Source organism: Callionymus lyra, chromosome 11 (genome assembly GCF_982586985.1).
Source record: "Callionymus lyra chromosome 11, fCalLyr1.hap1.1, whole genome shotgun sequence".
Classification (NCBI taxonomy): domain Eukaryota; kingdom Metazoa; phylum Chordata; class Actinopteri; order Syngnathiformes; family Callionymidae; genus Callionymus; species Callionymus lyra.
In genome coordinates this window covers 22,509,298-22,581,386 of record NC_141828.1, presented here as the reverse complement: position 1 = coordinate 22,581,386, position 72,089 = coordinate 22,509,298, and the positions used below count along the sequence as shown (strand labels likewise).

General features: G+C 39.0%; 2 protein-coding genes across 2 annotated transcripts; one reads left to right on the top strand and one right to left on the bottom strand.

Moving 5' to 3' along the window:
- Nucleotides 1-14,465: 14,465 nt before the first annotated feature.
- On the top strand, nucleotides 14,466-25,223 carry golga7bb (golgin A7 family, member Bb). Its single transcript, XM_087802674.1, has 5 exons — nucleotides 14,466-14,556; nucleotides 18,515-18,640; nucleotides 19,704-19,856; nucleotides 22,493-22,594; nucleotides 23,810-25,223. Exons 1-5 carry the CDS (start codon nucleotides 14,545-14,547, stop codon nucleotides 23,894-23,896), a joined length of 480 nt encoding a protein of 159 aa, XP_087658800.1. The 5' UTR covers nucleotides 14,466-14,544; the 3' UTR covers nucleotides 23,897-25,223.
- A 4,838-nt stretch (nucleotides 25,224-30,061) lies between these two features.
- LOC148069638 (cartilage acidic protein 1-like) lies at nucleotides 30,062-51,112 on the bottom strand. Its single transcript, XM_087802441.1, has 15 exons — nucleotides 51,035-51,112; nucleotides 47,755-47,942; nucleotides 45,593-45,789; nucleotides 45,292-45,428; nucleotides 41,957-42,113; nucleotides 39,838-39,972; nucleotides 39,420-39,562; nucleotides 34,770-34,906; nucleotides 32,812-32,894; nucleotides 32,535-32,635; nucleotides 32,312-32,480; nucleotides 30,700-30,845; nucleotides 30,591-30,633; nucleotides 30,383-30,526; nucleotides 30,062-30,183 (listed from the first exon to the last, which is right to left on the bottom strand). Exons 2-15 carry the CDS (start codon nucleotides 47,934-47,936, stop codon nucleotides 30,062-30,064), a joined length of 1,896 nt encoding a protein of 631 aa, XP_087658567.1. The 5' UTR covers nucleotides 47,937-47,942; nucleotides 51,035-51,112.
- Nucleotides 51,113-72,089: the final 20,977 nt, after the last annotated feature.

The window sequence follows — 72,089 nt, the reverse complement described above, 5'->3', positions numbered from 1 at the left end:
TATTCTGTATTCTTGTCTCAGTTCCCTCAGTTCTTGACCAGCACAGGAAGCAATTCTGTTCTCATTACAACACCTAGTCTTTTGTGTATCCCCTACACGTCCTATAGTTACCATGACATTGATAATGTTGTTGGCATTACAGGCTCGCCACATAGCACTCTCAACTAAATTGAATCTTTAGGTCGAAATACTGTAAATAGAAGTTCTGCTCTGTGATATACTCAGGAAAGTTCCAGAATCCGGACAACCAGAGAAGAAATGGTGTCTAACAAAAGAGGATCAATTCTATCAGGCCTGGCAAGAAAGTTTAACCCTCCCTTCGCCCTTCACTCAGGACCTCAGTCCTATCAGCATCTTACCTATCAGACAGAAAGCATTATCTACATGTCAATCATCTCTCATTAACACACAATCAAGTCAGGTATGGTGTCCCTCAAGGTTCTGATCTTGGTCCAAACCTTTTCACAATCTTAATCAACAGCACGTTCAATCGATATGCTTGATACTAGGCAACTTTATCAGAAAACCTGTTCTACGTTGTTATGCTAATGACACTCAACAGTATTTGTCAATGGAGCCAGATGAAAGAAATCTGCTTAAACAGCTACAACCATATATTACAGATATCGAAACCTAAACTTCCTTTTACTGAACTCAGACAAAACTGGGGTTCTACTACTTGGTCCACAACATCTTAGACAATCCCTAACTAATGATCTATCTTTTCATAATGGACTCACTCCTAGTGCTAAAACCACTGTAAAGATGTTGCGGTGTTTGCTCAGGATTGATCATTTAACTCACACATAAAACAAATCTTACGAACTGCCCTCTTTTATCTTCATAACATTTCAGAAATCAATCATTTTCCTCCCTTGGACGCTGCTGAGAAGCTCATCCATGCTTTTGTTACCTCCAGGCTGGACTACCGTAATTGTGTTAAGTTGAAAAATGCTAAATGTATTTTTTTTAAAAACATTTAAACACTTAAATAGCTTCATAGCTGATATTGAAAAAAAGGAAATTTGTCTTTGTAAAAAAGAGAAGCACTCACTATTAGGTTTTTTTTTTTTTACAATTCTGCAGTTATTTTAGGAAAATAATCCCACATGTCTAGTCACAGTCATAAAATAATATAGCCTTTCTTTGGATATTTTCCAAGCACGTCCAAATGTTGTTCAACCGTAGGAAGAAGAATAAGTTGATTTTAACACTATCGTGACTAATAAAAACAATGTTTTTGTAAAGTTGTACCAACAAACTAACATTTCATAGATGATTTATTTTCATATATTTTTCAACGCTCACTCATGCGTGCTGCTGGTGGCCAGTACAAATAAAGGTGCATAAATGAAAGAATGTGACATATTGCATAAGAGCACGTCTCTGAATAAACTCTGCCCAGATAAATGAAGCTAAGAACAAACTACTTAATTGTTGAGCAAAAAGGAGCTTTTCATTGGCCCGGTGTGCAGCCATGCTACTGTGCCGTGTTAATGGAAGAACAGCAGTCTCACATTGGCAGGGAGACCAGTGTTCCAAACCACTTCATCTGTTCCCTCTCAGACTGGTGACCATACACCCATGCTAGTTTTGGACAACACAGACTTAATAAGGAGAACATTCCACTTACTTTCTCGATGTCTCCCATGCAAGTCGACCCACACATACCGGCAGATGAAAAACGTCATGGGTGGACCACCTGGAAAAATCTTCCCGCCCTTCATCAATGAGGTCCACTGAAGAGAGGCGACTCTGTCCTGCTCACATATCACCGCCATTAGACAGGCATGTGTTGGTCTGGATCCAGGGCATCGCCTGCTGCGCCACTCACTGAAGTCTCATTCAAGGAAATCCACACCACTCCCGGCAATTTCACAGGTGCAGAGAAGTGTAAGAAGCGGAGCGAAACATCAGTTCAGCACTTAGGAAGAGCGACCCTAGCATGGAAAAGTGTAGCCCTGTGTTTACCCGTGGTCACTGTAAATGTCCAATAACTTAAGCCGATCGATGCCAAAGCCAGACTTTTCTCTGACAAACCTCTTCTTGAATTGGCAGGTCTGCAGTGGCTCAAATAGGAAAACCCCAAACTGTTGCCACTGTCCAATTATTGAATTATGTGGAATTATTGGCTTACAGCTGACGAAACCCGAGTGGTTAGAGATGGAAAAGTAGTCGTGTTTGGCTAGATTTCATTTTTTTTAAACAATACAGAGATGTTTTTTTGTTTTTGCAGGGAGAGTTTGGTGAAGACGGACATTTATTTGGTCGAGACATTTCTTCAATTTCTTAAAATTTTTTCAGTGGAAGTCATAAAAAGGTTTTGTTGTATGGAAGTAAATCGGTGCCGTCTGACTTTCTTACATTGGATTTTCACAGCATCATCATCAGACTTCGAATTTTAAAAACCATGTCATCTTTTTGTAGTCTTTATATTTCTTTCAATGCACGAATTAATTCAGTGTAAAACAATCTATGTAAAATATATTCATTGTAAACATTTCATTGTTTAAAGAATGGAATGTCGAAATGTAATGTTCAAAAAAATTAAATATAACTTGTCAATGTAAATATATGTAGTGTGTTAGCATGGATTCCTTCTCTTAAATTGCCTTAAAGACATTGATTTGTTTACAATGATTTTTTATTATTATTTAACATTGAAATTAATAACCAAGTTATGCCATTAAAAAAAAGGCAGCAAAAAAAGACATTGTTTGAAATTTGACGGTCTGATTTTGATGCATAAAAATTCTGTTCGATATTCATATTCAAAGTTTAAAGGTACAAATTAACTTCCATACTATTGTACTTTTGGTTGTCATGCTCAGCACATCTGGCCGGTCACAATTACAGACATTGGGCGAGAGACCAGGTTCATCTTAAATGATTGTGTCACAGTGATATAGAAGACTGTGAGTAATTTACAAACTGCACATTTTGCATTTTGGGTTCAGCATAACTTTCTCATCCCTGGATGGCGTGGGACTGTCAGGGTGTGTGAAGGCAATGGTCATTCCTCTCAATCTAAAAAAAAAGATGTTAATATTCAATCACCTGCCGCCACAGATTGAAGTGTTCATGCGTGAGAATGACCTCAGTCGGTCCCTTATCTTGAATACCGACTGACTATGTTCTTATCCTCATCAGTAGCTGGATTAAATCTAGTGAGGTGGTCTTGGCATGGTGAACTGAGAGGAGACCCAGGGCAGACCCTGAACACAATGGAATGATTGTGTGTCTAAGTGGTCTTGGTAAGGCCTCTGAAGCGTTTCTCTGGAGAGAAAAGTACACTGAACAAAATATAAACGCTTGTTTTTCTTCTTTGCTGAGAATTCTGTCCCTGTAACTGGAGCTAGAGGTCTGATGGATGGATGGATGGATGGATGGATGGATGGATGGATGGATGGATGGATGGATGGATGGATGGATGGATGGATGGATGGATGGATGGATGGATGGATGGATGGCAGAAAGTGTATAAATGGATGACAGCTAAGGAAATCTTTCAATCATTGTTTGTTTTCTCGAAAAGAAAACCTCCAACAGTGACATACGGTCAGGGAGAGGCAAGTGAGGCCTCCTGATGTCAAGATAAAAAAGAGAAAAGTCAATAACATAAATATTATTTTACACTGATTTGTGTTAAAGGTGCATATTTTGGAAAATTCTAGAGATTTTTGTTATTTTCCCATGTAGTGATCAGATACAGGAGGAAACTTACCGGTGAGTCACGGCAAAGCTGTATGTGTGTATGAGTAATAACATGACTTAATGTTGAAAATTACAGTATGCTGTTGTAATTTTAATACAAACTGTATGATAATGTAACTTATATTGGAGACCAGATATTTTAAATTATGACAGACATAAAATGCTTTGAATGAGTGAATTGTGTACAGTTTTAGTAATAAATGATGAAAAAAAAAATAGTGTTGAGTATCAGTGAAACTACTCCACCTTTTTCTGTCTGGACATGTCCACAGTTACACAGTGTTCCTCCATAGAAGAGCAGACAAACAGAGTATCTAGTATGTGTTCCAGAGCAGCCGGCCAAAGATGACGCTCTTCTTTACCTTATTCATGAAAATCTCGTCTTGCCCTTAAACATAAACAGTGAGTTTGCTGCAGGCTTCTCTGCAGAGCCGCTGGACGTGAACAGATCTGCGTCTGCCGAGTGAGAAAACAACCTGAGCCTCTGTGGTCGAGCAGCGGCGCTCCAAAGATCACACGACATAAGCTGTTTGAATGGAACACAATAAATCCAATATTGTGACCAAAGCCTGGAGCAGAACGATGTTGGTTGTTTTCCTGAAATGATCCACTTATTATTCTATTAGTTTCGTTATTGTTGCCGTGTGCAGTTGTATATTTGAACCCTTCAAGATGTCTTTGAAATGTAAAACAGTCGACCTTACTGAACATATTTACAATTGCAGTTGGATTACCAGTCATTCTAAATATATGTTTCAGAGTAGAATAAGAGAGTCCTGAACTTGATGGGTCACCAAAATTTTAAATTATGAATTTTCTACTCACCCTCATGTCGAATAAGGGTTGGGATTAATAATCTGATTAGTTCCTTTTTGGAGACAGAAATATGTTCATTTGAAAGTTGCAAACCTCTCTCACTTTTCTGCGTCAAAATAGACAACTTCCAAACACCTTCATACTGCTCGTCTGTTACGTCCATCTTGTATTGAAGCCTCGACATGAACCCGACAAGTCCCACTGTCTATTGTCTACACTGGATATTAACAATCTTAAAATATAGACTTATAAAATTTAATTACGAACAATTCTTTAGGTATATTTAAAAGATGGACGTTACAGACGAGCAGTATGGAGGTATCAGTATGTTTTTAAAGTGTCCTTTTAAGATGAAGACGACGACAACTGACTTCCAGTTGCTTAAAATGAACAAACATTTTTGTCTATAACTCTAAAAAGGAACATATTACTCTAACTCTTTTCAAGTGTCTACAAGTAAAAGTGTATATACCGACCTAAAAGTTAAAAAAAAATGATTTACTTATAGTCCAGGATAAAAAAAATAACTAAATTAATTCAATTAAAGTAACCATTACTTACTTACTAACTTACTTACAGATCACTTCAACAAAATATCCTAAAGACAGTATCTACTGACTATATTTAGCTGCTCTGAGCAACACAACACATTCTCAAACTAACTTGGAGAAATTGGCATCAAGAATGTTGCAGGAAAGTCAAAATGACAAAGAAGTAAATCACAAAAGGGGAAACTTCAACAAATATGAGACTAATAAAGAAAAAAAATAAAATGACTTCGATGCTAATGATGTATAGTACAATCATTACATGACTAAAGACAAACAAGGCCCAGGTGATCACATGATTTGTTGCACAGAGGGTTTTTTTTTCGAGAGGTTATATAGTGTGAGCTGCAGAATAAACTACATCATCATTTCCTTGCGTAACACATTTCTCATTTCTCAGAATTATGCTAAAGCTAATAGCAACTCTATTTATTACAAGGAAGCTAATACAACCGAGCCCTCAGTGACCTCCACCAAGGTACTTATTTCCACACATTTAGATTTCCTAAAATTGTATTTTATGTATATACTGTAGATACTATTTTTACATTTTAAACGATAATAAATTCAATAGCCAAATTACAATGAGCTGACAGCAGGTGGCAGTAGTTTTATGGTAGACAACAGTCACAGTAAACAATGAAGAAATATACAGTTTGCACCTCTATATCCTAAGAAAATACAAGGACCCCTTAAAATGTAAAGGTCTGTTTCCTTTCTGAAAGATTTAATTGAAGTTTGAACTTCTGTTTCAAGACAGAAAGTAAAGTTTCACAAGTGCAGCTGTTCTTTTTTTAGGCTATTAAAGCAGTTTGTGTAAAACGAGGGGTTAAAAAAGGACATTACAACATATTACCCTTCTCATAATTTGGATGAAATTGAAACTTAAAAAAACATCCAGAGATAATTGACTTAAGCATAAGTGATTCAGTCAGCAACTGCTGTATATTTTTGTACGTTATAGTCCCGACGGAAGGTTTAACGTCATTTTCAGGTTTAAACCTACATGATTCATCTACCAGGGGCAAGAGGTTGGAGACACTCTAGACAATTCACTAGGAATATTTTTTTTACAGTCTCATACACAAACGCAGCTACGTAAAGGTTAAAGTAAAAAAAGGAAATGTTTTGTTTCCTTGACGATTGATATTCTATCAGAATATTCCAGTCATTCCTTTTAATAAATAAGCAAAATAACTCAACATTCAGGATGGAATAAAAATCAATTGCTAAAATGCTAACATTATCAACAAGTAGCGACCACACACATTTGGTTGGACCCTTGCATTTCCAAGTCGCAATATATCTCCTCATATTGAGCTAAATCCCAGACAAATTTATTATGATCTATGTGCCTCTGCTTCCAGAAACACGATCACGTACAAGCCAAGTTTTGTTTGAACAATGAGCCTTTACTGCCAGGAACAGTGTGGGTCAGAATCTGTTTCCCCTTTCCACCCCTTTCCTCCGCACGCCGTCACTCTCTCACTGTGGTCTGTGAAAATGTCAAACTGACTTCTGATCAGCTTGTCCTGCTGTTCACCGGGTGGTGATGGATCACTTGAAGGGGATTTGAACCTGCAGTCATAGAAACTGAGAAGGTGCAATTTCCTGAGATTAAGACACAGGTGGGCTCCAAAAATAATCCAAGCTTACTTCTGGGTTTAGGAAAAATAACGGGATGATTAAGGATACATCCCTCAAGAAATTATCTGATCAGACAAGGGGCTCCTGCTTAGCTTTGTGGGGGTAATGTGGGGGGTCTTTGCAGGACAATTTGCTACAATAGAAGCTCAGCAATAATTATTTCCACCAAAAAAGAAATGTATTTCTGCGTAAATCATGGCAGAAACCAGACCTGAAGGGACATGGAATGAAGCTGTAATTAGCACTTGTCTCTGTTATACGTTTCTCTGTCGAGCTGTGGCCAGAAATCATAAGAACTGCGGTCTGGATGTGGAACACTTTGAAGCCTCAGAAAACTGGCAGAGACCAGGAGATGACATGGGAGATAAAGGGGGAGCAGTAGCTGCGTAGGAAGAGGAATTACTCCAAATTCTATTTCAAAGAAAGCAATACAGTCAGGGGACGAGGAATGTGGGGAATTATTCCGTCACCTTTGCCTCTTCTGACGGCAGCAGGACATTTTTAATTGTGGAAAGTGACATTTAATCTAAAATGTATTTCCACTATTTTGTAAAAATGGACTTCCTCTGCTTAACTTGCCATGATGCAAACTGCACCAAATTAAAATGTTTGAAATTCAGAATTAAATTTGTTAAAAAGCAAACTATGCTGTATAAATAGAGGAAAGCATATTCTGTGTTATGGTTTCCAGCATGGAAGAAATATAAACTAATAATACATTTTACAACATCACTGTTAAAGCAGAATGCTGATTTAAATTGCTCCAGATTAAGCCAGGTTAATAATGTTTGTTTTTTACCCAGTATCCTTGCTTCCTTTTTTAATCATTGGAATTATTATATCAAACTAAATGTTGAAAATATAAATAATGATTTGAAAAATATTCGATTTCTTAATTGTAATTCATTATTATTAGCATTATTTTAAATGTTCAGCCTTTTTTAATATTCAAGTTATTTAATTCAAATATTCAAGAACAATTTAATTAAATTCAAAACAATAATTGAATACAACATTTGATTTTTTTTAAAAACTAAGTTTCAACATTTGAAACGATAAATGTAACCATTTAATATTCTGATGTCACTAATATACTTCCAATATTTCCTTTTTCCTTTTTTTCCCCTTGATAATTGGATTTCCTTTACTGATGTTGCAGTATATACAAGTCCGCTAGAGGGAGCTGTGCATAGAATTGATATGCATATTTGAAAATAAACAGTTTTATTATCATCAAAACATGCTGTTCTTCCATGTAAACAAGGGAAAACCATGCTTGCAATTGGACTACAGAGTGCCTCCTCATCAGCTCCGACCACTCTGCCATCTGTTGTGCCATCTGATGGGAGAACTGGTTTGGCTTCTACCTTCTACCTCAGAAATCATCAGCCCTGCTGTCCATGACAAATATAGAACCTCACAATGTGAATCCACAACCTGGCATTATCCCCTAAATTCCTGTTTGATTGATGATAGCCGACTATTCAATGCTAGTAAGGGACCAGTATACCTGTCATTCTAATTACAAAAGCCTTCCATCAACCTCTTATTTCATGAAAATAATGAGCCTCATTTTTTGGTAAAGGCTTAAGAAAGTTATAGTGACATTAATACTAAAATGAGTTGTGGTGTTTCGGTTTAAAAAAACGACTGACTCGAAACTGGCAGAGTTCCTAGCGGGATATCTGATGTTTTAATCGGATACTTGGCTGTGAAAATCGGATCATATGCCAAACAGCATCAGAACATCATGATTCTCCTTCTCAGTGGAACAAGTGCTGGTGGTTATTTCTCTTTTTACTCAGCTTTCTATCCACACACTCCTTCAACGATGTATTAATGTTGCTGTCAAAGGACGTTTACTGGAGTTCCTAAAGTGAGACTAAAGTGCTGTGTCTTAAATAGATGTTGGACTCTATTGTACTCATAAGTATGTGTCTGTTTGTACAAAACCCTCTTTTCATTGAAATATTTACATTAGAAAGTGACACTGAAGAAACAAGTTTTTCTGGAGCTAAAATCTTCTTAACGACAACCACTCTGCGGTGATTGGTCAAACACACTGCATGTCATCAATCCCAGAAGTCTTCACCTCCAACGGACTCGTTGTATAAACAAAGTGGGTCGTGATTACAGCTGGCTGGAGGAGGAGTGAAGCCATTATTACATCATAATGGACTCCGCTCTCATAACATCTCGTTCGCCCAGATTTCATATGGGGGAGAACTTTATAAAGTTCAAAACATGGTCATGATGAGAGACTTACTGCATCTTGGAGAGGAAGACTTCAACGTTTGAAACATGTGAGTGAGTCAGGAAAGTTGGGTTCAGATAAATGTAAGAGAAGATTAGAGTTACGACGGTTAAGCATACAGGAGTGTAATAATGACGTACCTGAACACATCAGTGGATATTTATCTTTTAAAGAAAAATAGTAAATTATGGGGAGAATTACTTCAAGTTTACAACGATGGTGTATCATAATTCATAATATAATTCAATTGCATGATGATATGTAGGATAGTTCAACTTCCTTGGAGACCTTTGAAGGCCTTTGATCAGTCAATCGCCTGGTAATTGAGATTTGTAGCGTCAGTTAGTGACCAAAACAGGCAAGACAACACAGAGAAGGTTACTTTCGGATTGATGGATGGACTGAGATGTTTGTACTTACAGTTAGAAATGAGTGGAGAAACTTCCTGAAGATTTCAAGGAAATTTCTGGATTCAGATGAAATAAAATCTCTTGGTTGTAGAGCATGGATGGACGGACTGATGGATTGATGGACAAAACGGCTGAACAAATAGACGTGTGGAATTACGGATGGATGGACGGATGGACAGATTGACAGATGGAATGGAAAGATGGATTAGTTGAGTGATTGACATTTGAATGAAATTACGAAAGAAGAGATGGATTGATGGATGGACTGATGGATGAATGAACAAATTAAGAAACGGATGGATGGATGAGTGTACAGATTAATGGATGGACAGACGGATGGATGAGTTGAGTGATGGACTTTAAAATGGAATGACAGAAGAACAGATAGATTGATGGATTAAAGAAATAATTAACAGACGGATGGATGGATTAATGGACAGATTATTGGATGTTCAGATGGACAGACAGCTGGACAAACGAAAAGATGGATGAATGGACGGATTCATTGATGGACAGATGAGCATATGGATTCACAGACAAATGGATGAGTTAAGTGTTGGATGTACGAATGGAAATACAGAAGAACAGATAGAATTATTGGAGGGACTGCTAGATTGATGAACGAATTATTAGATGGATTGGATGGATGAATGGACTGAATAATGGATGGACAGATGGGCCGATGGATGGACAGATGGATAGATGAGATAAGCGATGGACATTCAAATGAAATGACGGAAGAACAGGTGTATTAATGGAAGACTGATGGATTCATGACGAATTGACAGACGGAACATTAAGTCCCTGATGATGAATCCACAGATGTGTATTCGAAGACAACCAGTGATTGTGAGGGCGATATTTAAACTCTACGGGACACAGTTTCAACTCCAACTATGGGTTACCACGGCAACAAAGCAGACACACATATGTGAGGGAGTTCCAGTAGGTCATTGGGAAGTTATGTGAGTGTTGGTCCTGCAGCAGACCTCCATGTTTTCTCAGCAATAAAAGTCTTTCCACACATGCCCCCAGGAGACCAATCCCACTGAGCCCATGTATTTCAATGTCTGAAGTGGCAACCGGGTCAGTATTTAATTGGGAATAAAAGCAGTTGCGGCTTTTTTTTACTGCCCTATGAATATATATGAAGTATTAAGGGAGGAGAGAGACAAGCATTCTAACGTGTCGATGAGTTCATGGAGAATATTTAATGTTAATACATCAAGAGAAAATTATTTGAGTTCAAATCCGCCCTTTAAAAGTGACTAAATAAATTATATTAGCTTGGATTATAGTGGAAACTCAAAACCAAACTCATGTTACATCTGCAGTGTCACTCAAGAAAAGTCTTTAAAGTCGTAAACGACACCAAGAATTAATTTAAGACCTTGAATGAGTTTTTTTTAGTCAGTTTAACATCTCAGATCTTGAAACATTAAAACATCATTAGTTTCTATGGGATAAAACGTGTGTTATCAGACTTTGAATATAGTTTTTTAACACTGAATTTTTACACTTCAAATTCAAGTGCTGTTGTTTTTCACAGTCGCAGTTTAAAAGAAAATTCAATGTAAAAAAAAAAAAATCAGTCTAAACAAATTCACGGATTTAAAGATTTTTACGTAAAAATCCAACGTTAAAAAGGCAAGTGTAAGAAACTCGATGTGCAATGTAATATCTATTATTTAATGTTACAAACTCTTTCCTTTACTTTTGTGTGATGTCATAGCAAAACATCACGGGCAGATTGCTTCTCCTTGGTTGCTCGCATGTTAACTCATAATTTTCTTTATACCAAATCTCTTACACATTTCTATTTACATTTAATTTTATTTTGCATTGAATTTTTTACCCTCAACACGTTTTTTTTTTGGCAGATTCAATTTTACGTTAACCGTATTTCTGCATTTAAAAGTAAGTAGACGGAAAGAAAAATAACAGCGCTTAAAATTTGATGGATTGAAAGTCAAACTTTGATGTGTTAGAAATTCATATTCAAAGTCCGATGTTCGCTGCTTCCTTGTTTAACTTATCGTTAGCTGATCACTCTCGACGTGGCCAAATTAACACGATCACAGGGGATTTAATACACCAAGAACATCCTTGTAATCCTTCCTCATCATCTCAACCCCCTCCTTTTTCTCCTCCTCGGTTTCTCCCCACTTCCACAAAAGTCAACCCCTGCTACTAAAAACGTTGCTTCTCAGAACATCCAGCTCACCTCGACCACTCTGGTGACACAGCAGCTCCGTTTAATTGGACTATTTTTACTCTGGGTTTGATGAAATCAGAGTTCCGATGGAAGGATCGTGACTTATTCTTGCTTGTCAACATGGTGGAATGTGTTATTATAAAGGGGATGAGTAAAAAAAAAACATATTTATGATCCGAAAATAGATCAGAATCACAGAGTTTCTGATAGAACAAACTATGCTGACATCATGAGGCTTGTCATCGCCCAGAGGTCGATGCGTCTTGAAACATTTGACATTTGTATTTATGTGATTGAATTCCACAGCTCAGGGTCAAGAGCAGATGAAGACGTTTGAAGTGGCTTTTTTTGCCCAGAAAGTCGAAACCATATAGAGAGTGCATGTGCACTGTAGAGTGGCAGCTTTGAAATATATATTTTAAATGTAATTACTACTCAATGTAAGTGAGTGGAGAGGTCATGACCCACTCTGGCAGAAATGTCAAGTCCATCTCAGAAAGTTGTGGTCAGCTGGAGCTGACATTCATGGCATCCGCCTGGAGGGGGAATCTTTCAAACAAAAATTGTAAGAGGCTAAGGTAGCTTAGTCGTAAATCTGGTTTTGAGAATTTTTTAAATATTATTAAATAAAACTGAAATTAGATAAATCATTTATTTCCTGTCTATTTCCGGTCGAGTAACAAATGCCTCCCCAAACCCCGGGCGTTGGTGACCACTTTTAAAGGATTAAATCATAATTTGAAAAAGCTTTGAGACACCAACCCGTACAATTCAATTCCAACCGTCAGAACCAAAAAATCTATTTAAGTGAGGAAACTGAGGAAAATATACTTCAAGAGATGAACATGTCGACAAAGTGTAACAGGCAGAGTCTGAATGTATTTATTTCACCCAAAACCAACATTTTCGAGATGATATTTTTTCAACCTAGTTCATAAAATAATCAATCACATTGTGGTTGCTAAACGCATACATCAGAATCCTATTTTTTTACTGTAATGTTATAACAAAACCAGATTTCCTTATGGTGGAATGTAAAATGCAAGCCAAGCGTACTTACTGTACATACCGTCACTTTGACGGCCAATAAAAAGTCTCCCTTCCACCCAAATGTGGCTTTATATAGTGGATTATGAGAAAATATTCATGTAATGAAACCCCTGGAACTTGACCTTACACTATCAGCTATAATAAATCTTATATTTCAGAATATGTGGAAGGAATTACCGAGGATTCCTATGCAAAAACAAGTGTGCTTTTCAATGCCAGAAAGTATCTGTGCCAGTGGGAGATTAGAAACGCATCTTTTCCAGAAAGCTGCAGTGAGCAGCAGGTTCCTGGCGAACAACGTGAGTCTTGTATAAATCCTGTTTTGTTGAAGCGCCTGCATCTCTTCTACTGCAGCTCCTATTTCCATTCATAAGATCTGGCCACTGCTGAGCCTGCAGGGAGATATTTCAGTGTGTAAATACAGCACAGTTGCTGCCAGGAACTGGGTCTAACGTACCCCTGGGGAACCCTCCTCTAATAACTCTAGTGCATGTGATGACTTGTTTTTTAAATGTATGTTGTTTTCCTCTCTGGGTTGAAATATTTTTTTTACATAGCTTCCATTTACATTTTGAATGACCAGACAAGTACTGAAACATTTATAGGTTTGGAAAATGTATTGTGAAGGTCGCACTCAGGAACTTCTAAATATTTGATATGTTGATGGAAGAACGGCACAGAAACAACTGCCTCAGTCACAAGCTATTTGTTGACAAAACTTAAAAAGTATTATTAATAAAATGCCTGGCAATGATGAAGTGGCTGAATTGTTTAAAAAAAAATAAACAACAGAATAGGCAGAGAGAATATTTTGGGGTGTTTGGACTTAATCCATACAGGTTAGCCTATATGGATTAGTTCAGTGGACCACTTTTAACACCAGTAATAATCGCCTGTGACTCTTGAGATGTCAAGACACTTGTTTCAGACAAGTTTAATTAAAAAACAAACCTGTAAACGAATAGAAAAATGTTTTCAACTTGAATGTAATGCCTGGTCGGCGGTGCAAAAAAGGTTTGGGACCCCTGCTGGGACAAACAACATGCTATGCTTTCATCTCCGGTTGTCTTCATCTTCGTCCAAAAAGAGACTTAAAAACATCCAAATACCTCCATGGTGCTCGTCTGTAACCTCCATCTTGTGCCGAAGCATCGACATGAGGAATTGTTCCAGAAAAACCTAATTAAGTCTATATTTTAAGTATATTTTTAGCATAAGCTCCAGGTCTCTCAGCTCCTGCTACAAGTGTATCCTCCTTCACACACAGAAAGATTAACAATGATGGGATCTTCTTCTAAAAACAAGCTTAAACATACTTTAATATTTATCCGAATTAACCACCATTAATCACCATAAATCTTGCATTGTGTTTAAATGAGGTATTTTTTGGCATTTCAATGTTTTTAAGTGTCCCTTTGGACGAAGATGACGATGAAGACAACTGAGCCTCAGGCACTACATTAAAATGAACAAACCTTTTTGTCTATAACTCTAAAAATGAACAGATTACTCTAAAAATAGTCCCAACTCTTAGTCAACATGAGGGTCAGTAGAAACTGAGTGAAATTTGAATTTTTTGTGAACTATTTCTTCAAGTTGAGTCTACTTATAGATTCGTTTAACTTTACATCCATTTGAACGGTTGAATTATATTTATAGATCCATACAAAGACGGTCTATAACGTGTGATGTCGACGCTCATAGGAATCATGACGTCATTCGTCACTTCTGTTTTGATAACAGTGTCCATGTCGCATGATCGCCGACGCGCACGGGCGCGTGCGCGGCAGCAGCGAGTCAGCAGCTCACGTGCTCCTCGCGCCGAGCAGTCCGGTCAGTGTCCAACGAGCGTCTTGAGTTGTTTTTTTTTTCTTTCCTGGCAGCGGCAACATGGCGACAGAGGTAAGTCTTCCACCGCCGTGCTGTTGTTGAGACGAATGACTTGAAGCTTTAACTCACAGACGAGACTCTCTCTGGAGGTGATGTGGACGCACGTGTGTCGTCGAGGATGAATGAAAGACGGCTGTTGTTGTGCGGCTGAGATCAGTACCATGGACAGAGATATTTCCTGTTACCGTGATTTTCAATGACCTCCTGCGGCGTCATATTGACGCGATATATATGGTCTGTTGTGACGAGGTTCATTTCCTCTGCATCAACAGTTTGACTTACAACAGCAGGTGTGTTTAACATCAGCGGGAGGATCAACCTTGTATCTGTCCTTGGTGTGTCTCGGCTGAAGGTTCTCATCATGGTGATGACTTCAGCATCTGCACCTCGTGCTGCTGTTGATGTGTGTGTGGACGACACGCTGACCAGACCTTTATGTGGAGTTTAGTTAATACATTTGTGTTCATTAAAAAAAATGTTGGGATTATTTTCAGAGTAATCTGTTCCTTTTTAGAGTTATAGACAAAAATGTTTTTTTTTAATTTTAATGTAGTGACTGGAGCTCAGTTGTCTTCGTCTTCATTTTCTTCCAAAAAGACACTTAAAAACATCTAAATACCTTCATACTGCTCGTCTGTAACGTCCAAATTTGTATTGAAACGTCAACGCGAGGAATTGTCCCTGAGAAAACCTTAATAAGTCTATATTTTAAGCATATTTTTAGCATTTGCTCCAGGTCTTTCAGCTCCTGCTACAAGTGTACCCTCCTTCAAACACATTCACAGATTCACACTGATGGTATCTCCCTCTGAAAACAAGCTAAAATATACTTTAATTCCTAATGTCGAGGCTTCAATACAAGATGGATGTTATAGACGAGCAGTATGGAGGTATTTGGGTGATTTTAAGTTTCTTTTCAAGTGTCTTTTTAAGTCACTACAATAAAAAGAACATACATTTTTGTCTATAACTCTTAAAAGTAATAGATTACTTTGAAAATAATCCCAACCCTTAGTCGACATGAGGGGCCAAACGAAATGATCACATTTTGAATTTTGGCTAAACTATCACTTTAAGTGGACTACTCAAGTGATCATCTTCATCTCCAACATCTACTACATATATACTATACTATAACTATGATTTTTAAATATATTATATATGTGTTTACACTTGAATCTGTTCTTTTGGTGGCAAAATGCAGATTTTAAGACCAAAATAATGGAGTATAGATATCCTGTGTCACGCAACCAAAAAAAGGTTGACATGGATGTTGCGAGGGATTCCTTGTGTGTCATCTTCCTGCTAAAAGACAATGTGGAGTAGTATTAAAGTAGTGCTTGGATATTTATTATTTAAATCTCAACTTGACAATCAATGAACTAAACTATTTAACAAGGAATTACATTTTTTTAAAACAGCCAACCTTTTCATTGATGCCACATATTTTTACTGTAAAGGTAAAATTGCAGCATAATCATTTCTAGAGGCTTCAATATTTAACTTAACTGTCATTTAAAGATACACAATGCTGTGTTTCAAAACTGGGTAATAGAAGTCAGGAAGAAAAAGAAAGCTTTAACAAGCAAACCAACATGAAGTAGAGAGAGTTGAGCAATGAAGGTCTGTGTGTGTGTGTGTGTGTGTGTGTGTGTGTGTGTGTGTGTGTGTGTGTGTGTGTGTGTGTGTGTGTGTGTGTGTGTGTGTGTGTGTGTGTGTGTGTGTGTGTGTGTGTGTGTGTGTGTGTGTGTTTTCTGTGTGTGCCCTTTACGATGTGTGCCCACTGGCAGCTCTTCCGCATGCTGTCACTCCGTGTTTCTGGACTCAAGAGTAAATAAACTTGTCATAAATAAAGACCCATGGTTCCGAGCTGTGGAAATAACAAGCGAGTGAGCAGTAGCCTCAATAATATACCACAGTTTTAGACTTTTTTTCAGAAGCTTATTGCAAATTTGGCTCCCAAATGTTCATCATTAAGGCTTTAAAAGGGGAAACGCTCAACACAACAGGATGAGATTTAAATATTGTTGCTTCTTCTGCATCAGTGTTTGTGGTACTACAATAAGCGGGTCATTAGTCCAGATCTGTCTATTTTGAAATTGGCTATAATATCTTATTTAATATTATAAAATATTTGTTTTTTTCAGAGGAAAAAAAAGATTGACCATTGACCAAATAGCCTGAATTCAGAATTTAAGCACTCCTGTGATTTCAATATCTTCCAAAGGATGGAATTAGCCTTGAGAATCAGCAACAATATATACACAGTGTATAAAGTAAAAGCAGAATATAAACATTAAAATAGGGGCTACATTTATATAACGCCAACAGAGTGATGATATTGATGATTCTTCTGGAGTCGGAGAGGTTATTAAAAGCTCAAGTGCACAGAGGCTGAAGTGGTTGTGACATGAAATGGTTGCAAGCAAACAAAAATAGCTGCTTGGTTCTATTTCTGTCTGTAAGTAAAAGACCCAGTATAGAGATGAAGAGCTGGCTCTGATGTGTGTAGGAATGAAAATAACATCAATATTGAAAGAATTTCATTTTGAATGTATAGATCCTGTGAGTTCATGTAAAGCTTGTGTTAGGGGTTTTTGTGTTCCGATGAACCGACCCCTCCCCAGCCTCGTACGTGTTGGTGGAATGAAGGACAGACACATTGATGAGTTTAAGAAAAATGCTTGTTTAGTGAATTATGCAAAAGTCAGAGACAAACTTACGTGAACACGGGCGCTAGCAAGCAGAGAGATCTATCGCAGATGTCTTCGGATGCCAGAACGCAAAGATCAGACGAAATGGTGGATCTCTAAGATGGCCGTCGCACGTGATCGTAGTGGAAACTTACCAAATGTTTGTTGTCTTCTGGAGAGAATCTGTCTCTTCCCAGCGACTTGTGTCCTTCAGTGTGAGTTCTCAAACAGGTTCACACTGACTTCTTGGAATCTGGAATTGTTTAGTCTTTCTGTGTGTGTGAGGCTTTCTGACCTCGGCCTTGTGTTGCAGTCAGTGAATGCAATGCAAGAATAGGATTATTTAATATGAATTAAATATGTAAGATTATCAGTTAATCAAGTGACTATTTGAAATGTGTGTTACATCTAGATGATTGATTACAGTAAAGTTGTCATTTCCTTACACTTGAAAAAAAACTACAGGTATATATAGTCTATAGTAATTTTCAAAGAGGTTCATAGAAATGAAAGTAGTTTAAGGTCAACTAATGTTTAAAATCAACTCTCCTGACTCACTCACTGTTTCAAATGTTGAATCTTCCTCTCCAAGATGATCCAGTAAGTCTCTCATCATGATGATGTTTTAAACTCATATTTTTATAAAGTTCTACCTTGTCTGGAATCTCAGCGAATGAAAGGTTACGAGAGCGGAGTCCATTATGACGTAATAATGGCTTCAATCCTCCAGCCAGCTGTAATCACGCCCCGCTATGTTTATACAACGAGTATCTTGGAGGTGGAGACTCCCTGGATTGACGACACGTGGTGAAAAACATCAATGTTTGGCCAATCACAGCAGAGTGGGCGTGATTATGTTAAACAAGATTTTATACAAGAGTTTTTTTTAACAAACAGACACATACTGATCAGTACAATAGAGTCCAACATCTATTTAAGACACACTTAAAGAAATCACATTAGTTGCACTTTAATGAAAGTGAAGTTTTATCAAAACCTTTTTTTTTTTTTAATCTATTATGTCATCATTTAATAAGTCATGCAACAAGTCTAAATGATTACTCACTTTATTCCCTCTTCCCAGTCTCACACTTAACACTCCCACTATATCTCTTATTAATGTTTTCTGTAGAGGAGTAAATTATACCAGCAGGGCTGGTACTCTGATGGTCATGATGAAGTATGTTTTTATTCGTCACTTTCATGTAATCCCTCCAACTTTGACGTCTCGTTTGATTCTCCTGCCAAACATTTATGTTCACTTCTCTTTCCTTAAGATCCACAACCTTCAGGAACTGCGGCGCAGTGCATCCCTCGTCACCAAGGTCTTCATCCAAAGAGACTACAGCGAGGGCACCATCTGTCGCTTCCAGACCAAGTTTCCTTCCGAGCTCGACAACAGGGTGAGTCTGCTCACACGCAAAAGACCCACACAAGGGTGTGTTACACACTGCTTGAGGAGAAGAGACTTGTTTTCTTTAGTATTTCCAGCGACTGATCAGACATCTTGAAGCACCTCACTAGGCATACATCAACTGGCTCTCCGTGTGGAGGAGCAGAGCTTCTATTTTGAGTCTCTCCTGGATGACTGAGCTCATTATGTGTCTTTTAGCCGCTCGTACCCCAATCATCTGGTCACTAAGAACTGATGGTTGTGATGCAAAACCTACATTTTTGGAAACGTTATACTAGTGTGGCCGCCTTGGTAGCACAGTGGTTAGCTGAAAGGTTGCTGGTTCGCATCCAGGTCCAGAGGGAGGCAACTTGTGACTTTTCTGTGTGGAGTTTGAATGTTCTCCCTGTATGGCGTGGGTTTACTCTGGGTACTCCGGTATCCTCCCACAATCAAAAAACAATCAGAGGTTGATTGGGAACATTTGGGAAAATTGACTGTAGCTATGAGTGTGTGTGTGTGAATGGTTGTGTGTTTTTGTGTGTGACTGGCGTTTTGTTTCGGATGTCTCCCGCCTCTCGCCCGAAGAAGTTGGGATTGGCTCCAGCCCCCAAGGCCACCTCCATTAAAGAATAAGCGGCAGAAAATGAATGAATGATCTGGTGTGACAGTATATCAAACAAGGCTTTATAAAACAGATCAGCCTCTTGCTTATGTATAAAGTGTTGTGTAACCTGTAATTTTTGACCTTCAAAGCCTCGAGCAAACAGTCCACAGCCCCCGCCATCCCGCATCACATGAATTAGACTTGTCATATGTCGGTATCCTTGGCCGCCGCCGTCATGACTGATCCTTCCTCTCTTCATGACGTGTTAACAAGAGCTATTTCTTAACATTTTTGACAAATTGTGGAGCCTTGCTGAGGTGAACAGGCAGCAGCTGGTGTGTTTGGCAAACTCTTTAATGGTTCGCTGTCAAAGTGGTGCCAGAAAACCTTCTAGTTCTGAGGCTGCTTTGAAGGGGCGCACGAGCGCTCACACCTCGTCTGCTTCTGTGTCCGTACCTGCAAGTAGATCGAGTGGACGCTGCTGGAAGAGACGGTGAAGACGCTGAACTCCTTCTACGTGGAAGCTGAAAAGATCCGAGGCCAGTCTTACATGGAAGGATGTTTGGCCTGTGCTACGGCCTACCTGGTCTTTCTCTGCATGGAGACTCGCTACGAGAAGGTGACGTGAGCACATAATTAATCTAAAAAAGGGAAGAAAAACTGCATTAAAATTAAATTAATATTAAGTTTCATCAAGTTATTTCATCATACTTATGAGCCTGAAACAATACTTGGTTAATTATTTCCTTATTTGCGTTTAGATTTTATTGAACGGTTCTACAAAATTAAAAGAAAAAGGTATTATTATAGTCATCAGGGCCTAATAAAAAACACAGAAAACTGACACTTTGACACTTCAACTATAGCAAAAAAATCCATCACATTCCCGTCAAGTGTTTTTCAGTTACTGTTGATTAACCTTTAGAATTATCTTCATAGGTCACAATAATGACAAGTTTTTGTACTTTAGTTTTACCCAACCATCTGCCAGTTTAAATGACTTGGTGGACCAGATTTGATACCCTGGCCTGGAGTTTGACACATTTGGTTTAAAGGGTTAAATTATTCACACAGTTAAAAGTGCAGTTAAAGGTGGAGGCTTTGAGGATTGATGATGCATGGTGACAAACCTTGATGATTGAACCTTGAGATTTTATCTTCAGGAAAAATAAGTGGACGGGCTAAAGCACATTTTCTAATGTATATATTTCTGAAAAGAGAGTTTTGTACAAACAGACACATACTGATGATACAATAGAGGTCCAAGATCTATTAAAGACACACTTAAATCAACACATTAGTTGCCCTTTAAGAGACTTTATAAAGTGTATGTTGTCACATACTTATGTAAAGTTTAGTATCGCTGTGGTCAGAACAAGATTTTTGAACCGTCTTCTTTTTCAGGACAATTTACTAAACTTTGTAAGTCGAGGCCCGGTATTAATCTAACGCAGTTGAAACTAAGTTTAGCCGGAACAGCATTTGATTCATCCACTTGTGCTCCTTCAGCCATAACTTTTATGGGATCTCAGTATTTCCTGGTCAGAGACGCACAATGTGTGTTTTTGTGTTGGAGTCATGCAGGATGCACTTTCATCTGCCTGTCAGCTGCTTGATAAGATGATACCAGGACGTGTTTGTGTACTGGTGGAAGTCCATCGTGGCTGAAAGACTTTCTTACTGATGACGATCAAACGCACCCACCCACGCTGCTGCGGGTGTGTTATTGGGGCGTGCTGATAACGCGACCACACACACACACACACACCATAGAGCATTAGACTTCACGTCAACTGGAGCACTCACGGCCCGTCATGCCTTCGTCACAGCCCATCAAAAGACCTTGATTGACCCAACATGTCGGAACACTTTCATGAACTACTTTTCATCTTGTTGAGACGAATATCTGTCTCCCTCTTGCCATCATATGTTGTGCAGTATGTCCAGTTGGAAATAAAGGATTGTAACCAGTTACAAATTATACAAGACTTGAAAAGCAATAAAACTTTGCATACCTACACAAAAATCCATTTTACATGACGTTAAATGAACACAACATACAATTACATCAGCAATATTGATTTGAAATAGAACTGGAGGCAATAAACGCACAAAAAAAGGAGTCACAGTCCAATATATTACCTGCTGACGAGAACATTGCACGCATTATTGAGTAAACTATTGTTTACATACTTAATTATGCTAGCCAGTTATGAGCCTATATTTTTGTTTTATAAACATTCAACATGCATAAAAAATGTGTAATCTATTGATACAGTATAAACCTGATAATTGTCAACTTATTTAACTAAGTGTTGTCTTAATTTCAATGTTCAAATCACGTTTTTTAAAAAGCATCTGCATGTTGGTCACATAAAAAGTGCAATTTTAATTCATTATTTAATTAACACAAACTCTACACATGCTCAGGAGCAGGTGTAGATGTTGTATCTAACACAAGATCTGAGCTAGTACATATCGATGGATGCAAAAATCCCAAAGTTTTCCAGCTGCCATTTTAACCACATTCGTCCTGCTCACGCTTCATGAATGAGACCCAAAGAGTTTTCTTTCTACTCTTTGTCAAAACTGGTTCTCTTGGTTGATCGAGGTTTAGCCGTTTGTTCCTATGACATTTGTCCAAGAGGAAACTTAAAACTAAAAAAAGTCTTGATTTAAACTGGTGTAAACTAAACCTCAGTGTCAGCTCTGATACTGAATCTTAGAATAACATTTGTTTCTTGAAAATACCATTTTATTTCCAAAAACACGATTTGTGGCTAAACTCAAACACATGAAACGCACAAACTAGAGTCCAGCTCACATTTTTTCCAAATATTCCCGTCAGCTAACCAAGGCAGAACATTTTTCCTGAGAGAGCCATCTTAGGAATTAGGAACAGGAGCGGCCAAATGGAAAAGCCTCAAGAAAAAAAAAGTAAATCCCAATTTTCTCTAATCTAATTTGTTGCTTTGCCTGACATGAGTGGTTTGGAAGTGCGTCCTAAAATAACTTGTGTAATCACAGCATAATGAATTTAGTCAGAGTTTGGATTATAAGGGAAAGAAAGACAGGCAGGGGAGCTGGAAATTCTGCTAGTGCAAACAAACTTCTTCCATTTTTCATTCTTTTCAACCGTCAGACTGGAAATCAGGGTTCAGTCCCTGCAGACGTGCCCTCGATTTGTCACTTTCACTCGCGCCTTGTATGCAAATGTAGAAAAGTCAAATCCTGTATGGACGTCTTTGTTTTCAGGTGCTAAAGAAAATAAGCAGCTACATCCAGGAGCAGAACGAGAGGATCTACGCCCCCCGAGGTCTCCTGCTCACAGACCCCATCGAGAGGGGGATGAGAGTCGTATCCTTTGGTCCTTCTTGATGTGTCGGGTCAACATCTGAACTGGACCTGACTGTTATTAACTTGCACGTATGAGAATGTGTGAGAGGGACGATTGTTTCTCAATTTTAAGGACTTCAACTGCTCCTGGAGTACGTGATCAGAACCTGGAGTGAGAACATTTTTTTCTAAAAAGCAGAAATGATGTCAAACATCAAACAATACTGTCAACAGACAATTTGAACATTGATGAATGGATAGATCGGTAGATAGTAAGCTGAGTGAAAGGTTGATGGACGGATGGATGGATGCGTGGGTTAATGGATGAATGGAATTATGGGTTAATGGACAGATAAATGGATGGATGCATGGGTTTATACACAGACGGATGGATGGATGCATGGATTAAAAGACAGACAGAAGGATGGATATGTGGGTCAATGGATGAATGTATTCATAGGTTATTGGATGGAAGATGGATGGTTGCGTTGCTTGATGGACAGATGGATAGTTGCTTTGGTTGATGGAGTTGGGTTGATGGATGGATGTGTTGGTTCATTGATAAAAAATGGATGGATGCATGGGTTGATGGACAGATGAATGGATGTGTGGGTTAATGGATAGAACATAGATGGATGGCTGGATACATGCGTGGGTTAATGGATAGAACATGGATAGTTGGATGAGTGTATGGCTGGATGGATGGGTGGATGGATGGATGGAGTATGGATAGATGCATTTATTGATTGATGAATAAATAGATAGAATGATGATGGATTAGTAGATAGTAACACCAAATGGGACTGGTAAGATGGAAGAATAAAGTATGGATGGATGGATGGATGCATGCATCGACGGATAAATTAATGGACAGAAAGATGAGGTCGGAAGAGGGTATTATTGCCAATGGAGTATGGATGGATAGATGGATGGATTTATGGATGGATTAATGGTGTATGCATGGATGGCTAAATGAATGAAAAGATGATAAATAGAAGGACTGGTTGGATGAAAGAATGGAGGATGGATAGATGGATGGATAGATGGATGGATAGATGGATGGATAGATGGATGGATAGATGGATGGATAGATGGATGGATGCAAACATGAACGGAGCAATTAATGGACGGACGGAGGATGGCGAAAGATCATATCGCTCAATAAATAGAGTGACTGGTTGGATGAAAGAGTATGGGTCATGAGGTTGAAGACTTTTCTCCTGAACATAGTTCCAGCTGGAGGTCAGTGTGTTTGAGGACCGAGGTTCTGGCAGCTCCAGCCCCAGCACCAGCACGTCCTCGGCAGGAAACAGCGCTCGGTGACTAGAGGACCAGCGCCAGGCTTATGGGTACCAGCACCGGGGAAGCGGGACTCTGACCAACATCCGCATGCTGAAACATGAGAGCACCAGGTTCTAATGGAGAGCCATAGCAGAACATTCCAGAACAACAAGAGCACAAACACAAACACACACTGAAGAAATCCAACTCATTTTTGTTCATCTGCAGCTGTACATTCCAACAGCTGGATCAGTTCACGGACCAGACCGTGGTCCATTTAGTGTTCCCAACAACTGTGACGCAAACACAGACGCACAACTGTAACCAAACAAGCACTTTAATCAAACAGCAACATCTCTACAGATACAGATCATCAACATCTGAGATGACATCAGAAGATCTGAAGTTCAATGAACCTCAGGAGACACCGCTTGACTCGTCCAACTCATCAGCCCTTCAGTTGTGTTTGTGTTTCCTCTTCTGCTCATGTTTCAACCCCGACACCTGGAGACCCGACCTGGAGCTTGAGAAAAGTACTTAAGACGACCTTGTAACGATGTGACGTTTGTATCCAGAAGCGTCCGAGGTTTTCAAGAGGTCAATAGACACGACTTGTTATTTTTGTGAGGAGAAAAAATCACGTGAAAAGTTCACACAAGCTGTATTTTTATATAACACTTTTGCAAGATGAAGTCTGAAACTGTGAAGATGAGTTTTGTTGATGAACAGTTGCTCGTGTACATTCATCAGCAATGTTGGGAGTAACACGTTATAGTAACTACGTTTTGCGGTGACAAGTGCTCTGAATAATTATTTAAAACCATAATGCATTTGTCATTACTGGGATTTAAACAGGCTTGTTACTTCATGCCTTTTCATTTAATCCAATTAGCTCACTGGTCAGAGCGGCACAGTGTCATAAGAAAGGTTGTGGCTTCAAGAAGTCATCTGTATTTATATTTATTTTTTAAATAGGTCATGGCTGAGGTAGACTGCAAGAACATGTCTGTTAACTAACCTCTGTGTCGCATACGAATGATGCATTCAATGACAATGGGATTCCTATGGTGCGTTTCAACATGAAACATTATAACTGAACACTGTATCACTTCAATGAAAAATGAACACACAGAACATAAACTTTCTATAAAAGATATATTTTACAAAGTTGCACGAACGAAGAGAAGTGTCTGACATAAGACGTACATTCTCTGCATTAGTTTTCAAGTTGAGCTTTGTATTGTTCATTTATGTATCCTTTAAATGTGGTTGTGTTGTTCAGTTGTATTGTTGTTATTTAATAGGTTTCTGTGGTCAATTGGAAATAAATGACTTTTGTGTGTGTTTAAATTCCTAAAGGGAAATAAAGATTGGCGAAAATCCGTATCAGCCTGTTGAGACTCTCAATGCAAAACTAATTGATTTATTTTTAATTGTGTTTATTTGATTCATTGTTCTTACCTTTTTGTCTGAATTGTTTAATCACAGCATCCAACCTTCCACTGGTACACTTTGCTTTACAAATTTTCTGTCATCTCTCTCTCTCACAAAAAGTTACTTTCCCTGGTAACAAGTGACTTAAAAAAAATACCGTCAACTCCAGCAGCTTTTAATGCTTATGTTTTGACATATTTTGGGTTCAAAACAAATAAAAGCAGTTACGACTTCGTAGTCATGTGGGCTGTAAATTCTGCAGGAACAGAGTCAAGTTCTAGACAATACTACAAATATATCCTTGTTCCTATAGTATCACAATACATCATATAATGGCCCCTCTATCGTGATACTTTTCGTATTGCCAGATTCTTGCCAATACACAGCCCTAATGTTTGTTTTCTAGGCACATGATGTGTTTTTATTAACTTCTTGCTCCTTCTATGTGGTTGGTTCCTATCCCAGCTACCTAGGGCAAGAGGTGTGGGACAACCAGGAAAGGTCACCCGTTTATTGAGGCGGTCACAGCGACTGTAGAGATAATTCAGAGTCCTCCATCAACCTCTGTATGCTCCTGGACTGAGGGAGGAAACCAGAGTCACACACAAAGAAACGTCAGATGTGTGATTCTCTGAACACGAAGGGAATGAGAGGTTGATCAGCCCTGATGACAGCACGTGTGTGAAGGTTGTCCAGTTGATCCATCATGGCCTGCTCATTACACATGTCTGGTGTAGAACCTTTAAGATCACAGACCAACTTCAAAGACTTCAGAGGAGCGAAGCTACATCCCAGCACCTGTACCAAAGGTCACTCCACGCTAACAGACCTCCTTTCTTCCTTCTCAACTCTGATATCAAACTGCTGCCAGAAAGTGCCTGAAAAAATTCCCGTGTGGTTTCATCCCACTTGGTCTCGGCGTTCCCGCCTCTATCTTTGAAGCATGTGGCCTTTACCGTGCTCCAGTGGAAGAGGAAAAACTCTGATTGACCTCTATTGATCATCTCAAATGTTTATTCCGACATTGACAAGCGGCGGAATGACTCATGTTCCCTAATTATGTTGAAGGTCAAAACATTCTGCTGACACGACACCTCTCCTTTGACACTTGTGAAGTTCAGCCGTCACACTGCGAGTCACTATTCCTTTCTCTGGACTGGATTCTAATTATGAGAACCAGAATCTCATTATTGCCAAAGTGCAACTCTTTGGTGCACTGCTGTGCTATAAAATGCAGTTAAGAGTCTCAATAGGCAGCACACAATACTGAAGTTGATAACTTGATAAATCAATAAAATAAGAATTGACATTAATTACAAGCTATATGTTTAATAAAAAATATAATATGATCAGTATGATGAAATCACATTGAAGTGAGATGGCAGTTGTCCTTGTTTTAACTTCCTTCTGAACAAGGTGGACGTGGAGGCCGAGAAACTTGTGCTGATCCAGGTCTACAAAAATGGCACCTTCAATGTAGGAGAGGATTATATTGCATCCCAATACTACCCCTACCCCTTGATCTTTGCCCCCACAATAGACAAATGCTTTGAGGGGGTAAAGACCAAGGGGTAGGGCTAGTATATAACTTACAGATAAGTTAACTGTGGTCTTTTTGGGATCCAGAACAATGATGGTCGCCTTCCTCGCATCAATTCTACGCAGAGTGGCTCCGACCTAGTGTTGGAAATGGTAGTGGTATACAGAAGGTTCAGAGTGTCCAGGAGGGAGCCAGGTGTGGGGTTGTGGCTGTAGGGTTGCTCTTATATCCAGTCTTTATTCCCTGCCACAGTCTCCCCAAGCTGTTACAGTTGAAGCATTACTCAATGATCTTGGTGTACTTAAGCTTGGCCTCCATAATGCCCCTTCTCAGGTTCTTCTGTGCATCTTTATAGTTCAACGGGTCTCCAGATTGTAAAACAGAGTCACACATGCTTTGAGCTAGAAGCTTACCGCATTGTTCTCTTTTCTGGTTGGGGAAGAATTTAAAAGTCTTGGTCTCTGTCAGACTCTCAACACAGGCATGTACTGTATATAGTTCAACACTGCTGAGGTCTCTAACCCCTCAGCAAAAACTCCCCAGTCTGTAAATCGTAAGCAGCGGTGAGTGTTTTATATGCTGGGACCAGGCACAGATGATTAGACAGTCCTAAATGTGTCAGGGGTCTGGCTTTATAGGCATGCGGGTTGTTACAGTAGACCTGGTCTAATATGGTCTTCTCCAGTATACTTCCACTATACAGATGCTATATGTTAATGGATGATGTAGCTTCTCCATGGCTAACTTATCATTAGCTTGGGGCAGCAAATAGACAGCGGTTAAAACTACTGATGCGACATGTCTGACCTGCAACATAAAATATTTAAAGTGTCTTCTGTGGGATTGCAAAAATTTATGTGGGCCCCACTGGGCACTCCGGTGTCCAACATTGTGACTGAATATTGCGTTAGTGCTGGTTGTCCTTTCCATGTTGCCCTGGCTCTCAACCCAATTTGCCATAGCAAGGAGTTTTGGACCCAAAATGCTGATTATGGAGGGAGAAGAAGAACAATGAGGTCGATGGAAGTAGCTTGTGTGGTGACCACTGATGCTGGGAGAAGAATAACCTGGACTCTATCAGCTGCAGCTGAAGACATAAGATGTTTTAGGTTCAAAGTTGTGGCAACTACTCCACAGTCTCTAAACCTTGGTCATCTTTGGAGGCTCAACAAAAACAAGCAGAACCTTAGATACAGGAACGTTTTACTTTCATGCGGAAAAAAAGTTCACGTTCGTTTTTTATTTCATATGAACATTTTATAAACAAGAAGTCCCTTTTCTGCACCCGGTTTGATGTTGGCATTATACTCGAGAACCAGCTTTTGGTTAAAAAAAAGAGTAGAAATTAAATGACCATTTTATGAATGTCAACAAGAGATCGTAGACTTTTTTTTTCTGTAACAAGATGGTCTCATATAAGGCAACTAATGTGAAAACCCAAGTCTCCTGACTCACATGTTTCAAATGTTGAATCTTCCTCTCCAAGATGCAGTAAGTCCATCATCATGACCATGTTTTGAAGTGATTACTTAATAAAGTTCTCCCCAGTCTGAGATTTCAAGAGATTGATGACGTGCAGTGACGAACATCCGCGGTTGACCAATCACAGCAAAGTGGGCGTGGTTATGGTAAACAAAATCTTGTTTTCAGTGGGCGGGGCTTAAACACATTTTCTAATGTAAAAATGTCAATGAAAAGAGAGTTTTGTACAAACAGACACATACCAATGAGTACAATAGAGTCCAACATATATTTAAGAAACACTTAAATCAACACATTAGTTGCACTTTAAGAGATTGTGTTTTACTGATTTTTACTAAAGGCTTTTTTAGTAATCTTTAGTAATCTTGACTGAAAAACAAGTGTAACAGGTTCTACTAAGATAGCTTTGTAGAAAATACTATTTTAAAAAGTATTAATCAATACAACAGAAATTAAATATATATATTTTTTCCTGTAATGAACAACTGCTTTCTTCTGGAACATCCATTAGTAAACATGTCAGATGCCTTCAGACGATTAATAAATGAGTAAAAAAAACAACCTTTGAGTGTCTGCTCAGTGACTTATAGACAAAACATGGAGGCAGTTGTTGACCAAGAACAAAGGTCAAAGAGTCAAAAATGATGAACACTTGTTTCATGGGGAATTAAAGCTGACGCAGTGCATTATGGGAATGCTTTTACGAAAAAGAAAGATAGTGAGTGTGGCTGTAGCTGGTACTGAACTGATGACTTTAATTCCATTGTCATGTTACGCAGTGTTGTTCACTTCACTCAACCAACCGTTTTCACTCACACCGACCTGGACCCAGTGACCTCCGCCCCCCCTATAAGACGTCTCCGGTGCCTCTCAAACTCATGATTCTTCTCTTATTACCTCTGCACATTTTCATCAGTTAGGGAAATAAATAAAAAAAGAGGCATTTTAGGAGCAGGATCAGATCCGAATTATCATCTGGATCCATGAATCCATGAAGTTTTGCCACTCATTGAGGTGCAGAAGAAGCTACTGGTCTTCCTCAAACCTGCTGTGTGTTGTGTAAGCATGAACAAGGACGTCCTTTCAAAAGAGGTCAAAAAATATATAGAATTATAAAAATATTGAGTTAAATTATGGGTGTATATGAGCTGCTTGGCAGAGATCTGTCCTCTCTGATTTTTTTAATCTCTATTAACATGTATCTACAATGAAAAATGTCTCAAAACTATGATTTTCTTTTTTGATTGAAACATACATATAGTGACGACTTTTTCTGGGAATCATATAATTGTCACAACTTGAAGCAACAATTCCGTGAAAATCCTGGATGAGACAAATGGCCGCCAACATCCTCCACATGGCTACCCTGGCTCCTCCCCCCCCCCCCCCCGTTGGAAGACAGGGGTAAGGATTTACGTCGCGGCCTGGTGGAAGTACAGATGTGACCTCAGCAAGTCTCTGATGGATGTGTGAAGTGGGTCGATGTGAGCGGCTCCGTTTATTGACTTGGCCTCAGTTCAGTGAGATAAGTGCCAAGTGATGATGTGAGGACTTTGATCCTGGTCGCTCCCGGCATCATGCTCCCCGTCAGTCTCTCACTGTTCCAAAAGGGGCCGGGGGAGACAAAAGGGGGACACACGGCGGTGGGGCAGGGGTGAGGCGGCGGTGGACTGGACGTGAGCGGTACCACGGATCCATCAAGCTGAGATGAGAAGTTTCCCTGGAGAGTCTGAAGGGTGGGAGATTGAGGGCTACAGAGGTCCACACTGGAGACAAGGGGACAGAAGCGTTGAGATGGAGATCAGCCAGAGGGGGAGGCAGGACCGTCTGTGCTCCCCTGAAGAGTGAGCGCCTCCAAAATAGGCAACTTGGGCTGCAGCAGAATAGAAACACAAAAGCGTGTTAGCAGAGACCACGACTGAGACAGACAGGCAGACAGGCAGACAGACAGACAGACAGGCAGACAGGCAGACAGACCGACAGACAGACAGACAGACAGACAGACAGACAGACAGACAGACAGACCGGCAGACAGACAGACAGACAGACAGAGGGGCACCAGGTCCACTCACCAACGCAAGCCGACCCGTCGTCGTTGGGCTCGAAGCCCTGGTTGCATCTTCGTTTGGCTCGGCACTTGTAGCTGCCGTAGGTGTTGGTGCAGACGGGGCGGTCAGAGGGACACACAGATGGGAACTGGGTACATTCATCTTGGTCTACACATGGGGGACAGATTCAGGACAGGTACGTATATATATATGGGACACCAGAACAACCTACCCGTGCACCGTCCAAACTCGTTCAACGCAAACCCGTGACCGCACTGCAAGACAAGAGTAAGCGTCATTGGAAGGCGGACTAAAGGGGGCGGCGTTCAAGGTTTTGATACCTCGACCTCCAAAGTTGTGGTCAGCTCCTCCTCGTCCTTCGGGTACTGGACCTCCAGCACCGAGTTGATCTCGGACGGCTCCAGCGGTCGAGCCACCGACTTCCCGTCAGGCCAGTACACCTCCACGTTTGTAGCAACATCTTTACCTTTGCGTTCCCAAAACAATCACGAAGCAAGTCATTACTTGACAAGACATTCCTAGGCCAGACTGGATGAAAACTTGTGTCCAAACCTTTGGACCTGTCTGTAACTGAGTTTAACCTATATTTCTCTTCTGACAAGCCACCATGCCTGACTCTCTTTTTTACCTTCCTCGATCTCGGTCCAGTTCATCCTGGGGACGAGACAACCTCTCACTAAAGACAATAAAGTCTCCTCCTCTTGACGCCCAGATAAACTGTGCTTTCAGCTCAACCTTTCGCTGCTTTAAAGAGGAGGAAGGTGCTGTTGTTGTGTAAGTGTGTGTCTTCTTGATGACCCAGCAGTTATCAACTGTCTCGGATAATGAAGTGTTACAGCGGCATTGAGCTGCTGGCGTAGTCATTAACCAATTTCAGTGAACCGAAGTGAGCTCCTTCAACTCTTAATCAAAGTGTCTCACGCCAGAGAGGTCGGCGGTGTGGACTTAACTTCTTCCAACAACAAGAACATACAAATTCAGGTCATGCAAAAACTGGAGTGTGTGTATCACGAAGCTTCAGCGACACCTGTGTGTCTAACGTTAAGCTGTTTGATTCAATGCTGTTGTGGTTTTTGTAATTCTGTTCCATTGTTGTTGTAGTTTTATATGGAAGTATATCAGTACTTGTTAATACTGAAATATTGAATTAAAAAAATGTAAACGTTTTAATGTTTAATTCATTTTTTGAAAGGTTTTATTTTTGTTTTTTTCTGATGGCACAGTTATACCAACATTTATATCACATTTGAAAGACTTAAAAATGTTTCATATTGAATTTTAAAGGCTATAAATAAAAATAAAAATAAATGTATAAATTAATTTTAACTTATTGGAATTAGAATATCAAACTGTATGTGTTGTAGTCATTACAAAAATATGTTTTTAAATAATTAAATGTTTTTATATATTTTAAATATTAAACAATGAAAGAATACAACATTTCAATTTTTTTTATTTTTTTATTCAGTCATTCAATATATTGATGACTTACGTAGTACCATAGTTTTACAATTAAAATTGACCTTCAGAGCCACCATAGGGTTTCCTTCTTACTGCAAACTCTTGGCCTGATCGAGAACATATCCTCATATCCTTATATGTATATATATATATATATAGAGAGAGAGAGAGAGAGAGAGAGAGAGGAGATGAAATCAGAGCCTCTTTTACGTGAGTGAGTCATTGACGATTACATTTAAAAAATGATGACATCTATCTTGACTTCTACAGCAGTCAGTTTTTCTCAGAGAGTTTGCTGATCGTGTTGTTTCAGTACATTTTTATTCCTAGTCGCCTGTTTTCGTCTCCAATTTTCGAGGAGATCCAAAGATGTCCGGGCGAGAAGATGGGACGACTAATTACTTGTTGTTGTAATTGTTGGGGTGTTTTCAAAAACTTAAAAAAGATTGTTTGTGATTCTCGTGGACTCACCGAGGCCGAAGTGAGCGACTGGCTCCATCTCGCACAGATACCCAGAGCCCCCGTCGATGATGCGGGTGTGGGGGCCGCTCCTCTTGGTGTACACCACCACCTTGGCCCCTCTGGCGAACGCCCCGAACCTGGTGCGCGGGATCACCCGCAGCCAGGAGTTGGTGGCCCCCTGACGGACAGATGAGGTCAGAGGTCACCATGTTACAGCACGTTGCCCACACACCTGGTTGACTTTGTAGACGGACAGGGGCTGAGCTGCACTCTCTCCGTGAGACACCAGCAGCTCCAGACGTCCGTCGCCGTCGAAGTCTGTCGCCACAGCTCCTGCACGTTAAGAACAACAGTCAAATTAATTATCCGGAAATATGATCACCGGGATTTAATGGTGTGACTAAATTGTGTGGAACGAGTCTGATGAAGGAGCGTGAGATGCAGGAGCTGCAGTGGACCTCTGCCGCCCTCTATCGGCGGCTTTTATTAATGGAAGCGTGCACACTGACCTGTTCCACGTCCTTCTGGTTCAGCCGCCTCTCCGATATTCAGCTCCTCTATTTGGGGGTCTCCATGTTCTCTTCTGCTTACCCTGAAACAGAGGTTCCCTTGTTTGAATGACTACAGAATCAAGTTTTAAAAATTCTATCTGAAAATAATTCTGAAGATGCCTGCTGGAAATTTTTGAAAAGTGAAGTGTGAAGAAAAAACTTTGTCACCAGTGAGAAATAAATGTACAGATGAAACTAATTATATTGACTTTTAAACCTTTATAGTAGTACTATGTTTAGTCAATTGTTTTATTATGTTGTATTGACAAATATCTCACAAGAGAAAATAATATTATTTACATGAAGCAAAATTGCTTAAATGTTCTGTAAAAAATATTGAATCAAAATTAAATAAAATAAAAACAAAATACATTGTAAAAAGCAGAAGTAGAATAATTTATTAATTTATGAAACCCAAATCATCAGTTAATCACTTTCACAGGATTCTTCACCTGCTTCAGCAGGATTTTCCTTTAGTTGGTAAAAGTCTTTCAAGGTCGGGAGGTGACCTTTCTCTCTTGAGTTTCTATGTTCTTCCCGTGTTGCGTGGTTTTACTCTGGGTACTCCGGTTTCCTACCACAGTTAAAAAACATACAGAGGTTGGTTGGAACTAGGGGTAAATTGTCCATAGGTGTCCTCTCGCTATAATAAACTGTGATGGGCTCCAGCCCCCCCGCATCCCCCAAGGGATTAAGCAGCATAGAAAATGAATAAATAATTAAAGTCATAGTTCACCTAAAACTCAAACTTCACTGATTTAATCACCTTCGTGCCGACTAAGGGTTGGGATTATTTGTAACTTGTTCCTTTTTAGAGTTATAGACAAAAATGTGTGTTCATTTTAATGTAGCGACTGGAGCTCAATTGTCTTCGTCTTCATCTTCTTCCAAAAGCAACTTAGAAACATCCAAATTCCTTTAATACAGCTCGTCTGTAACGTCCATCTTGTTATGAAGCCTCAACATTAAAAATAGTTCCAAAGAAAATTGAACAAGTCTCTTTTTTAAGATTGTTTTTAGCGAGGATCCCACACCATCAGCGTAAATTTTGCGCACTGACACTTGCAATCTGTTTTAAATGAATATAAACTTGACTGGGACCTTCCATTATATCAGTTTTTCCAGAAAAATTCCTAATTGAATTTTGGTCCAACTATCACTTGTGTGTTTGAGGTCATTATTGAGCAGCTGTTATCAAGATTGAATAAGTTACAAAAGTGTCCCCTGACCTCTGAGAGCACCTCGACTGAATGTCCGCCTCATACCTTCGTTAAATCATATTTTCATTTCGGTCCAAGGTGCGGATCTTTGCCAAACCTCTCTCCTCTGATGAATATTGATCAGCTGGACTGAATGAATTAGATCCTGCACAAGAGCGTCTCACGCTCACTCGGCTGCAGCTTCACACATTCATCTTCACAGAGGACAAAGACGCAGCGGCGAGCAGTGACCCACGTCACGTTATCATCCTGTCAAGAGAGACAATCTCTCCTCCGATGACCTGCTATGTCCGGATTCTGGTCCAGGAACCTGTGAAGCCTAACAGGGATATTTATTAGGGCCCAGCCGGAGCCACCGGGACCCCTCATCACTCACTTCCTGTTCAAGATAAAGCTTTATCATCCAGCCAGGCACACTTGATGCTAGCGATAGTTAAAACAATTGACACACGTCGTGGGTTCATTAATATTACGAGGCGAACTGCAGCCATGCTGGAAACCGTCTTAATGAAAGGTTCGTTCATGTGTGGAGGAGGAGGCGGACGCCAGACGAGATAATATCCCTGACTGTCAAATTGAAATTCCTCTCAGCTGCCGCGCTGCAGCGTGGAATATAAAATCGTGACACGAGGCGTTCATTAGGCTCGTTTAGCTGCTCGTCGAGGCTCACCTGTGCAACAGGTGTGGCTGCCGTACCTGAAGAGTCTGTTGGCAGAAGGACCCCTGTAGGCGATGTTGTTGAAGAAGACCTCCAGCTCGTTGTCGTTGTCGAAGTCTGCCGCGATGACGGTGCGGACCGGAGATGGCATTGAGAACTTCTGGGATGCGATGTCCTGAAGACACAGAAGCAGTTAGGAGGTTTTGCTTTCTTGTTCAGGAGCTTGATTGAAGGTCGTCATGTGACTAAACAGCTCATCATATATTGGGAGGAAAGACCCATGACTAGATAAGGCCTGGTTTTATAGAATTAGTGGTTCCTTTGTCTGCCTCACACCTGTTCTTGCTCACTATTGTATGATGAGTTTTATAAGCTACAGCTTACTTCCTTCAAGCTTATTGACAACAAAAAGGAAATGTTGTTTTAAATAAGTTTAAAAAATGTAGTCCATAAATAAAAATATTCCTCTTTTTCCCTTAAAAATGTTATTTTTTTATGGGTATTTTTAAAATTATAAATATAATAATTTCCCAATTATTTCATTTTGTATTTTTCACACCACAGTGTCATTAAAAAATAAAATGTATCCACCACATAACTTGGTTTTAATATCCAATAAATATTATGTTTAGTTTCTATACTTATTATTATTACAAATTCTGATCATTAAATATCCTTTGTTGTTTAAATTCAGCATTATCACACTTGCCTACATTCTCATGTACAACATTTTCATCTTTTTTTTAAAATGTTCAACTTAATTTTGTGAAAATCCTTACTATATTATTTTTCATATTTTCTGGTGTAAATCTTCTTCACTGCAGTTGACTTTGACTCTGACCTGAGCAATGGTAACTTTGGGCAACACAAACAAATCTTGAATTTAATTTAATGTGTCAATAATAGCAGAGTTATCTCAAGACAGTAAAAGAAACTATAGGAGAATAAACAAGTTTAAAGCCAATGAATGACAATGACGAGGATTTTTTTTTTTTAAAGGCAGAAACCTGAAGCAGAACCAGACTTGGTGTGAACTTTCTTCTGCCCTGACTTACTAGAAGGGATAAGAGATAAGGAGGGATGTGAGAAAATATATGAGTGTATCGGCAGCAGGGTCTAGACAAATAGAAAACGAGGTTTATCTGCTCCACCTAACTCACAGATACTAATCTGTTGCTGACCAACTTCTAAATATAAAGATGATTTGTAAGTAAGTAAGTAAGTAATATTTATTTATATAGCGCTTTTCGAGACCAGGGTCACAAAGCGCTTAAACAATCAAAACAATACTCCAAAAAAGTACATACTTTAAAGATCAAGATAATACTGAGAACAACACAGGAGTTCGAGAAATTCAAGGAAAAGCGCAGATCGTTCCAAATTTGTCACTTCCTTTTCTGCATCTTGGTGAACCTGACTTCAATGCAATAAATGTTCTGTTCTCCACTTTCTTCACTTTACATGTTAGAACCAAACATATCTTCAGCTCCTTCTCCAACATGTTTGCAAAATCATTTTTTTCAGATTTGAGTTTCTGCGAGTGATAGTAGAGTGTCAACTCTTATAATGTATTGATTTATTATCCAATCGCAACATTTAATTGGAATCTTTTTTGATATGTTCATTTTTAGAGTTATAGGCATAAATGTTACCTCCATGCTGCTCGTGTATACATCTTGTATTAAAGCCATGACGTTAGAAATTTTTCCAAAAAGAATAAAATAAGTTTATATTTTAAGTTTTTTTTGTAGTGGAAACTTCCAGTATCTCAGTTACACGTTTCAGTGCGCATGATTTATGCTGATGGCCTTGAATCTTCCACTAAAATCGAGCTTAAATATTGACTTGTTGTACTTTTTCCTGAACAATTCATCATGTCGAGGCTCCAATACAAGAGGGATGTTACAGACGAGCAGTATGGAGGTATTTGGATGTTTTTAAGTGTGTGTTTGGACGAAGATAAAGATGAAGACAACTGAGCTCCAGTCACTACAGTAAAATGAACAAACATTTTCGTCTATAACTCTAAAAAGTAAAAGTCCCAGTCGACATGAGGGTGAGTAGAAAATGAGTGTTTGCATAGATGTCAGGACAAATAATTCTCTATGACCTGCTGCCGTCTAATACTCATCAACACTTGTCAATCGACAACAAGTTTGAGCTCAGGCACTAGAAATAAACCTCCCCCATAAGCTTTAGGTCATTGGTTCAATTTCCGCTGCACAATTCAATAATCATCACCGTGAGTCAAACACTGATTGGTCGCCAGATGGAAATCTAAGAATAAGTTGTTAAATGAGCACCTTTGAGGTCAATGTAGGATTGAGTATCAGAAACAACTTCATTGATACGTCAGAAGAGAGTTATAGAGCAGCTCTCCCCTCCCTCCATTATTTACACACTGTTGTAATTATAAGGCTCATAAAGCGGCAGGAGGGAGGGAGGAGGTTGCAGCATCCTATAGTGACCTTCTGCCGCTTAGGTGAAGGAGAGGGGACGGCCGAGTGACAGCAGCGTCATGATTTTACAACCACTGTATAAGCAGCAAGATGGATGTGATGACACCTGCTGTCTTTCCCTCGCAGCACAGAAACAACCAAGTGGAATCAAACCTAAAAAAAAACAACTAAACCACAGGTTCATGAGGTCAACTTGAAGGTTCATGTTTATGAGCTTCCTTCGCAGCATTATGTGGGCTCAGTGAAATTGGCTTCACTATATAAAAGCATCTGTAGTTGGGTTTACAGAAAATAGAGCTCAGAGGTGAGGCTCCAAAGAGAAGCTGATTAATATTATAAAAAAGAAATCAAAATATCATGAATGAAAAAATATCACTTAGTACATGATCATCAATTAGTATTTCACTCTGCACCATCATTTTGTGAACGCTAAATTGAATTATCGTGTTAAATTAACAAGTTTCCCTCCATTTAAATGCAAAGTATGTGTGTGTTTTGTGTATCCATGTGTTAAAAGTGTTGCAATAGATTTTAATTAAAGCACAAAGAGGCCTAATCGGCACTTTCCAGCACCCAGACAGGCTGCTGTTTCAGCCCAATTTAATTAGCGGTTTACTGGACTGATACAACTACTTCATTATACATGCCAAAGGTCAGCCTGGCATATAGGGAGCTTTAAAGTGGTCCACACGGGGAGAAAATATTGTTCTAATCTGTGATCTGTGGCTGTCAGAGTGACGGAGGGCGGCGAGGGCACGGCGTCACACATTAACCCTTCATGTGACCACCGTAAAGATGTCACTGCTGACAGTTATCTCTTTTGGAAAGAATGAGCGCTGACGGCTGGATCGCTGAGGCTCGAGCTAGATTTACATGCAACACTCCGTCCCGGGTTACTGAGCTACACAAACTCACCGTGGACGACCTGACTACTGAGTCAGTAATCACCGCCTGGCTGTTTTCAAACAACGCTGATATTGAGCAGAGGAGACAGATGCTATCTCACCACACCTCTGACGGTTTTACAGTTCCGTGTCTCCTCATTGATCGTGAGATTACAAACCCTCTTAAGTTGTTGTTGTTGGAGCATTTGGTTTAACTAGCGGTGGAACGTCAGGGCCAGGGATTTAGTGCTGGCCTCAAAATACTCTGAAAAGTAAATGTATGTTATAGTGTTGTAGTCAAGAACCACTAAAACCAAGATCAAGACTTTATCAAGACCAAAGAGAAGTCCAAGACATTTGGAGGTCCAGACTGAGACAAGACCAAGACATTTAGAGGCTGAGACCAGGACAAGATCAAGACATTTCAAGGTTGAGACTGAGACAAGACCAAGACGTTTGGAGATCCAGACCGCAACAAGACCAAGGCTTTTAGAGGTTGAGACTAAAACAAAAACAAAACGTTTGGAGGTCGAAACCGAGACAAGACCAAGACATTTTGGACCGAGACTGGGACACGACCAATACTAAACGAAGACATTTGGAGGTTTAGATCGAAACAAGACCAATAGAGTTGGAGGTTAAGACCTAAACAACATCATTTAGTGGGGTTGAGACTGAGACAAAACCAAGACATTTGGAGGTCGATAAGGAAACAAGACCAAGACATTTGGGCAGGAGGGACATTACAGACGAGCAGTATGGAGGTATTTGGATGTTTTTAAATGTCCTTTTGGACAAAAATGATGACAAAGACAACTGAGCTCAAGTCACTACATTACAATGAATGTACATTAATGTACAACTTCAGAAAGGAAAAGATTAAAATAATCCCAACCCTTGACGACATGAGGGTGAGTAGAAAATGAGTGAAGTTTGAATTTTGGTTGAACTGTTACTTTAACATTTTTCCAGCTAAACCCAGTAAGTTGGTGAATCTGATAAATGTTCCCCCATCATTTGTCTTTGTCTCCTGAAACAGCTCATTTTTACAAGTACCATAATTAAGCAGGGAAAGGTCTAGACAGGCATGTATGAGGGGGCAGCCACAAATATTGAGGGGGCATTGTGCTGTTACTTTCTTACTTACATGTAAGTTTGAGGGGGCACAACATTTATTTGAGGGGGCCAGGCCCCCTCTTGCCCCTGCCTAGACCCGGCCCTGTAATTAAGGTATGTCCAAAGACTCATGTATTTAATTATCCATGAGTTGGTACCTCCACATACAGCTCCCACGTACACTTGCATCTCTTATGTCACTAGTGTATCTATAGTAGGAGAGAGGAACCTTAAACTTGTGCTTGCGGTTGTTCAGCTGCATGTAGAGACGATGAGGTCCGTTCCAGTTTCCATATACAATATCCGTCTTGCCGTCTCTATTGAAGTCTCCAAGAGCCACTCCTCTGCCATGCTGCATGGGGTCCTCTATGCCTACAAAGTAAATACAAAAAAAACAATGCAAAAATGTTCAGTATAAGACCAGATGGACTGATGGAATAAGACAACAATTATTATTCTATAGTCACCTCTAGGTGAACCTGATCAATAGCATATAAAGTCATAACCAAATACTTTCATTTCCTTTTAAATTTCACTAAAAGTTTCAACATTTTAAGTCCCAAAAGTTATATTTAACAAGTCCACATTTGTTTGGAAAAAGTGGTTGGTATAGTTAGTGTTTTAGGTGGAAGCCACCACCGACCTACCTGCCTGCTGTGCAACATCATTGAAAGTTCCATCTCCGTTGTTCTTGAACAAGAAATTGGGTCCGTATTCGTTGTCGCAGAACACATCAGAGAAGGTTTTACTGACGATAGGTCCGACCACGACGCCTCGTCCTCCTGTCCAGTTGAAGTAAAAACAAGTGGGGGGAGGGAAAGACACCAGAGTCAAGTACAGAACAGGACAGAAGGTTTTGACTGAGGCAGCAGAGAGAGGGCAAGGACAGCAATCAAGCTGCATATGAGAAGTGGACTGATCATTATTGCCTTTCCAGACCATTTACTCCAAACAGGGTAAGGTCTTTCTGCTGACACAGACGCTCACGGGCACATAAACATCCCTCAGCACAAACACGCTGGCAAGTCTTTGTGTTGACCAGACTGTAATTATTACCTCATGAAAGGATCGTCTTCGCTTTGACTGAGATTCAGTTGTAACTTCAGCAAAACCTTTCCTGATGTTTTTTTTATACACTCACATACACTTTGGCAAAGTTTTATTAACTCCAACATGTCGCCTTGTTCTTGCATGAGGTAAAGAAAGAACAATTCTAACACGGATGGGAGGAGAGGTAAGCTCAGAGGAGGGATGTATCAGGGGGAGAGTTATGAGGTTGGAGCTTCCACAAATCTGGCTCCATTGACAAGTAAGGGGAGGACAACTGCTGAAAAAACACTCCGATACTCTTCACTTCTCAGCCTTGTGGTCCTGATGTCACCCCTTTTAATTTACAGTGGATGCTCTTGTCATGTGGATTTATTGGATTCTGATCTTTTTTATAAACTATTTCTCCTCCTGATGGGAGAGAGACGGAGGTAGAAAAAGTTGATCTGCTATATCAACCACATAAAAAGACGTTTAGATTATTTTATATACTCAGATGTTGCTTAAAATCATCTTTTATTTATTAAAGTCTACCTAGAATTTATAAGACTTTGATATGAAAAGAAAAAAAGCAACATCTAAAAATGGCTTGGACGTTTTAATAGCCATTGCATTAGTTTTTGGACATTTGACACAATTATCATCACAGCTGAATATAACTAAAAGCAAAATTAAATTTTCCTTTTCTAGGGTTGTGGGGCTGGAGCCAATCCCAGCTTCTTAGGACGTTAATCAACCCTACAAGAAAATCTTAATTTATTAACCAAAATTCAGTCTTTCTTATTCTCTACTTCAGCCTCGCTCTGAATCTAGATTGTGAAATCTACACCTTTATCTTTCAATCGCGCCATCTCTTCTGATGAAAACTTTAATGATCAATAATCTATAAGCAATAAAAATGAACTTACGAAACACTTAAGCACAAAATCACCAACCATTACCAAAACTCAGTTGTATTAAAAAACCCAAGGACTTTTCAATGACTGCCGATAACAAGAATCGTAAAAGAACTTAAGTGTTATTCACGATCATATCATCCAAAATATGATGAGATCAATCATCTTGTCATTTATTGTTCTCGCTCGGTACAGTAGGGAGAAGTCTCTTGGAAGGAAGGGGAGGACGCCGGTGCAGCGGGGGAGACGACTTCGGGCGAAGGAGGAGATATTTAATCAGAATCTTCAAGGTCATCCATCAAACTTGTTTGTTATATTGATCAGCTAGTTCCGATTGATTCAATTTGACAAAAACTGAGCGCACACTATTTGCAGCGTTCCATCAGATTCTGCGATTTTTCAACTCACTGATCAATTCACTGGCCGCGTCTGAAGGCTCGGCTGAGTATATATAAAACACAATGGTGTCCACATATTTCTCGGTGGAGCCGAGGTAACACTCCGGTGTGATAGATGTCATCTCTGGACCGTTGAGTAGTCTGATATATGTTTGCATCGTCCTTCTCTTCCCCCATGACTTTGACCGAAGTAAACAGCTGACGCGGCTAAAAGCGCTCACTACAACCCTCTTTCTTCTCTCACACCACTGATCATCATCAGATTTTTTTTCTACTCCACTATTCTCCAACTTGGCACCTTTCCAGCTCCCATTCTGCTGCACCGAGGTCCAATATTTGGAGCTTGATAGGCACTGTGGTCATGTGCTCTTCTGCATATGTGTAAATCAGACGACTGTGGAGGCGGGATGATCGTGCACACCTACCGGTGAACTTGTTTACTCCTGCCTGCTCGGCCACATTGGAGAGGGCGACGACTCCCTGCGACAGATCGCTCGCGTCCTGGTCCATCTCGATGAGAGCATGAGGACCCACGGTGCCGCTAGCATAGTTCGCAATGTAGATGGAATATCTGCCAGATCCCTGAGGGCAAATGATCCGATTTCATGATTAATTTTTGAAACAAACTTTGAAACACGACCTCCTACTCACCCTCATGTGGACTAAGGGTTGGGATTATTTTCAGAGTAATCTGTTCCTTTTTAGAGGTATAGACAACAATTTTTATTCATTTTAATGTAGCATCTGGAGCTCAATTGTCTTCGTCTTCGTCCAAAAAGACACTTAAAAATATCCAAATACCTCCATACTGCTCATCTGTAACGTCCATTGAAGCTCTACATTAAAAATAGTTCTGGAAAAACTTCTACGTCTGTTTTTTATATTTTTTTATTTTGTATATCCCAGTCTCCCAGCTCCAGCTACAAATGTATCCTCATTCAAACAAATGGAGGTATTTTATATGTTTTTAACAGTGTATTTTTGGAGTCACAACATTAAAAATGAACAAACATTTTTGCCTATAAGTCTTAAAAAGAAACAGATTACTCTGAAAATAATCCCAACCTTTAATCAACATTAGGGTGAGTAGAAAATGAAAACTTTTAATTTTGAGTGAACTATCCCTCAAGTGTGTTTGCTAAAGTTGGGATGTCAGTAGATTTGTGATGTAACAACAATAACTGGGAGCAGATAGAGAATCCTTGCAAGAACCAGACTCTTCCACGATTGATTAGCATCTTCAAATTGAAAAAGTACAGAAAGATTATGACCATTAAATCCGTCTAATCACTCTTTGAGTTGGACCAGATGTTCACAGCGACTCTCAGACTTCCGTCATAAGGTCCAATCAGTCTTCCTCGATATCTGCGTCCTCTCTAGGAATCCAATTAATGTGACTAATGATCATGTCATGATTTACCTTGTTGACAGTAACATAAACAAAATATACGGAAAGTTCTATTTTTTTCCGGGGTCTGCTCTTCTCCATCTCTGTAAATCCCCTCATACACATACTCCTCCTAGCCCCCTTGTTCTCCCCCTATTCCTTTTCTTCTGCTTCCCTTCGGAGATTAATTTCACACTCCATTATCAGTCAGAGTCCCTGCAGACACAAACTCACAGACGGAACCATGCTAATAGACTACACTCTTGATTCCAATGAGCTCTCCCACCAGGCCGAACATATTTCAATCAATACAAACACACACAGACACACACACACGAAGGTGTTGTTTGATAGTTGCCCTTACAGTTTTTTAAGGGGTGAATGTGTGGTAAATGTCATCTAGGCTCATGTCATGGCTTGCTGAGGTAGTGGATCTAGAGACCGCTTGGCTTACTTGCATTCAGGAGAAAAAAAAAATGAGACTGAGCTTTATAGTAAGACCCAAAGGCCATCCACAGTTCCTTAACAATCTTAAAAGTCAATGATTTTTCAATAAGTTTTGACCCGAGGCTAATTTCTGCCACTGAGGTTTTCTGCTGGTGCATGTTGCTGCAGACTTCGCTAACCGTTCCTCATCCATTTTCCTTTAATACTTGGCAGGATTAAATTGTTTCTTTCCCAAAACCATTGCGTCTAAGAAGTCCAGCCTTCAACATTATCATTTGTCAGGGACTACAGGCTGCCTGCTTGTGAGAAAAGCCATCAATCAGTTCAACGTGAGATCTCTGGATATGCAACCTCCATTAGTTTGTGTAAGAATAACGTCCGGATGTCACCTTCAAGCATCCAGTAAAAGTACAAGTTTGCAGAAAAAAGATCAGGGAAAATCTTCACTTCACGATATTGGTTCAGTATTTTTATAAATAAACCTTTACCTATTTTAGTGTTATGATTCTCACTTTGACCGTGGCTGTCTTTGCTTATCTTGTCAGTTTTTCTTCTACAAAAAGGGCTCTTTTCTACCTTTTTGTGACATTTTGCACCAAATCTCTTTCTTGATAATGATGCTTTTAAGTGGGATATGATGTTCAATCTTCAACATAGGCAAGACTAATGATAAAGTAACATTGATATTGTAAATACCAACCAGCCGAGTCTTCATCTGCCAAATGCCTGAAGTTAGCTCACCGAACTATAGTCTTAAAGATGTTTTAATTTGGGAAAAAAGACAGGATTTTCTCCATAGTCATATAAGCCTGTGACTTATGATATGTCAAGATACTATTTTTTAAGTTTACCAAAAAAATAAGCAGTGGAAGGAAGTAAAATACGACCTCTGTATGGGATCATCTTGTTGTAGAAAAAACAACTTCTCGCCTACTTGGCGTTATGGTGAAAATTGTTTTATTTTTTTTGTTTGTTTTATTTGTAGGCTGGTCCATGGAAATAATGCCAAAATTTAAACCGGTCCGCGATGAAAAATTTTTTTGGGGACCACTGATCTTCACCTCCTTATATAGTCATCATTGTCTATTCAATGATTACTACTAACCCTTAGTCGACATGAGAGTGAGTTGAAATAAGTAAAATTTGAATTTTGGATAAACAATTCATTTAGGAGCATTCCTAAGATGATTGTAGCACTTAATAACTTAACAAATAGGAGAAGTAAAAGGGTGCTGCAGAAGAATTCCTTTAAGATAGAATTAAGGAGTCTTTTTTTGTTGTTAACTAAATGTTAACGCATATATGTTTTTTATTAAAACAGCACTACTTGGTTGGATGACTAAGCTCCTCACACGACATGAAACCATTTCCACCTCATGTGTCTTGTTCACCAAACAGATGAATAAAAATGGCTCATCAACAGGAAAATGTATTCATCCTCTCTTTTCTGCCACACAGGCCATTGGTGTTCACTGAGTTGGGACTCGATTGGAAAACAGGGTATTGTTATCCCCACTGTCCCCCATCCAACTATTACCCTCTTTATCCTCCAGATAAGAGACAGAGAGGAGTCAGTCAGACAAACTAGAGGAGGGAGAAAGACAATGGAAAGCAAGCCGAAAGAAAATGCTGGGGGGAAAAAGAGGCGATGTGCAGTCATCACTCCTCCCTTCGTACGATGTTCTATAAAACAAACGAGCCCTGGCTTCTGTAATTACACTGGCGCGATGGACAGAGGAGAGAAAATAGCACACCATTCCCCCAAATGAACTGTCATAGCACATGCTGAGAAGGGCGGCGTAGGCAGAGCATGAGTTATCACTGGTAAACAAACAGAGGCATCCATGCATGTGCGCAGAAGATACTCCGGGGAGTTTGTGTGTGGCTGTGTAGTTTGTAGCCTTGTAGTTTGCGAGTGTGTATTACCTTTCTGTCCACACAGGCCACTGAGCGCCCAGCCATACGGTTGGCTACGTCTCTGTGCTCATTAATGTCATCATTGAGCAGATCTTCAAAGCGTCCATTACGGAACTTAAAGAGTTTGTCAGAATATGTCGCCCGTCCTGCGGTACAGAGAAAAGCGTTGTGAGTCAGAGATATTACACAACAAAATATCACGTTTAGCGTATGTTCTTATCGGCTCCCTTAGTGCAGAAACAGCTTGAAAAAAGACTCTCACAAATGTATAGTTAGGATCGTTGATAAGGTCACTTCTCTTGTACTGTACCAGAAAATGCATTGTTGGTGTTGAGGACATAGATCTCCTCTCGTCCGTCGCCGTCAATATCACACGCTGTCACCCCGATGGCGTTGCCTTGGCGGTCCCTCAGAGCGTAGAACGGGGAGCTTCTGTCGTCAACTGCTATGTTAACAAGTCTTCTCTTTTGCTTGTCGTACTTCAAGACGAGGTTCGGGCCATTGTAGCTGTAGAAGCATCAATGAATATACATCAAGTTTGTCAGAAAAAACACAGAGAATCTTAAAAATAAGAAATTACAATTCAGAGAGCAAATTCTACATAGCCTTAGCATACAGGGACAAACCATACCATTACTTTCCAAAAAGGTCACTTTGGGTTTTATTCATGAAGCGCAAGTAAATCTCCAGATTCATGAACCAGGCGTGACACTATAATCTGATCGTAAACACATTTGTACACAAGTGTTGATTAATCCAAAAAGTGAGAGCAGCTTATTTTAAGGAGTAATTAGTATTAATATCCGACCATAGACTTAGACTTAGACTTAGACTTAGACCTAGACTTAGACTTAGACTGCACTTTATTCATCCCTTTGAGATGACACTCTCAGGGAAATTTCTGTTTTCCAGTAGCACAGAAGGAATAGAGAAAACCAAAAAGCACACAGAAGAGGACGATAGCATTAAATAACAACAACAGTAGCTGAATATAACGATAGTATAAACAAAATAAAAATAAAAATAAAATAAAATAAAATAAACAAAGTGACATAGACAGTGGAGTTGGTATTGAAGTTAAAAGTATATTATATTTTCTTCTGTTAGTTGTTGAGTTGGACAGTCAAAGTGCAGGGATGTGTCAGATGCTGTTAATCATCTTAACATAACTATCCTATCAATAAATGTATGGATCAGATACTAACAGACGAACCGCTGTAGCTAAAGAGGCTTTTGGAAGTTCTACCGGTCGTCACCAGTGATCCAATGTCAGGCATGCGTCGTAAGTAGATTCAGCTGGTTCTTGAGCGAGTATTCAATATCAAACTAACTTTACCGCGGCCCATTAATCTTACCACTGTAGAACAGAGAACATATTACAGGTGGTACATAAATGATTTGACGTGAAACTGGAGGAAAATAAACACACAAAAAAACACTTCAGTCACAGGAGTAGTGAACTCACGGTCAAAAAATAACTGAGGATTGTTCACTTATTTTTGTTATTTAAGCTATGATTTAATGTTATTTTTTTTAATAAACATTCATCATGCAGACAGAATTTGTATCTATGAGGTCAATTCAAACAGATAATTCACAATTATGAATATAATATGGATTATAAACCTGTTTATGTTCAAATTATTTAACCCTTCTGTTGTTGTTGGGTCAAGTTGACCCAAAGGCCCGAAAAACCAATGTGTTTTTTTTCTTTTCAAATCTTTTTTTCAAACATTATTCAAGGGCATTCTTGACTTTACACAAACTCTACACCTGCTCAGGAGGAAGTGTAGATTTCTCAGTATCTACGACAAAAAATGGACTTAAAGATGGAGATGAGAGAATTTATGAAGACGGGAAGAAAGATCTTGAAAATGCATTTTTAAAACGATTACCTTTATGTTTTATATGAAAAAGCAATCAAGGAAAAGAAAAAATGAGCTAAAGAAAATTGATGTGTTTAATATTTTTGCTGCAAATACCGAGAAAGCATGTGGCTCCAGTTCATCAGGAAGATTGAAAACTTTAACTGCTGTAGTGCATTATGGGGCTGATAGTCGTTTTTTTCTGCTTGAACCCTCTCTAACCTGAAGACAGCTTCACACAGACATATAAAACCAGATTGATATTCGTCCTACACTCAAATACCTGCTGAATCTCCTGATGAAAGGACATTTATGATGCATGGTCATTAACATCAATCTAGATTCTGTTAGTCCGTGAGGAATCCTGCGCTGCTTCAGTGGATTGAGGGAACTTGCCAAACCGCTGCCATCCAATCACATCTATTTTCATCAGCTGAGTGAACTGCAGGGCAACATCATCATCTCTTTTGTCTTTGTCTGCTACCTCATGACTCAGCTGCCATGTGAAAGTTAGACATCACCTGCAGTTATTCTCTACACATTAGACCTTTTAATTTGGCTCAACGGTCTCTCAGGATTCAGAGGCTATTAGGAAGGGTCTTCTCACCCCGCCACAAAAATCTCCAGGTCTCCGTCTCCGTCCACGTCGGTAACAGCCACGCCGTAGTTGAGCTGCGTGGGGTTGTTGTCGTAGTCGGGGGGAAGGACGGCCCTGGTTATCGCTGAGAACATGGGTTCGGATCTCTGGGCCGAGGACAACGAGGACAGGAGCAGGACTAACCACAACATGGTAACCTAGGAGATGAAACAAACACCAGATACAAGGGTCAACATGTGGATCATTGGGAATATTTTTGGTTTCCACATGAAGAGAAACCACTAAGACCAGCAGTATTTAGCAGTTTGATGAAGGAAAGCAGGATAGAAAATCTATACTGGAATGTTTGGGTGATGCCAGTGGGCAAAAATTAAAAAAAAATCTTTATTTAGGACTAAAATCGAGTCAAACACAGGTGTTTCTAATTTTATTTTTTTTCAAACCACCAACCCGAATTGATAAACATCTCTTCTGCATTAATTTGCTATAAGTAGAAGATGATTGGTCATTTTAATGATTTTAACCACTTAAATATGAATCTCAATTTTCATTGTTGCTTTATTTATTTATTTACAACAATCAACAAAATATATCTTGTTAATTCACATGACATTTAAAATCACATTCTTTGGGTTTCTGGAGGGTTTTGTTCAATAGCAGAAGATAATGGACAAACAGTAAACTAATATTTATGTTAAATCCTTTTGGAGACATTCTTTCTGCTAGTAATTCCATAGTAACTAGTAACAAGATGAAATATAACGGTCATGGGTTAAAAGTAACATGTCAACAACAGTTTGAAAATTGAATTGAAAAAAATGTGTTGTGTTAAAAACTACTCAAGGGGTTGAACGTTTTGGTTGAAGAGATAAAAAAATAAAAACGTGTTAAATGCATTATTTCTCAATTTATCTTGGCTTATTGTCTAAAATAGACTTTGTCATAACACAACATTATTCAATGTGGTCACCAACGTGGTGCACCATGTAGTTCATAGACCCCAAAGTAGTAGCCCTTGGGCCTGTTGAAAAATGCTTTTTAAACATCTTGTAATGTTGATTTGGGGTTTTCTTTCTTGTGGTACTTTGGTTATATATTGAATAATCATTAATGTTCATAAAGAGTTGGGATTATTTTCAGAGTAATCTGTTCATTTTGAGAGTTATAGACAGAAATGTTTGTTTATTTTAATGTAGCATCTGGAGCTCAGTTGTCTTCGTCTTCATCTTCGTCCAAAAAGACACTTAAAAACACCCAAATACCTCCATACTGCTCAACCCTTAGTCGACATGAGGTTGAGTTGAAAGTGAGTGGAATTGAATTTTAAACAATCACTTTAAGGCAGAGACTAAGAAGCTTCAGATTATTTATTGTTTGTTTTCCTATATTCCCCTAATTCTTTGAAAAGTGACATACAGTATGTTTATGACTTTCAAGATTCAAGTGTGAGTTTTAACTCAGTCTTGTACTTTACAAAAATAAAAAAGGATGTTGTTTCAAATGTTTAGAAAAAAAATGTAATATGTAATATTTAAACACTTGTTTATCTCTAAAACAAAACAACTAGTGAAACTGAGGATGAAGTGAAGCCAACTCCATCATCGCTTTCTTCCATCTTTCTCGTGGACCCAACACAAACAGCGGCTGTTAACACGGGGGTTAATTCACAGCACAGGGAGCTCAGAAGAGGCCGTTTCTCCCCATTAGAGAGAGATGTAATGACAAACGAGCTCAACACTTTCAGGCGACCAAAGGGCAGACTTGCTCATACACGTCTCACAAGATAGGTGCAGCCAACCGCAAACAAGGTGAACAGACGAATTTGAAACAAAAAAAAAAAAAGTCCAATAAAGTGTCGAGCAAAAAGGAATGGAGAGAAATGCCTATATTTTACTCAAAAGACCTGCTGAGGATGAGAGGACGGATCGTGTTGTTAAGTGAAATAAGGGGAGCTACTGTGTGATGTCCATACTAATGGGTACTAGATAGTTGCGGTGCCACTGCGTCAGGGATCACTTTGAGACCTCGAAACGGTGAAAGTTAAATGATTTCTATAAAGGCATCAATTGGCAGCTTCAAGATAAAAAAAAGAGAGGTTGCTGATAAAAGCCAAGGGCATGCTGGTTCCCCTGCATTTATCGTCCAAAAGCTCAGCAACTTATACTAGAACGACTTGTTAATGGTGCCAGGAGTTATTGAAGTCATTGAATAGTGTCACAAAGGGTCATAGGGAGCTTCAGAGACTGTTATTTATAGGTGAGCGGTCAAACACCATGGAAAAAAACATCTGAAAATGTGATGTTTGAGACAGTCAGGTTGTCGATTTGCTTATTTATGCCTGCATTAGGAGGCCATTACCCCGGCGTGCAACATCAGCATGTGCCTTCCAGAGCGATCATGCCCAGCTTCTATCTTGATAGCACTGCGACAAAGAATAAGCAACATCTTCAGTTTCAGAAAAGCTTTTCAGGAGCTTTTCACTGTGTAGGACACTGCAGATCACACACACACACACCCTCACACACACACACACCTCAATGACCTCTTAAACTTATCTTCACACTACGTCCAAAGCTACTTCACACTTCAGTTGTACTTATCAAAATATGACAATTTAAGAGTCCAGCAAATCTAAAATAAACCATGGAATTTAAATGAAAGGGAACTTTTCAAATTAAATATAAAATGAAAGAAGAAATTAAAACCACGTGTAAATTAGCATACAAGCAATAAAAGATGATGGTTTTCAAACAGAGAATTAAAATATCAACCATACATTTTAACTACAACCAGATAAAGAATAAAACTGAACGAATCCAGTACAAAATATTTTAAAGCAAAAAACGAGTAAACTGTATTGCACTTTACAATTTAGCAGATCGTGCTTGTTTGTTTGTTTTTTTTAGGTTTTATTATTTAATAATAGTTCATCCCGTATATAACAATTTCCCCATGATATATTTTGCGATTAAATAAAACCAAAAACATTTTGCCTTCCATTAAAAATCGTAACTATACGAGTTGAATTTAAGTCAGCTCTAAATAAATAAGTGTAAACTTTTACAGACTCATTTAGATATTTTTAAAAAAAAAATCAAATTTAAATAAACGCATGTCAAATCCTATTATAAGAAATCAAGTTAAATCGTCTTACAAGTCCCAGTGTTTCTCTGAAACAGAAATACGGAGTAAAAAAACAACTTTATCTGGGCTGGTCCTGCAGCAGATCCCAGCGGAGATGAGGAGTCCTGCAGCCGGAGGAGGCTCCTGCAGGAGTCGCTTTACTTACAGCAGCCGCGCGCTCCTTCTGAATCCCCCCACCAGTGACGACCACTGACCCCGTCGAGAGAGCTGCTGTCGGCGGGTAATTGTGCGCTGGATCCCGCGGTTATCTCAAGGGTTTTACCACCACTTATTCCCCTTTACACAACTTCCAAAGGCTTTATGAAATTACCCGAGATGGGAGCCAATCAACGCACGGCGAGGAGAATATTCAATGAATCAGCCAATGGCGAAGCAGACGGGGAGGCCGTGGGCGTGGCTTCAGGTTTTACATGGCGGAGCAGGTGCTGAGGCTGCTCTCTTTTTAGACTCATCTTTTCAGTCACATCTCAATGTGTGTCGTCCTAAAAATGCTTTTTTTAAATTATTTTAAATGAAGATTTAAGCTTTGATCGTTATTTATTGGACCTTGAGAGGTTTAAATTTGAATCTAGTCCTCTAAATACAATTCTAAGCGTGAACAATTAATTTAAACCATAAAATGAAAAGAAAATTGGAAAAGATGGTTTGATTGAAGGTTTTCATAATTGCAAGTTCATTATCCAATGCTGCATGTAATGTCATCATGTCATGTATTTTGTGTGGTTGACCCCAAATACGGCACATGTGTCCAACCCAAGGCGAGCCACTCATTTGTACCGATATAAAGACACTTTGATGACTTTAAAGGGGAGAATAATATCATCAGAACGATTACGTTTATCTATCTATCTATCTATCTATTTATCTATCTATCTATCTATCTATCTAGCTATCTATCTATCTATCTATCTATCTATCTATCTATCTATCTATCTATCTATCTATCTATCTATCTATCTATCTATCTATCTATCTATCTATCTATCTATCTATCTATCTATCTATCTATCTATCTATCTATCTATCTATCTATCTATCTATCTATCTATCTATCTATCTATCTATCTATCTATCTATTTATCTATCTATCTATCTATCTATCTATCTATCTATCTATTTCTGTTTGGCATTGTGTTGACTTGTTGTTCCAGGTAAATAACTACATTTCCTTGCATAAGAACAACACTATAAAAGGAGATTTCAAGAATTCCCTATAAATTAATATAATAAAAAATAAAAAATCATCTACCTAAAACAATATTGAAAAACGTTTAATTCATAAATATATTGAGAATTAATTAAAGGGAAACTAATGTAAAAAAAAGAGCTCTACTGACCCACTCACATGTTTCAAATGTTGAATCTTTCTCTCCAAGATGCAGTAAGTCTCTCATCATGACCATGTTTTGAAGTTATTACTTTATAAAGTTCTCCCCCGTCTGAAATCTCGCGAATGAGAGGTTATTAGAGCGAAGTCCGTCATGATATAATAATGGCATCACCCCTCCTCCAGCCAGCTGTAATTATGCCCTGCTTTGTTTATACAACGAGTCGCTTAGAAGTGGAGACCTCTATGCTTGACTAATCACAGCAGAGTGGGTGTGGTTATGGTAAACAAGAATTTATCTCCAGTGGGCATTTTCTAATGTAAATATTTCAATGAAAGGAGAGTTTTGTACAAACAGACACATACTGATGAGTACAATAGAGTCCAACATCTATTTAAGACACACTTAAATCCACACATTAGTTGCCCTTTAAATGTACAATGTATGCTAATGTACCTGACACAAAAGTAGCCAATACTACACAATACAACATATTAAAAGATGTATATGTTATTATATTTCATCAGTTGAATCCATCAATCTTTAAAATTAGAGGTTTTAATTAGCAGTTGAACAAGCATTGGTTCATTTGCTCACCCTTAGAGGGCTAGCACAATCAAGTTGTAAATGTACTTGTATCAAGAGAATAATTATCAAACTCAAAGCAATTCTGTAATTCAAGGCACCGCGCCCATCGATCACAGAACACGACTGCTTTTGGTGAGAGTGGTTCAGTTTAACAATAAGTCAGATGTCATCTGATTGGCTGCCCTAGACTAACTTAAAAAGATACCTCCATACTGCCCGTCTGTAACGTCCATCTTGAATTTAATCCTCTACATGAGGAATTGTAAAATAAGTCTATATTTTATATTTGTTTTTAGCAGAAGATCTAAATCTCTCAGCTCTTCGAAATGCTGCTTTACGCTGATGGCCTGGCATCTTCTGCTAAAAACAAGCTTACAATATAGATAATTTTTTAGAAAAATCCTAATGTCGACGCTTCAATACATGAGGGACGTTACAGCTGAGAGATTTCACATCATGGTTAGCAGATTAGCGAGGAATTGATCCTCCGGTGAAGAGGAACAGCTTCATGGTTGGGACGAAGCTTCCCATGAAGGACAAGCGATGAGCTAAAGGTGATCAAAGACAAGCGTCTTCATCCTCCTCACGAGAAGCTCAATCAGCCGCGGACACATCCATGCACGAGCCTCCACATGCTTGGATAGCTCCTTCTCATTCCATCAGATAACAAGGCCACTCCGGTGATGAAAGACGAGTCACAGGTTCTAAACGATGAGTGTGTTGGATCAATCAATGAAAGTGTTGCATCGATATCCATCAAACACAAGCAGGAGCAGCTTCACCAACATTCCCTGTTAATCACTTGCTCTCCTTTATCTTGTCATAGAGCGCGAACTCTCGTCTGGTGCTGTCAGTGAGAGGTCAGAGGCCACAGGGGAGTGTGACAAGGTCAAAATTACATAACAATAAAGCGATATAGAATTCAAAGAAACTGCAAAACCTCAAGTGGGCTAAAACAACAGAGTGATGCAAGATACTTCCTGAAAGGGTGAGCTTGAAGTTTGTGTCTAAATATTGCTAGAGTAGAGAAGCCAGGTCAGGTGAGGGGAGGGGCTTGTTCCCATATATAGGTCAAGAGCAACAACATGTTTCTAAAGTGAATGAGCTGCAGCTTTGGTGACCATCTGTCAACACCTCTGTCATCAATAATTACTTTAATTGTCAATTATTTTCAAAGAGAGAAACACCAACACATATTTTCCTGAAATAAAAAAAAAATCAATTTCTCTGATGGTATTTAGTATAACCTGGCCTCGAAAGACGATAATAAAATGAAAACTCACCAATAAAACTCTTGAATTGCCTCTTTTTCTGATAAGTCAGGAGCTGTCGCAGCTCTTGGTGATGAATAACAGGAATAAAGCCGCACTGTCACATTTGCATACGCTTCCTGAAAAACAAAATAAATAATTCTGCAGAAGTGATGAGACGAAAGTTAGTGTTCTGTCTCATAACAGCCACCGGTTTGTGCGTGTCTTTGTGTGTGTCTGTGTGCGTAAGAAAAGGAGAGTTTGCAGGTTTACTGCTGCCAGATGTATAATTCTTATATCATGCTCCACTGGGTCCAGCCTCCCAGAGACCCCCGATGAGTGTGTGTACGTCGAGGCATGTGCGTGTGTATGGCCGTGCGCAACCTGCTGCTGAAATGAGATGTTCACATCCCAAGGACGTCTGCCTCCATAATTTAAACTCACTGGTGCTGGAAGACTTCAAGCTCAAAGTGCCGGAGTCATAAAGCAGGGCTCCTCCGTCTTTACTGTTATTGTCTGTGATCTGGTGTTGTAAACCCCCCGCAGGTGCCCGTGACTCAAGTAATGCAAATATCAGGAGAGAATGTCATCATTTCCATGTCGGCGCAGATGAGTTTGAGGCTGTCGAATTAAGATAAAGACTGGAAGTCAACGCTCACGCTCTAAAAACCTACAGACAGGGTCGTGTGTTCGATACTTTCATTGCTCACTGGCGGGTCTTCAGTCTCTCACACTACAGGACAGATTGTTTTTATTTAAGGTGTTGGTTTTAATGTAGGAAGGGGTTTGGAATCTTTCCCATAAGAATCGATGCTGTGGTCTGTGACCAGATCCATCTAGCATTTTTCTAGTGTTGGAAAACAGCCCAACTCAAAAATCTAAATCTAAATTCTCAGTAGAAGTCGATAAAAGATGGGCTGATTAAAAGTCATTAAATGTAAGTGGTGTCCTTTAGCTTTTAAAGGTTTTATCATTCACACCAAAATGAGAAGAAGAGCAATTAATGTGTTGATTTAAGTGTGTCTTAAATAGATCTTGGACCTCTATTGTATCATCAGAATGAGTTTACACAAACTCTCAAAATCTTTTTTTCTGGATATTAAATCTTGTTTATCATAACCACCACCACTCTGCTATAGTTGGTCAAAAATCACGGTTTGTTACTACCTCTCATCAAATCAAGAAGTCTCCATCTCAAAGGGACTCGTTGTATAAAACAAAGTGGGGCTTGATTACAGCTGGCTGGAGGAGGAGTGAAGCGATTATTACATCATAATGGACTCCGCTCTCGTAACCTCTCGTTCGCTGAGATTTCAGAAGGGCAAGCACTTTATATAGTAATAAATTCAAAACATAGTCATGATGAGAGACTTACTGTTAATTTAATCTTAGAGAGGAAGCCTTCAACGTTTGAAACATGTGAGTGAGTCAAGAGAGTTAGCTTTTTTATGTTAGATTCCCTTTGAGAAGCTGGACCAAAAAAAACGATAACAAATCAACTAGATTTTTTTTTTCTTTAAAAAGTGGTTCATGAGTAAATCTGGAAATATTTATATCAGAATACATTTGACTCACGTTCAATTACATTTTTGGCATGAGCCCCCGGAGTCATTGATGGATGATGTTTCCTTCTAGGGACAGTTAATGAATCTTCTCAGAGTAAAAAGAGAAAACTTCTCATATCATTAAACTTTAGAAATGCTTCTACCGCCTCATCCCTCCTGCAGCGTAGCTCAATATTTAACCCTCTGGTTCATGTGTTGGTGAACTAAAAAGACGATTTACTGACATCTCACAACTCAATCAATACTTCTAATACACCCCGTTGTGAATTAGACATAAAACTAACTCATGTTCACCTTGATGAATCGTTAGAGTCAAGTTCATTACGAGGATTTATTTAGGGTTGCGATTTCACACTTTCACACTGAGTTTAATATCATTGTGTTGAAGTGGAAGTGGCATATATTGATGACTCGGTTAAAAAACCCTCTTTTATGACATAATAACTTTAGGTTATGCACCTTAAAATGTATTTACTGCACCTCTCTGAAGAATCAAAGCCTTAAAGTAATTCAAACTTTAAAAATGTTCTACTCACCCTCAAGTCTTCTAAGGGTTGGGATTATTTTCAGAGTAATCTGTTCCTTTTAAGAGTTAAAGACAAAAATGTTTGTTCATTTTAATAGCGACTGGAGCTCAGTTGTCTTCGTCTTCATCATAAAAGACATTTAATCCAAATACCTCCATACTGCTCCTCTTCTGCTTCGACATGAGGAATTGTTGCAAAGAAATTAAATAAATCTGTATATTTTAAGTTTTCTGTTGCAGAAGCTCACAGTCTCTAAGCTCAAGATGCAACTGTATCCTCACTTCTGAACAATTTCTCATATCTAGGCTTCATTACAAGATGGATGTTACAAACGAGCAGTATGGAGGTATTTGAATGTTTTTAAGTGTCTTTTTGGAATAAGATGAAGACGAAGACAACTGAGATCCAGTCGTTACATGAAAATTAACATACATTTTTGTCTATAACTCTAAAAAGCAACAGAAAACTAGGCCCAGAATCGCGCACTTCTGCATTGACACTCAGTATTTTGAGTGCACAAGTGCATACCAATTAGCAGTGTGCGAAAATGTAGTGCGAAATGAGCACTAAATTGGTGAACCAGAAAATTGAGTGTGGATCAATGGACACTTTACAACAGGGGTCTCCAAACCGGTCCTCAAAGGGCCAGGGTGGTGCAGGGTTTTTTTCCAACCAGTCAAGGAGTCTTCAAAGTGTAATCAGTTGATTGTCAGTCTGGTGTTGCTTGTTTAAGCTGAAACCTCATTGGTTAAACTATACATGCTTGATCGGTTGGAACAAAAACATGCACCATAGCGGCCGTTTGAGGACCGGTTTTGGGACCCCTGCTTTACACCGCCATCTTAGTGACTAGATGACACTAAACGGAAGCTATGTCACTGACGATGTGTCTTCAGAGCAGATACTGGTGTAAATGTCTCGAGAAAACACTAATTTTACCACGAAACAACACGACAACAATAAGAACACAATGAAACACAACTCAATACTTGTTATAATTGGTGAAAAGTGCTGTTAAGTGTGGGCGTTAGTGTTCCAACTTCCTGTTGCGATCAGCGTAAAAAGGTAGTAGAAGAAGAAGCTGTCGAGTCATTTCCAGTTAGTGTGTAGCAGCAGTGTTTGATTTGAGACATACTAGCCTGTCGAAATTTGGGCACTGGAAAGTACCTGCACTATCTTAATGTGCACTATTACCACTGTGTGATTTGGGACACAGCCTTATATTATATTAGAAAATATTTCAACCCTCAGTCGACATGGGGGTGGGTAGAAAATGAGTAGAATTGTAATTTTGGGTGAACTATCACTTTAAGTGATTCAGAAGAACATCAATAATCATCAAGGCTCAAATTGAGCCTTGTATGAAGCTTTTAACTGAGCAAATGTTATCTATATTATATCTGTTTATGATATACAAAGATGAACCACTATTAAGGTCTTTTACACAGTTCTTAGTTTGGTGTTAGTTGATACATGTACTGAAGCAAGCATGCAAGAAGCATCAGTAAGCTTCATTAAAACAATTATCCTGATGTTGATAAATATGTATGACACAAGTTTCCGGTGACTCAAAATAAGACGAAGCAGAGGAAAGAAGCTTTACTCGCAGTTGAGCGGTTTATATGTTGTCGTTCTTACACTCTCTTGCAGCTCATGCTCCAAATGAAAAGTCATTGATTTTCTGTGTGGATGAACTTCTGCTCCGGACTTTGAATAATCACATTATAACTATTTCTCTGGACTCTTGCTTTCATGAAACCACATCCCATGTGGAAGTCCGACTGCACTCTTACATACACACACATGGGCCGCAGCCAACAGGGTCGTTCATAGATCAGACTCCCTGTGACAGCTCTCTTAAATGTCCTTGGCAGCTCCACACTCCCCTCACAACCCTCTCTGTTCCTGCACCTTTTCCTCTGTGCCTCTGATGGATGCCGCCATATTTCTCCACCTCTGCTCTGGATTGTTTGTATAACAGCATGGCCCTCTAATGCATGGCACAATCTGTTGGTTTCCCACTTTGTGTCACTAGTTTTGCGTCCTCGAACATACAAACAAATGACTCGGTTTTCTTTTCTTCATGGATCAGGAATCAGAATTCAATTAAAAACAGATCATGTTGATAAAGGTCACCACAAAGATTACAGCATTCCAGTTCAGAGAATACAATAAGTGGACGATGAATGCTCCAAAAACTGGAAAGCTGATTGGGTGGATTTGCCACCCTAAAAGAAAGCATTGCCATCCCCCTGCTGTCACCCGAATTTGCAGGAACGAAAATGAAATGTACTATTGAGAAACTCAAAGTGAATGCAGCATGAGATGACACTGGAGCGACAGTTTTGAAAAAGAGAGGGAGTTCCAGGAGTTTCAAGGACAGTAAAAAAAAAGAAGCAATTAATGGAATTATAATGAAAGCACAGTATTTGTATGTTAACAATGCTGATTTTGAGATCATATACTTTGAGCCAATATGTTCCAGAAATGTATGTCTTGTATGCTTTAGTGCCATAATCATAGAAACATATAGTACCGGTAAATGGAAAATTGTAGTAAAGAGATGTAACCCTGGAGATAACGCAAGGGTTACAGATAGTTTTTTAGTAATAATCTACACATTTTTCAAACTAATCAGTATGAATAGCTGGATTTTACATTTTTCTTTTTCAAATAACTTTTTGTTGAAGGTTTACAAAGCATTATTAAAGCCAACAAATATAATAATAAGGGTGAAACATCTTATATAATATTTAGAACAATAAAAAATACATAAAAAAGAGACAATTATAATTGTTTACGACTCTGAATATTATTAAGACACAAGAAGAGCGCTTTATACTTTAGGATTTTATAAACTTTTTTAATAGTCAACTAAACATCAACTGTTGAAATGATTAAACGACTAATCAAATAATTTAAAAATGTTCTTTCAGTGTAGCATGAGGTTGCTTTTATAATTTTTTATAATTTTTCTATTTGTGTATTTATTCCTGACTTTATTTACAGCAGCATGTCTGATTAAAGTAATCTTAGTTTTTTTCTTTATCCTCAGGATGCTTTTAGATGTGTTTCTTTATCTTTACATCGTTTCAATAATAAACTTTCAATATAGATTTTTTTGTTGTTGTTGTTCAACATACTGATTTTAGTTTACTCTTTTCTATTTGATTAAAATCATTGTTTTTCTCACCAATACTGCCCTGAATTTGAACATGAGCCAGGGTTAAATCCTGCATACTCGATTCATTGAAGTTCAATGAAAGTATCTTGGCCATTAGAAAAAAAGGTTGCATCATTTTTCAAGCATATATAATTCATTAATTGTTACAACACACACATTACAACTAATCATGTTTATAATCTCCATGCAAATACAAGAAGAATTAAGATAAGATCACTTTTTTTCTCTTTCTTTTATGTCCCTTAGCAGCAGCCCAACGTTTTCTCATTAAAGTGATTCAATTAAATTCAGTCCTTGATGTTGCCGCCCCTCGAAGGTCCCGCCCCCCTTTAAATATTTCTCCAGATCCAAGAAGGGAAGGGAATTCATTTAAAACAGATGCATGAACTTGTCTCTCGTGCCATTAGACATAGGGAGTCATGAACCACGAATATCTATTATGAAAGCAATACTAATTCATTCACAGCTACTTACGCATCTTACTATCTATTATGTTTAACCCATTATTTTGACTGTTGTATGATTTCATTTGACAGCCCAGAAATATACTCCTTTAAGTTTACAGATCATTGTAGATAATCCTCTCTCCGCTGTGAAATAAATAAAACAATTCAAACTATAAATTACTTTTGCTTGACTCATCATTTTACATCATGTCCTGCTTCTTTTTTTAACTTAACAAACTTTTGTGTTCGCCGTACACTCTCCTGCTATCAATCACGCTTTTTAATTTAATGTATGAATATATGATTTATGTTTCCCGGGCAGGAGATATAAATCTATTCCGTGAAGGGAAGAGGAGGGAGCAGGGAGAGGGTGTCTCAGCACGGTGATGTTTCCTTATTGATTGGCCGGCTTAATAGGGTTCGTTTTTTCATATCTCAGGAAATCAAGTAAATAAACAGTCAAGGGTGAGTTAAGTCACTGCAGTACTTAAGAAACGGATGTTTGTAAGGCCTATTCATCAAAACTGATCGGTGAGTTTGGCCGTTATGATTCATTATTGACATGAATAAATTGACTTCAGCTTCAGGAGTGGACTTCAGGTCGTGTTGTGCTTCACATGAGTCAAACCTAAAGAAGTGACTAATGTAGTGTTTCCACCATCAGTGGTTGAACTTTGAGATGAAGCCCAACTCAGGGGAAAACATATGACATAAGGATGCCTTCACTAAAGCTTTATGTCTATGTTGCTATGTCAAAAGTTATAAACAGCAGTATTTGATTGGCTGGGCGGCGAAGCACTATGGGAGATGTTCAAGTCACTGTTGCTGGGATGGTTGTGGAGAAGGATGCAGTGTTGAGTTTGTCCAAATAAATGTCGTTAATTTGAACAAGTTCTAAATTAAATGGCCATAACATCTTCAGAACGTAACCGCTGCAATGAACAGGAGACCGACTGTACCGCTTTTTTTCTATGCAAAGAAAGTCGATAACAACAATTGGAATAAATCTTTTTTTGAGTCCTCAACAAGTATAAGATCAAGCTGAGTATGAAAGAAAAGTGTCTCTTAGGAGTATTTTAAAATAAAATAGAGTGAGATTGAGCCAAAAATCTTCCACACAACTGTCATGTTGCTCCTAAACGAAACTACTAAACTGAACTAATGCTGAATCTCCTGCAGTGTCGGATCCTGACGTGTACAACGACATTGTCTGAAAGGTTAGTTCTTTGTTTTCTGCTCGGTTCCATTCAGCTTCTCTTGTAAATCTTGTGACTACTTGATGTTTGGAAAGTAAAATCGCAACATTTTGGTTTTAAAAATCGCATTTATTTTAATTTCTAATGAAAAATTCCCAAATGCAATAAGTCCTTCAGCCCTAAACTCTTCCATAAGTGGAAGAATTCAGGGTCGTGTTCATAAGCGAGGTAAGAATCTAACGTAAGCGTGACAAGGGGGTTGGGGCTGGATCAGATGTTATGCAGATGATGGACCGATCTGTGTTGTTAAGTAGAAATTTCAGCCAAAAGGGAAAGCTCCAGTCGATCTACGTCTACACCCTCACCTCATGAACTGTGGGTAGTAACCCAAAGAACAAGATTCTGGGCTCTTTCTTAGATATAGATATATATACGGTCGTGAAATTCACTTCTTTGATTGCTCAACAACGACTGCTGTTGCTTTGGAAATCTCAAAAACCACCTACAACCTCATTGTGGCTGAGAGACGTTGTATCTTTTCTCAACCTTGAAAAGATTAAATATACAATGAAAGGCTCAACACAGAAATTCACAGTTACTTGGGAACCATTTCTGTCATATTTTAAAGCTTTGCAAGTTTTGCCTGACTGTAAGTGGTTAGGAGTATTACTCATTATTCTAACTTGTAGCACTAACTACAGGTTACGTTATGATTGCCAGGTTACGGGGGAGGGTGCGGGTGGGTGTGTTGTTTGATTTCTTGTATTGTCCTTTTGTTTTCCTTCTATTTTTGTATTATTATTGATTTGTTATTTAATTTATTTTGGATTTTGTTTCCTATGTATGTAAAAAAAAAAGAAAAAGTCAAAAGTCAAGTCAAGTTTTTGTGATGTACACTATGATCTAATTTGTCGTTTTCCAATAAAAAATATTGAAACATAGATATAGAGTGGGAAGCATGGTCATCCGAGAGAAGCTCAGAACAATTATGCTTGCTTCCACATTAAGGAGTACAACATTTGAAGAAGATAAAGAAAATGCATTCAGTTTACACACTTACTTTTAGTTAAGAGGAAACATGTGTGTAGATAAACAGGAATTTAAGGAAATTAAATATGGAAAAACGTTTCTTAGTAAGTTTTGTTTAAGGAAATGACCACATAAATAAGTAAAGTGCAGCAGAATTGGAACGAGATAGAAAAACAAAAAGGTACATGTTCAATCCAGAAATAAATGCAAGTGAAAACTGCAAGATTTACCAGAACCTCTATCCAGCTTTGTCAAGCCATGACGGGAGTGAGAGCTGGACACCACCAGAGTATTTGACCATTGCTTGATTTTATTGTAGCTATGTGAGAAAGAAGCCTTTTTTTTAAGCAACCACTAAAGCCACTGATGGTAACAACTGTAAAAAGTAATGCAGCGAGGATATAAAGCTATTCATCAGAGCATGGGAGACTTGAGATTCTGTAAGCAAGACACATTTTGGTTTAATCGTCCACATACTGGGTGTTATTCATGAAACACAATCACATCTCTGGGCAGATTTGAACATAAAGGTTTGCGCCACAAAAAGATCTACTCCAGATTCATGAACCAATTACATTTGAAGTTGAAGACGTAAACAAATGTTTATGATGATCAATACCAATCACATGTCAATTGATTGTGGATCCTTGGCCTCATGGAATCAGTCATACAGTAAATAGCTGTATGAGGAACCAGCAAGTGGATGGGAGTGGGAATCTCCATGAGCCATGGTAACGAAATGTGTTTGTTTTTTCTGTTGTGCTGCTTAGATGTTGGGAGGATGCAGCAAGGATGGTTGTCAAGCCGAGGTTCATATGAGTTTCAAAATCATACAAGGAGACATGAAAGTGTTTCCTTGATAAAAGACAGTGTGCAAAATCCCTCGGAGACTCTGCCCTCAAGTTGAACTTTCAGCTGTGAACCACACTATGGGGGCACATAATCACTGACCACCTACAAGAACTTTTAAAAAGGAAAAATGGTTAGAAACTGCACAAATAATTGGACTCAACAACCTGGTCTGTGAAAGGCAATGTACAAATAAAACTTACTGACTTACTTACCATATGCTCCCCATATCTTTTGTAATATCTTATCGTAAGAAAGTCTGGTCTTCATCTCTTCCTGTAGTCTGACAAGAAGATCCATCCTTGATCCCTTACCATCAAGAATCCTTGCATATCTAAAATGAAAACAACCAATATTAGCAGGGGCTCCTTACACAGACAGTCTACAATATTCCTATTAATACCCCAATTACGCATGCAAACCTACCTTCTGCTTCATTAGCTGGTCAACAAGCCGGTTCTCTATACTGACTATGACTTCACTTTAGGATAAAGACTTGGAAGAAGACATTTTCTGGAACTCAGGTTTTCTTCACAATCCATTTGAAGCAAAGGTGTTTTTGTATGACCTGGAAAAATAAAAAATAACGGTAATTGTTGCAATTACAATGATTACAGTACTATAAAAAGGGGTGTGTGAAATAAGTGGACATGTTTTTTTAAAATCTTGAGGGGAAAAAGAATCTTGCTTGATGTCACTCACTGTTAATGACATACTTTCTCATTTCACACCTGGTAAATTAAAGATTCCTTTTTTTGTTAAGGTCTATTATTACAACTGGTAGGTGGTAGCCAAAGAAAACACACAAAAAAAAGAATAATCGTGGCTTGTCAGTGCCTTAAATGGGTAATGTGTTTGGCAGATGGTGTCTACAGAAGGGAATTTCTATTTCCTGAGTAATACCTTTGAATTTATAGCCTTGGACACTAAGACATTGTTCTGAAGGGGAGAGTTTTTAAGTTTAGGGAAAAAGCGCTTAAGACGAAAGTAGAACTGAACGATATTATTATTATATCACTATCAAGATATTAAATTTAAAGATATTAACATTGCAAAGCAACTTTATTGTTGGATATCCCTGCTCATCCTCTCTTTTAAATGAAGCAGTCGCAAAAGTACCTTTTGCACCGACTGTTTCACCCAACCACAAACCTCCTTTTCCATTGATTGACAGCAACCTAGGTCTCTCAACTCCAGCTCATTCAAACATATTGCAAGTGTGCAAGATGTACACTGCCTCTGATCTTCCACTAAAAATAAGCTTTAAATATATCATTCTTTAATTTTTTTCAAAAGATTGATGCTGCAATACAAGAGGGACGTTACTGACGAGCAGTATTTAACTGTTTTTAAGTGTCTTGGACGTAGATGAAGACGAAGACAACTGAGCTCCAGTCGCTACATTAAAATGAACAAACATTTTTGTCTATCATTTTAAAAAGGAACAGATTACTCTGAAAATAATTTGCGTATGTTATTCACTTTATAACTTTATCAGTCATATCATATCGATATCTAGACACCTGGTACAAATGTCGAGATGTGAAATTTTGTCCATATCATACAGAACTAGAAGAAATCCTTATAGATGGCAATGCAAAATGTAGGTTGTGTTCGATACAAACACAGTTCAAGGCTCAGTACCAGATGATCATCAAAGTTGTGGCGCCAGCCTATGATTGTTGATACCTATAAATATTAGGCACTGTGGACATTTATGGAAATGAGCAAGTCTAATCATTTTGTAAAAACAATAAAAAACAATTAAAGCACAATTAAATAATTGTTATTATATAACATAATAATACAAACTTTCGATCACAGCATACATGGTGACTGGATGCAATTCTGTCGAGTCAGTCAAAACCTTTGTCTACAAAAGTTCATCATGTAAGTAAGTAAGTAATATTTGTATAGCGCTTTTCTAGGCCAAGGTCACAAAGAGCTTAAACAATCAAAACAATACCCAATAAAATATATACTTAATACTTGAAGAATGACTGATACATTCTTTTCACAGTAAATGTTATTTACAAGCCGCCTTTAGCTTTTATCCAATGGTAGATCAAATTTGTTTGCAATATTTATGTAATTTCCTGATAAAAAAAACAAAACAAAACAATAACAAAAGTGAAAAAAAGCAGTTATCTTTGAATTTGTATGTAAGCGTCAAAATAACAGCTTTTATTTTCTCAAAATGCTGGTTAATACTAAATAAATACCAACTTTGTAATTCCATATGTAGTGCAGGGCAAGAAAGATAATATATTAACAATGGTACAAGATCATTATCGGTTGATACTCAAAGCCCAGTATCGAATAAGTGCATGCCCACTTGAGAGTGCAGGTAGCTGTCTGCAAAAATAGTGAAGCTGGAGGGGCCACAGATAACAGGTGTGCAACTGGACCCCTCTTAAAAAAAAAGTCTAAAAGTATTTGTTGGTAAGAATTTAAACTTAAATAATCACTGTTGATACAAACAATCTGTCTTCCTGACTCACTGTGAGGAGGAGAGCGGCACATAAATCCAACCCGTAAGCCTTCGTATCCCCTAATGGCAGTTACCACCCCCCCCACCACCACCACCCCCAGCTGAACCAACTTCCTGCTCGGAGATTAAGAAGCCTGTCAGCCAGTTACAGCCTGGGTCACCCTCCCTCTGAGATCTCTGGCATTAATAGCAAATCGATTTAAAATGAGAGACAAGGGAAACAACAGAAAGGGGGGGGGGGAACCTGTGTCCATCTCCGGAGGACAGATGGAGCGAAAAGGTAAAATATGTGTGTACAAACTTTTGAGCTTTGTTACTTACAAAAAGCCAATAAAATCTCTAAATTGTCTGTAGTTTATTTGTGTGTCAATGCGACTTGTTCAGGGTGTCCTTCGCACTCTGGTAGGATCAAGACCCCAGTGACCCTGATAAGATTAAACAGCCTTAACAAGAGACATAAACAAACAAAACACACGTTCATTATCACTATTCTTTGGGAAAGGTTGGTTGGTAATAGTGAGTAATAAACCAGCTTTTGGTGACCATTATTCCCTCACATTATTTCTCACGGTCTCTTCTCATCTTTGAGTGCTTTCTTACCATGTGTTTGTTTTGGTTTCCATCACCCCATCACGGCAGGTTAAATAATGGCAGCGATGAGCAATATTTCATCTCTTCACGCCTTTAACAAAGTATTGATTTCAGCTTCAGAGAAATAACTCCATCAACCTGTGATCTGTGGTGTCATCAGTGGTAATCGTTCACCTTAAGAAATGGCAATAAATATGCAAGATAATTATGTACTTAGACTCTGTTTCTTAGATTAGTTTTCTATCTTTTTTCCAAGAAACTTGTTTCTCTGAGGGAGCAAACATTTCTGTGTCTGTCTCCTCAGTAGGGTAATCAGCCCTCCTTCTGCAAAACAATTCCTGCTCTGGAGAACATGTGCTCGACACTGCGGAAATTCATTTTTTGGTTTAATTTCAGGCCTATTGATCGAGCAGCGCTTTATAGGTGCATGACATCCATAATCACAACAATGGTGTGACAGCACAGATAAATAATGTGGCGAGGAGAAAAGGAGGGATGGAGAAATGAAAGGGAAGCAAAAGTGGAGAAAAAAAAACAAATGGGAAGAGCCAGGTTCCATCTCATACTGCATTCTGTATTAATTACTGATCTCCTCCCCGTCGCACCTCCCAAACCCCTTCACCTTGATTGATCTCAGAGGCTGGAAATGAGTTTTGTTTTCAAACTTATCTTAGATCTGTTTGTTTACATCCAGGATAGTAGCTCAATAGTAGGTACCACAGCTTCTGTAATATCGATAATTGCTGGGATTATTAGAAGAAAATAATCTATTAAAGGGCAACTAATGTGAACACCCAACTCTCCTGACTCAAATGTTTCAAATGTTGAAGTGCAAGATGCAGTAAGTCCCTCATCATGACCATGTTCTGAAGTTATTACTTTATAATTTTCTCCCCCCTCTGAAATCTGGGCATAATAATGGCTTCACTCACTCCCTAATCACGCCCTGCTTTGTTTATACAACAAATCCCTTGTAGTCGGAGATATCTGTGAGGGTTGACGCTCAGTGACAAACCTTGTCCAATAACAGCAGAGTGGGTGTGGTTATGGTAAAGAAGATTTAATCTCCAAAAAACTGTGTTTTTAGAGGGTGGGGCTAAAGATCAATTTCTAATATAAATATTTCAATGAAAAGAGAGTTTTGTACAAACAGACACATACTGATGATACAATAGAGGTCAACCCCGGTGAAAACTAGTAAAATATCACTTGTCCGCATCTTCTGATTTAACTGAAACTACAGTGGATTTATTTGTTCTTATTTTGTTAGCTGAGTTGAGGGGGCGCAGCTACTTCGGGCGAGAGGCAGGAGACACCCTGAAAAGTTGGCCAGTCTGATGCAGGGCGTACAAAGACACGCAACAAGGTTGTAAACTTTAGTAAGGCTAAAGGGGACTCAGACCCCACCAGAGGAGACACGAACAAAATTTCAAGGGGATCACAGTAGTGATGGTCTGATGCAGCTTCATGAAGCAGTGTCAATATTTTCAGCCCACCAAATGGCGGTCTCTGCACTATTTTCATTAGATTTAAACAACTGTTCTAATCCAGTATCACATCATTTCTAAACTGACAGCGCCACATAGTGACCTCTAAACGACATGGCATTTCTTCATGAAGCTTCACAGACCCATCACTAAGTCACAGAAAATAAAAATTAAAATAATGCAACTGGAGCCATATGTTGCTCCTTAACCCTTGTGTTAACTCTAGTTTTCAGGCCTCTGGGTCACCTTGACCCAGAGACAACGCAAGGGTTAACAAATATTTAACACCAGTTTAAAATAGCAACTCAAAATGTCCACTAAAATCAGAACTATTTTATTTATTTTCACATTGTTACTAGTGTTATTTCCAAATAACTTGAAGATGAAAACATAAGATGCCATGAGCTGGCTGGCCTAAATTCATCACTCATCAATCTCTCTCTCCTAGCGAGAGCAATTAGACTAGCATCTGACACACAACAAATTGTTTAGGTAATTATTCCCGGAATAATATTTACAGATACTGTGTGTGTCTGTGTGTGTGTGTGAGAGCAGCCTTAAATTATTGAATGATTCGACAGTGACAATGTATGACACAGGTTTAATCAAAGAAATATATGTGTAACTAAATTCACTACAAAGGGAGTTAAACCCTCCAAAAGAAAGAAACTGCTTAACCAGTATAACTCTCTTTTAAAGTCCAAGATAGTAGACTGGATCAGTGACAAGAGTTTCTGGCCAACTTGTTTGCAAAAATGGTGTCGGAGAGCTGAGTCATTGTCTCACCTATGATTATCAGGGCTCTGACCTAAGAATGGTGCAGAGGATCTAACTCTGGATTATGCCAACAGTGTGAGCCGTAAATCACTTTGTGGGATGTAACACATTGCAAGTCAAAATGTGACCTTTTGTCGCTGGCATGCTGTTAAATAATAATGTGTATAGTAAACAGTGTTGTCGCTGATGCAGCAGTGCATAAAGCGTAGCGTCCCTGCTTGTGTGAGTCTGTGGCAGTTGACGGCTCAGCCTCATAAAATGTCTCAAGTCAGGAAAGGCGATAAGAATGCAGTGTTAATGCGGCATGGCACACACTTTTATTTGTGCGCAGGCACACTCGCACACTTCACCTGCCTCTTGTGAAGACACATCAGAGTGGACACTCCTGAGGAGGGCTTAGAACATTTTTTATATACAAACTCAAACAACAGATTAAAAACTTTTGTTTGCACAAAAACAGAAAACAGGAAACAGGGGCTCAACTGGAACATCACTCAGTACTAAACATTGAGAATAAATGTACTATAACAGAAAACGCTGGCATCTTCAGGATCAGTCTCAGGAGTATCAAAAGTTAAAGTACGAGCAGTGATCACAGTAGATCCAAACCTGGTCAGGAGACGCAATCAACGGGAGATCTCTTCCTGCTTTGGAGCTCCATAAAAGGGGGAATGACCATCTTATAATCATCTTAGCCATCCATTTTCTACTGCTTATGAGGTCACAGGGGGGGCAGGGAGCCTATCACAGTTTCTTCATGTGAAGGCGGGGGACAGGACGCCAGTCTGTAGCAGAACACACAAACACAATACAACCATTCAACTTGTTTCCGCAGTTTTGTATCAGTGGTTGGTACTTTCAGGCCTTCCTATCATGGGACACTTGGTAGCCTTCCTCCGATGGCACCATCAGTTCAACCAAAATGATCTTCTGGTCCTTGTTTGGACAACCTCTGGGAACTAAAGCCGGCTTCGGCATCAACTACATCCTACATCGACTCTCATCTCCCAGGTGCTTGCAGCTTTTGGTTAGAATTGGCTCAGCTCCTTCCTTATCTCTTTCCATGCAACGGAAGCAGCTGGCCTCTTCTTCCCTCTCTCTAGCACTATCGCATCAGCAAGCGAGTGGACAACCTTGTCATGGCGACATCTATAATGCTCTTGGGTTAAAGATATTTTTCCAACCAGACAATATATTTGCCAGAGTCCTCTTCTGTCTACCGAACTAACAGAGAAGATGATCTCTCAGCCCCCATGTGTGAAAATTTGATGGCGAAGGAAGGTAAGGCTTCAGCAACATTGGTACCATCTGACGCATCTTTAATGAATAAAGGGCCCTGGGGCCGTTTAATAAATGAACGCTCATGGAGTGAAGGACGTCTGCCCAGCACCGCGCACCATGCAGCGCCGGATGTGAGCCCGGGGTTAGACTCTTTCGATATATAGTTAGGCTCAGGATCTCCGGAAGAGTTCTTTACACACTGTGCTCTTACCCGGTGTTTTTTCATCAGTGCTTCAGGACTCAACACCTTTACACTTCTAACCTGTCACTTTTTTCCGTCTCCCCCTGGAGCCGAACAGTTCCAGCCCCCCCACAGTACCTCGAATGCATAGTGCTGAATCCAGGATCCCCTTGACCCAGCCAACAGATGAAGTTTTCTTTTCATGGTCTTCTCTGGACCCTGATGTGCCCTGTCCTTCCCAATTCTCTTTTCCCTCTCAGCCAGTCACAGCAGAAAACCGTTTGCACCGGGTTTGGTTCTGCTTGAGGTTTCTGCCTGTTTTCTAGCCACTGTGGCTATGACACCCCATCACCAGGACAAACAGTTAATCTGCCCCCACAGATGATTAAAAGTCCTTTATCAACTTCTGTGTTTTTGTTCAGCAGGAGGAAACCAGAGCATCTAGAGTGAACCAAGAACACACAAACTTCACACAGATAAGTCTTTTTGGATGCAAACCTGCAACCTTCTTGCTATGAAGTGACTCGATGAAAAAGTGTCTCGATACTATATGCTACTATTGTAGTGCTTCAGGCATACACCAAGCATACACCTGGCGATTAAAATCTCAACTTTCAGGCCAACACACACTCCAGACAAAAGTAATTTACATACATACTGCTTCCCTGCTTACATGACTGATTTACATTAAGTATGTTGGGAAAGTTTATGGGTCGATATTCATTGATGTTGTGTGTAGTCACTGGAACAATCGTATGACATTTCTAAGCTGTAAAATGCAGATCCAGTGGCGATCAATGAATTAAAATCACGATCAAAAGAAGCGTCGAGAAAATAATTTTTTTTTTAAGGATAAGCACTGCTGGAATTGAATGGTCATACAAGGCTCCACACCACTGATCACTTATTTATATGTGAGACAACGCCTAAGTCTGCTCATTTTAGGGAGGGCCAGTGACCCTATCATGGACACGACCTGGTAAAAGAGGCAGTCATTTCTTATCTGCATGCCCTTGGAGTACAAGCCTATTGATATGCCACCTTGACTCTATCTTCATGCCAAGATGCTTCCAATTATGCGAGTCGCTGGAGTGAGGCGGAGCATGGGCTTCTGCACGATGAAAACTGGTCCATGGTTAATGTGATTCGGCCGCTTTTTTCACCCCACAGGGATGGTTTTCTCTCGTGAAGGGTGGGGCGGATTAAGAGAAAAGAAATTCTCTGCTCAACACTTGCCTGTTTCACCACCAATAAGTTAGACGTGGATGGCTCATCAGCGAGTCTGGGCTCTGCTACGATCTGCATCCATTTGATCCAGCAGTTCAATACATCATGTGTGCAGATTTCTGCTGCGATATGGTTTTCCATGCAATTCATCTTTCTTAGGGTGTATGTCGGGGCTTTTTAGAGCTCAGTTGACCGTGCCAGGTATCTATTTAATTCAAAGCAGGCTCTCAATCAGCTGGTGTGACAAAATCCAAGTTGGCCTGCTGCCAGGATTTTAAAACGCTAAAAATAGCTGAAGTGTGTCACCAAATAACATTAAAGTGATGGTTCACCCAAAATTCAAACTTCACTCATTTTCTACTCTCATGTTGACTAAGAGTTTGGATTATTTTCAGATTAATCTGTTCCTTTTTGCTCAGTTGTCTTCGTCTTCATCATTGTCCAAAAAGACACTTAAAAACATCCAAATACCTCCAACCACTCGTCTGTAACGTCCCTCTTGTAAAAAAGCCTTGACGTGAGAAATAGTTCTGAAAAAAATATGAAAAAATATGTCTGTATGTCATAAATTAGTTCGTAGCAGAAGTTATCAGTCGCTCAGCTGCTGCCTGACATATTTCCTTATTCAAACACATTGCAAGTGTTTTTTACGCTGCTGGCCTTAGATGTTTTTAAGTGTCTTTTTGGACGAAGACGAAAGACAACTGAGCTCCAGTCACTACATTAAAATGAACAAACATTTTTGTCTATAACTCTTAAAAGGAACAGATTACTCTGAAAAGAATCCCAACCCTTCGACATGAGGGTGAGTAGAAAATAAGTGACATTTTTAGTTTGGTTACAACATTATATGAGAGTAAAAAAAAATATGCCTTTATTACCATGTACAAAAAAAGAAAGAAAAATATACAACATTTTAAAACATTCACATGAACCTAAACATAAATAATGTCAGAATACATCTTCCCATACTACTACCAAATGTAACATATTTAAATTGACACTAAAGTGTTGTAAAAATGTCACACAAAAATATGAATTCACCAACTTTCCTACAGTTTCTCCATAAAATATATACTACTTTTTAAGTCATTTTCAGGTGCTTTGTTTTAATTGGAATTCTGTTTTTGTTTCTTCATCCATCTTCACCTGTCACTCCAGGCGTTGCCCATTTAACCTGCTCCAAATTCCATGAGAATAAAC

Coding starts and splice junctions, on each gene's coding strand:
- golga7bb (XM_087802674.1), top strand. Junction 19,857..22,492: donor TGGAGACTCGCTACGAGAAG/GTGACGTGAGCA, acceptor CTTTGTTTTCAG/GTGCTAAAGAAAATAAGCAG. Junction 22,595..23,809: donor TCGAGAGGGGGATGAGAGTC/GTATCCTTTGGT, acceptor ACATAGTTCCAG/CTGGAGGTCAGTGTGTTTGA.
- LOC148069638 (XM_087802441.1), bottom strand. CDS start 47,936: ATGTTGTGGTTAGTCCTGCTCCTGTCCTCGTTGTCCTCGGCCCAGAGA. Junction 30,846..32,311: donor AGTCGCTCACTTCGGCCTCG/GTGAGTCCACGA, acceptor GGGAACGCAAAG/GTAAAGATGTTGCTACAAAC. Junction 30,634..30,699: donor CCACAACTTTGGAGGTCGAG/GTATCAAAACCT, acceptor CTTGTCTTGCAG/TGCGGTCACGGGTTTGCGTT.